We start from the raw sequence: 72,089 nt of genomic DNA, 5'->3' as shown, positions 1-72,089 counted from the left end.
GTTGGTTTCGAACTCCTGAACTCAAAGGATCAGCCCGCCTCGGCCTCCCAGAGAGCTAGGATTACAGGCGTGAGCCACCGGATAGTTATTATTATTACCTTGATTGTGCAGGTGTAGAAACTAAGATAAAGACCAGTTAAGCTACTGATCCAAGAATAGCAGCCAGTAAGTGACAGAGCTGGGGTTTGAGCCCAGAGAATCTGGGTCCAGAGGCTGCCCTTTTAAGTCTTTAAATTACTGTTATTCTGCCTTTCTTGTAATTGTGTAGTTTGCTATAGTGGATAAGTATACATCAGAACCATGTTGTCTTGCTCTCCATTGTCCAAGGAAGAAAAGATTAAAAAACAAAAAAAAGAACCATGTTGTCTTCCAGTCTCCTGAAAGACATTTTGGCTTCTATTTGTATTTTTTATTTTTTGTTCATCAAGGTGTCATTGGATAATGTTCTTTCTGGATCCCAAAATTCAGTGTCAGTGCTAAGATTTCTGTTACTATGGAAAATTTCTGTCTGAATGCAGTTTTCCCTATGCTGATTGATAAGTAAATAACTTGTAACTTCTTCAGGTAATGCATTTCTGGAAAGGAATTATTATCTCATCTCCTTGATCCTGTGCTTGGAGGTGAGGCCTGATGGGCTGGCGTGCCTAACTGGGAGAGGCCTGGGTGGGAAGCCTGAGGTTCTTACCCACAGTTATGAGGGGCAGCTGAGACTGCCTGACTGGCTGGGAGTAGCCCATGAACTCAAGACTTTTATCCTAACAGGTCATCTAAAGAAGGTAGCATTGAGGTAGGTACTGAAGGAAGGAGGAATGGTATCAGAAGACCAGTGAAGACAAGAGCAGGAAGAGGCAAACTAAAAGAAATCGCTGCAGGGCATTCCAGGCAAATTCCGAGCAACTTTGTGCAAGATCAGAGGCAGGGAGCTGTTGCCAGAAACAGAGACATGTGTTGCAATAAACTTCATAAACATCAGAGAAAACTTGAAACTCTATTCAAATCTTTACTAACTTATGTATCCTTTAAATACATGCATAATCAGTAGGAGAAATTCTGTGCACCCTTTCCACTTGGTGTTAATAAAGCATTTCCAGGAATCTGCATAGCACACATTCTTGGATCTATAATAGTTTTAGGACATTCCTTCCTACTGATGTTTAGCCATTTGCTTACGCTTGACTTGGCTCCAGAATCTTGTCATTGTAGGCAGTGCTTTGGTAAGGTGCTAGGGAAATGTGCTTGCTAAACAGCATTCCACCAGACACATGTACCCCTGCCTGCTCATTGTGGGCACAAGACTCTTGACCAAAATAGTCATCTGGGATCTGCCGTGTCCAGCCATCCACCTCTATAACAACCAAAAGGGTCCTGGAGCTCAGAGCTTCATAAAAACCTCAAAAGATAATAATTGAGAAACACCAAGCCTAGACTATGAAAGAATAAAAAGGTATTATTTACCAGTTATCCTACACATGACCATATATAAAATACTGTATAGGGTGCTTCTTTCTATATTTAAGTCCTTGAGCCATGGCTAAGCCTTTTGTCCCTCCTGTCCAGTAGAATTCTTCTCCTACTGTTTGCATCTTGATTCTGTAAGTTCCCCTCCCCTTGGCTCCACCCTGCTTAAAACCTCCATTCATCCCTACTGCTGTTAGGATGAAACCCAAGTTCCCAACTATGGTGGACAAAGTAATGACCCCGACCCAAAGAAATCCACATTCCAATCCCTGCAACCTGATTATGTTATTTTACATGGCCAAGGGGGTTTTGCTGATGTGAGTAAGTTAAGGATCTGTTCTCACCAAGATTTATTGTAAAAAAAAAAAAAAAAAAAAAAGGATCTGTCAGTGGGGAGATTATCCTGGATTACTTGGGTGGCCCTGGTGTCATCACAAAGGTCCTTAGAAGAGGGAGGTAGGAGGGCCAAGGTCAGAATGGTAGGTGTGATGACAGAAGAAGAGTTTAGAGCAATATGGGGCCATGAACCAAGGAATGCCAGTGATTACAAGCTGGAAAAGACAAGAGAATTGATTCTACCCTAGAGCCAGAGCATCAGAATGGTGTTGAGGAATATTTTTGGGTAATGCCAAGGCCACTATGCTGTACTCTTCAACGTTATAGGATTATACTCTTCTGAAAACCATCAAGCACGAGATAGTCAGGCATCAGCCACGATGTTTGAGTGCTCTCTGTGTGCAAAGGCGTCTGCTTTGGTATGTAATCGTAGTGGGTTGAATAGTGGCCTCCAGAAATATATGTCCAAGTCTGAACCTCCAGAACCTGTGAATGTGACCTTATTTGGAAAAATGTATCTTTCCAGATGTAATGCCATTAAGGATCTCAAGAGAAGGTCATCATGGATTTAGGGGTGTCCCCAAATCCACTGACAAATGTCCTTATAAGAGATAGGTGGAAGGGGATTTGAGGCACAGAGACACACAGGGGTGGCCATATGAAGACAGAGGTAGAGACTAGAGTTACACACACATAAGCCAGTGAACTCCTATGGCCACCAGAAGCCGGAAAAGGGAAGGAAGGATTATCTCTTAGAGCCTTCGCAGGGAAATGGGACCTTCTGGCCTCTAAATTTCTGTTGTTTTTGACCCCCTCAGTTTGTGGTAATCCCTTCTTGGCATCCACAGGAAACTAACACAACAATCTTCTGTACACTTCTCTCTCCTGCGGTGAGCCATGAAGTTCCTGTCTGCTCACCAGGCTGCAGACTAAAGATGCCCTACCATCCTGCTTCCTCCCATCCCACCTCGCTCCTGCCGCCATTCCTGTCTCTCCTCTCCTGTGCTTTGATAACCCATTAGTACACATTGCTCTGTGTGGCTTTGCTTTTAGCGCACATAGTACAAACAGCATTAAGATTAAAAAATGTTTAGTAACCAGAGGGCCCAGGTGCTGGCCAATCGGAATGGACGGCAGCCGCAGCGATGGAGCAAAGTCCAGGCGGCCCCCTGCCGTGCCAGGTGTTGTCCCTTGGGTGCTGGATCCTGGCAAGCAGGCATCCGTAAGACTCCGATACCTACTGTTAACTACTACTGTGTACCGGGATGTGTGCTAAGCGGACTGTCTCTTTGAGACTTCGCCCCGGCCCTATGAGGGCGAGGAAACCGAGGCTCAGAGGGGTTCGGTGATGTGCAGAGGATGCGCAGGTAGCGGGAAGAGAGGCTGGCAACCTGGCGGCCTGACTGTACCTCTGCGCTCTGTGTTGGGGCGTGTGAGGAAACGTCTGGAGAGAGTCAGTTCTCTGTGGAGTACTTAGAAAGAAATGTCATCCAGTCTGGGGCCCTCAGAAATTAAATTATTTGTGTCACAAAAATAGTGCCAGAGGGGGTACCAGTTGACTGTCATTCAGTCTCCACTGGAATCGCAGGGTAAGTGCCTGGGGCGAGGTCTCAGGTAGGAATGCCTCAGCCCTGAGGGGGAGCGGGCAGGAGCGGGCTTGCTGGTCCACCCCCAGCTTAAGGAGAGGGGAGCTCCCCTGTAAAGTACAGAGTCTGAGGGTCAGGGGCGGGCAGGGAGCCAGGACGTGCAGCCAGGTCCTGGAAGGTGAGAACTCGGTCGGATTTTTAAAGCTCTGAGGCCTCCTGGCATTGCCTGTTCTTCCCCTGCCTGCTTCCCTGATCTGCAATGAAGCCTTAGCCTGGAAAGGACAAAAAGCGCTTTTGCCAGGGCGGAGCAAAGAGTGGATGAAACCAGTAAACCTGCAGGTGGGAGAGGGGAGGAGGGGATGGGTATATACACACCTAATGGGTGCGGTGGCAGGGTCTGGAGGATGGACACGCTTGCAGCTCTGACTAGGGTGGAGCAAAGGCAATGTATGTAACCTGAACGTTTGTAACCCTGTTAATATTCTGAAATAAAAAAATATATATATATATAAATTTAAAAAACAGAATATACTGATGCCAGAAAAAAAAATAAACAAATGCAAATAAGCAAAGTTGCATCTCCAGCCTTGGAGTGGAGAAGTGAAGCCAGAGAGAAAACGCTGGTGCTGGCTTTAAAGACGGAAGGGCCCTGAGCAGCCTGAGGCTTACACAAGACAAGTGAACCAGGGCGCCTACCTCAACCTCAGCCTCAGCCAGAGGCGTGGCCCCGGGGTTTAACCACTGAATACAGGTGGAGGAGAAAGTGAGGGAGGCCTCGGGAAAGCAAGAGCAGTCGGTGTCGTGGAATTTACCAGAAGGTGAATTCCTTGTGTTTCCCCCCTATATGTCATTATCCATCTTTGCCGAAAGTCAGAGGCATTTTCTGGAACTGCATATGTAGGTGTACTTTAACAGGAACTTTTAAATAGCTCTAGTCTCAAATGATTCGTTATTCTATTGCATTAGTTAGTTGTTGGCAGAGCCGTCGCACCATATACAAAAGCCGAGCTATTTCTGTGACTGTACTTATGAGTCATCTTGCTGACTTTCTGTATATATTTTCTACCACTGTTCTGTAATCGTGTTCTTTCATTCAGTGTATACAGGTGATAATTGAGTTCTTTCCTTTTCCTACCTTTTTTCCTCCCGTGAGATCAAAATAGCAACAACAACAAAAAAAGGCAGATATGGTTTTCTTTAATATTTCTCAGAGATTTATAAAACTGACTTTGATACTAATGCTTCAATTTAGATCTGAAATGACAAATAATCTAGTGTCAATGCTCTCCAGAGGTTGGCAGTAAGCAAAAGTGTACATAAAGGAAGACTTGCATTTGAAGGGCCTATCAAATTGTGTGCCCAACTTGCCAAATTGTCAACTCTTCAAAAATTCTTTTTACGTTTAAATTGTGGCATTGCTGCCGAAAGTCTACAAAGTTTGTCTTGAACACCTCACTATGTGGCAGCACCGAGAGGGATGAAAGGCCTTCTTTAGAAAGGACAAAGGGAAACCATTATAGTGACCAAAGAAAAGATGGATTTGTATGGCTGAGATAACTATTAATACAAACGACATGTTTCATTCACTACACTATGTCTGGAAGATATGCCTTGGCCACTTTTGAATGTTGTTATATTATCATTTCTTGGAGGCTTCTCTGGCTATTCAAATGTGTTGAGAAGATCAGAAAATTATAAGAAAAGGGGAAGGAAGAGTCTTGTTCCTCTGATTAAAAACTATTTCTCTTCATTTCCCCTCTTTTTGTTATCTTTGCAACTCTCCCCAGTTGACTCAGTCACACTGCTTGGAGCTGTATCGCACCTACTCAGAGGAACACACACTTCTCCATTCTAATGACCACATTGGAAAGTTAGAGGCATAACTTTGACTCAACAGGGGCTTCTTTCAGCATACTTCATATGCATGAGCTGCCCGGCCCCAGATGAGAGTCTTTGCACCACTCAAGGCTTATCCCCAGCTGCTTTCAACCTGACTGCTGTGTAGATAGTTTTGAGGGAAGCTTGGATCTTAGGGTGTGAGAGCTTCCCATTGATCCAGGCAGATGCCCTAAAGTGACAAATGTCTACAAGTCAATGCTTAAAGAATGGCACTGCTCAACAGCTGGAAATCTGGAATATGCTCAGCTTTTAAAGTTTATCCTAGATGCTGCAGATGGTGGTTTTGTGCTTCAGCCATGATGATAGAGCACAGAGCGTGCTTTTTGTGGTGACTGTGCTCACTACATTGTAGGCTCAGATTAGCCATATTTTAAGGTAAAAGTACATGAATTTAAGAGAACTGGAAGTGACTCAGTGTGGCTGGATCATTGTGTTGGTACTATTTATTAGGAGTCTTTTGGTTGAAATCAACAGAAAACCCAACTTACACTGACTTAATCAGTAAAGGGAATTCATTGTCTCCCTTTAAAAAAGTCCAAGAGTGGTTCAGGCTCTAGATAAGTCTTGATGGCATCAAGTGTCTTGTTTGTTTTCCTCTCTGTTTTGGCTTCCATTGTATGAACTGCATCCCAGGGCAGATTTCCTTCATGGTCCTGAAATAGATGCCAATGGTCCTGGAGTCATATGGTTCCTTGTTTATGTCAGCAGGAGGGAGAAACTCTCTCCCCTCGGTTGTCAGATAAATTCCTGGGCTTCATTCTGATTGGACCAAGGGCTGTATCCAGGAGCATGGGGTACCCCGCTGGGCATAGACCAGCTCGTCATTGTTGGTGCTGAGGGGTAGTTAATACCACCTAAACTGTCTTGCTGAGAGTGGGGTAGAAATTGTTATGCAAAGGAAAATTGGGAGATTGTTTTACCAAAGGGAGAGTAAATGGATGCAAGGAGGCAAAGTTTACCAACACTCTCTACTAAGTGTATTGGTAGGAAAACTATAGCTCTCCAAGAAAGTGGTCTAAGGAGTGTGTGATAGTGGAGAACTCTAAGGAGTCTGAATTTGACATCCTTTGAAGGATTTTAACCAGCAATTATCACCCAGCATCCACAGAAAGCTCTGCAAGGCCATTAATCCAATAATCTTTTTACAAATAGAGCTTTTTTTGTGTTGTTATGAAAGTTAGAAATCTAAATAGTAAGTAGATAAGTGCCTATTATTTTAATCATTGTACTTTTTGTTGTGTTTGAAATTCACAATTAGAAAGTGAAAGTAATGTACAGGCTTGGTAGACATTACCAGTGCTTGCCAGTTTATCATTATTTCTCCTTTTTGGGTGCACATGCACAGGATGATTACACTTCCTAACTTGCCTTGAAGTTAGGTGAATCGTATAACTAGGCTGTGAGCGAAAATGATGTATGTTTCTTCTGGGCTGAGGCAGCAACAACTCCTACACAAACTTTCAGTTCTCCCTTCCCTTCAGAGTGATGGTGGAGGCCAGATATTAAGATGGTGGGGGCATAAGAACAAAGTAGCCTAGATCATTGAGTCACTGCATGGATGTCAGATGCCTTGGAGAGTCATCAGATGTTCTGGTCCTCGATCTCTGTGTGTCAAACCACCCTAAAGCTTACTGGCTTAAAGCAGCAATTTATTATTATCTCTTTTGGTTCTATGTTGGCTGATTGAGTTCAGCTGAGCAGTTCTTGTAAGCGTCTCTCATTGGTTGCACTCTGAAGGAGAAGGGAGAACTACTATCTATTTATATAACTACTTACTATCTATTTATATAAATAAATAAGATGAATTCACTCTATTTTTTCTTTCCATCCCAACCTTAACCCAAAGTAGAAGATGTCTGTGGATTATTTTGGTCTTCAAACCACAATAAACATGTTTCTCTCTCTCTCTCTCTCTCTCTCTCTCTATATATATATATATATATATATATATATATATATATATATATATATAAAATAGTCCGTTTCGGGGAAAGTTGAGTGTGCATCAGGATTCTTCTTACAGGAAAGCAGACACCAGGAGAAAATAAGGTGAGGATATGATGGACATGATATGGAAAAGAAACGACAGGAGAAAAGTTCAGTATATGGAGAAAGCGGGAAGAAGATGTAGCAAAGCCAGGAGAGACCATTCATAAATTCGCATCACCATCAGAAAGCTATTTAGTGTTTTCCATGTCAAAATTTCCTTTCCAACACTTAGGAATTTTGATCCCCGTTTTAAACACAGCCCTCTGCACCACGTCCTCTGGTCTCTGGCTCTGAGCCTACGTCTGTTGCCTCTCTTCCCTGTTTCCAGGCTGCCTTGGCTGCCTTGCCACTTAAGTTTCATTTCCAAATTTTGGTTTCCTTTCCTAAAAGATGACTGCCTTATGTGTGAGTCATAAGCCATAAATAGTGATCGTGTGTGCTGAGGCCCAACTGAGGGGCAGCAGGGCAACTGCTGTGCCAGGGCATGGACCCATCGCTGGGGCACTCTTGGTCCAGCCATCTTGCCCCGCTTCTGGAACCAGGTGACCTTTCCTCTCTGGCCATGCTTGCCTGTCCTGGAGTCTTCCGGGCCTGGTGGCTGAGATTGAGCTATGTAGTGAAGAAACATGTGGGTGGATTGGGGTAGAAGTCAGGGCTGGAGACAGGTGTCAGGAAACCAGGTGCGGAGTAGGATTGAGTGGTTGCAGCTGAACAATGGCTTGTTTACACAACATTTATCTTGCCTGTGCCCAGCTCTTGTGTGTTCTCAACTTAAAAAATATAAAGAGTCATTGTAGAGATACAAATATGGAGGAAAGACCTTTGTAAGAATCGGCCAGGGAGCTGTGAATCAGATATGTCAAGGTTTAATATGCTATTTCCCAACTTTTCACATAGGTGGTAAAAATTTATATTTTTATTAATAATTTCAGCAGCAACAGCATTTAGTACTATAACTATTACCACCATATCCATTGTTTATTGAGTACCTACTATTTGTCCGGTGCTGTCCTATGTATTTTATTTATATTATCATTAATCTTTATAATCCTAGGTGATAGCAGTTATTTTCCTTATTTTACAAATGTTATAAAAAAATTGAGGTGTAGAGCAATTAAGCCACTTAGACAGGGTTATACAGCTAAGAAGTTACAGAATCAGACTTTGAATCCAGGTCTACCTGGCTCCAAACTATGAAAGTTTTTATTTTTATTTGAAAATGAATTTTTAAAATGAAATCATGTTCAAATTTATTTTCCCTACATAGGAGTATGAATGACATGTTTATGCCCATGTTCTGGAAAAATATATTGCTTTTTAAATAGATTCTCTTGGCAATATTTGGATTTAAAGTTTCTGTTGAATTTTATTTAATCTGGCACCAGATTTTAAAACCTTAATACAGTGTTTTAACTTTTCAGGTTGTATACTTATTTTGAGGTAGTTTCAGAGTGAGTAAGCTTAATTCAATAATTACTTGTTGAGGTTAATGTTTTATTTGTCATAAGATTTAATGTTGAAGGCTAAGGCATTTGCTGGATAATTTCCCTTTATTGGCAGGGGAGGTAATGTGCAAATAATTTAGGAATTTTCTACAGAAGAAAGCAGCCATTGTGTCTTTCTGTGTATGAGTATTTGAACAGGATTTATACTTCATTGCAAAACTTACCCATGATTATGTCTTGTGTTTTTTTAAATAAAACAATACATACATATTCTAGAAAATTGTTAAATTACACAGAAGAAAAAAAGAAAAAGTATCATGCATAATCCTACCAAAAAGAAAACATTAATAGAGTGGTGTATTTGATAAATCTTTTTACTACTAAAGTTTACATATTTATATGTAATTTACCAATCTACCTTGAATTTTATTGTAGGGTGTCAAGCCTCATGTTTCTGACAAGACAGAGGTGAGCCTAAACCTAATTCCTTAATTTCCAATATGACAAATAAACAATGTCCCTGTTAGAAATATATAAGCTTAGTTTGCATCAAGGCAAATTCTCAATCAATTTATATCTATTGTTGGGAAAATTCACAAGACTCTTGACGTACACTAGGTTTATGTGTTAAAACTCCCAAGACCACGATCAAATTTCTGCCAAGAAAGTTTAATTTTTAAAAATATGAATGTGTCTCTGTTCAAAATTAAACATCATTTTTTGATTCTAAGATTAGATAGCTTGACAGATGGTTAAAAGAGCAGTAGTCTAAGAAATATGATTTACAATAAATCTTTCAAGAGATGAGTTTAATTGACTGCCAAAAAGCTTCTCAAATAACTCCCCAGGCTTATATTCCAACCTCTCCAAGAGACATTTGCAATATTTTTTTGAATAGATTTTATTTTTTAGAGCAATTTTAGGTTCACAGCAACACTGGGCAGAAAGTACAGCGTTCCCATACATCCCCTGACCCCCAACACACACAGCCTCCCCTGCTATAGACATCTGGCACCGACATGGTATGTTTGTTACAACTGATGAATCTACATGGAAGAGTCAATGTTACCCAAAGTCCATAGTTAACATTCATTAGGGTTCACTTTTGGTGCGGTACATTCTATGGGTCTGGACAAATGCGTGATGGTGTGTACTCACCATTACAGTATTGTATGGAGTAGTTTTACTACCCTAACAATATTCTGTGCTCTGCCTATTTATCCTTCTCTCCCCGCTAACACTTGGCAACCACTGATCTTTTCACTGTCTTGCAATCTTTTTAAGGGAACCTTCTATGTCATTTAACTGGGAAACTTTTCTAAGTGGTTTTCTAAGAGCTGACGTAACAGTCTTTGATAAGACGGCATAGAACTGTATTTCAATGCCCAGGGCCTTCTTGCTTCAGAGCAAAAAGTGTGAAATGCTGCAATATGGGGATGTGGTTGTAATTTGGATTATTCTCCTTATAGGATACATTTTTATAAGGAATATAATATCTGTTCCCACTTCATGCAGCCCAGGATTTGCAGCAAATGTGATTGTGCCAAATTGGTTTGTAGGTCACAGTGGCCAGCAAAGCCACAAATGTCCCATAGCTAGACGTTTAGAAAGATGCCCTGTGTATGATGGGTTATTTTCCCATGGCCAGGGAGCATATTATCTTCTGTAATAACAGTAAAGTTACTTTCTGTGAACTGGGGAATTAGGAAAAAGCATAAAATGTATTGCTTCTTAATCATGTAGCAGTCAGTCTAGGCTCATTTTGGGACAGAATATTTAAGACAACAATATTAGTTTGTCATGAATTATTCAGAGTGGTTTAACGCTTTATATATATATTTTAACTGTTTTTGGGAAATAATTTCAAACTTACAAACAGGTTGCAAGAATATAATTAGTACAAAGAACATCCAAACACTTTTTACCCAGATTCACCTACTAACATTTTACTCCATTTGCTTTAGCCTTTATGTATATAGTGTCTCTCCTCTATATAATATATAAAAAATATATGTATATATATTATAATAATGATATAATATATAATCATATAATAAATATAATTGTATAATAAATTAATTATAAATAAATATAATAAATAAATAAATATAATATTATATAAATATATAATCTTTAGCCAGGTATGATGGGGTAACAAGATGTCTAGGATAGACAAGGAATTGAGGGATGAGAAGGGCATACTCATTTTAAACAACAAGTGTGTGTGTATGTAGAAATTAGGTTTTGGTAAATTTTATGTTTCCCATTGATCTATTGTTTCAAGGATTTTTTTTTTAACCTTTGATTGCTGTTGAATTGGCGGCATCACCAACTAAGCTGCACATAGATGACTATTAGTACAGATATAAAATATTTATATCATAGCAGAAAGCTCTGTTGGATAGCACTGACCAAGCTGAAAAAAACAAGGGACTCAAAGTCACTGAAAGGCAGTAGGATCAACTCCTGACTCAAACTTGTAACTGTGCTACCCTGTTCAAGTCAAGTGATAAGATCTTTCTGAACCTCACATCTCATCTGCAAAATGAAGATAAAAATAGCAACTACCTCATGGACTGCTGAGCAGAGGAAATAAGATAACATGTGTAAAGTGGCAGAGTGCCTAAAACATACAGTAACTTGAAAATATTAGTTAAATTTGAGTTTAAATTAACCCAATTCTATAAGCCTGAAAGGCAAAGAAGATCTTGTTATTTTTCTTAAATCTAATGGGTAAGTTTTCAAAGATACCTATTTTATAAAAGTGAAGACTTTGGTTTACTTTTAGTTGAAAACAGCATTCACAGGGAGATGGCAAATACCTGGATTTTAATTACTTACTGATTTATTTGTCCTCTCTACGTTTAAACCCTGGCCTTGTCTAGTCTTGCCCAGCTCAGTAAAATGGCACTGCCATCCACAAACCTTATGAGTCCTCATCCTCTCATCCATCTCCTTCATGCAATCTCTTTGCCTGCACAATGTTGTAAAATCTACCTTCAAAACACTTCATGTCATCCTTTCTCCTCGCGTCCCCTCCACAGGGGGACCATCCAGGATTGTGTCACTCACCTGCAGAAACCCTTCCATGGCTTCCCACTGAAGCCGCCATATACGACTGTACTAGTTGTTAATGGAACAACTCTAGCGAACAGGTGCTGTGGTATAGATAAATAAGGGCACATTTAACCTTATATGCGATCCTATCATTACAGTTTCTAGGTATATGAAGTAGGTAGATAAAATTTTGTGGCGTCAGAGAAAAGTTTTTGGAAAGACCGGAGTTACTAAGGCATGCACTTAAAAGAAATGGCTGCGTGGAGCACGTGGGTACTTCGCTTTAAGAGGCAGGGGTTTTAGAGAAAGCAGGTGTGCCGGGCAGCATCGCCTAAAGCAGAGGAGCAAACAAACGTCTACGCGGACGCTTTCTGGCATTTAAATCCAAAGCCTTTCTTCCTCGTTCTTCGATTCCCTGGGGAGGCCTGTCAGGGGCAAGGGGAAGGGGGGAGGGCTTCCTTCCATTCTTCCAGTCTCCCTAAGAACTTAGTAGACAGCGGAGCAGTCCTTTCCCAAGGCTCGCGCGAGGCAGAAGAGTCAGGAAAGGCGCCCCACGCGCACCCGAACGCGTCCCGAGCGCGCGTCCCGGCCCCGCAGCGGAGGAACGAGCCCCACCCGCAGGCTGTCGGTTGGGTGTGGCCTCCGCTCAAGGCCCCGCCCCCCGAGTGCGTCGCGCGGGGCGGGAGGGGCGGGGCGAGGGAACTGGCGAGAAAGGGCGGGGAGCGAGCGGGGTGGGTGTGCTCGTGCCCGCGCGCTCGCGCCTGGCGTGTGCGCCGGGGCGCGCCCGTGCACGCGCAGGGGAGCGGCCGGCACAGGCGGCAGTTGTCGGGTTCGACTGGAGCGGCGGAGGAGTCACCTGCGAGCGGCTGCCCTGGCAGCCCGCCCGCCCGCCGCGTCCGGATCGCGCTGGCTGCGCGGGGCCGCGGACCGCACACACCCTGGGAGGCCCGGGCGGGGGAGCAGGCAGAGCCAGTGCCCGGCTTCCGCGACGAGGAGGAATCGGACCTTCGCCGCCGGCGTCCGCGCCCGTCTGGGTATGTGAAGCCCGAGTTGGTGGCCGGCCGGCTCCTGGCGTGCGGGGAGGGGAGAAGCGAAACTTTCCGGGCGCTTCCTCCCGCGGTCCCGGGGCCGTCGCGGCGCCGGGAGGTGTCGTCGTCGCGGGCGGCGGCGGCCGACGCCATGTTGGGGTCTGTGAGAAACGGGGCGCTCCCGGGTCGGTCCCCTCGCTCCGGGCCGGCCCGCGAGCAGGTCGCCGCCGCGGTCCCGCCTGGCCCGCCGGCCCCGGAGCGAGCCGCGCCCGGCCCAGGACGGCGCCACCGGGGGAGTGTAGGACCGCCCGGGAAGGGAACCCGGAGGTCGGGCGAGAAGTCGCGGGGCTAGAGGACTGGCCACGACGCCCAGTGGCGTCTCCGGGCCCCAACATGTTTCTGTCGGAAAAGTTTGCAGGGTGTGCGCATCAGGGACGTTGTAACTTGAACAGCATATTTTTATGTGACTGGGGCGGGGGGCGTGAAATGGCACCGCAGAATTTGCTATAATAGAAGCAATGGTTTGTATATTTGGAATATTTAAGTTTTATGGTCCTTTGCCTAATGTGTTTTTCTTTTAAAAAATGTTATTAAAGGCTGAGAGCTCGCTGCTCATGTTACTTGAATAGCCTGTGTGCTCTTAGCACATTACAGCAATAACTTGTGTGAATGTGCAATGAAAATGAGTGGTATGAAGGTTACTGATACCCAAGCCCTTCTCCATAATTCATAGACTCCCAAAGTACGTTGAGTTGATAAATGCCTTCTTTGTCGTGTTTTAGTACACTGCTGAAGAGGCTCATTAAGGAAAGATTGAAACATAAACGTAGACTGAGAGACTTAAAAGCATGTGTTGTTCTTTTAAGAATAAGGTGAAGTGATCTTGACATTTCCAAGTTTTTTTCCTCCCTTTGGCGGCTTAAAGTTGCATGCCTACCAGTGTTTTGAGCATTTACCTTTTTTTTTTGTACTCCGGTAACTCATGGGGTCCTCACATTAATTCATTATTAATGAGGGCTTCTAATTTTTAATCTGTTTGGGTCCTGGCAGCAAGGGAGGTGAATAATGTTAACTATGTACTTGGAAAGCACATGTAATCGCTTCAACAAAACAAAACAAAACAAACAAACAAACCCCACAAAAGTGGTGTACTGACTACCGCATAGAAAGAAAAGATTCAGCTTGAATTACTCCAGTAAATGAATATAAATTATTTTTTAAAAAGACATCTTAGCCTTAAAATTCTGCTAAATAAACTGAAAAGGCTCTTAACCACAAATACTATTACCCCTAAAACATCTTGGAGACTTTCTCTTTTTACTCTTTAGAGGTAAAAATATAGCTTCTGTTCAGATTTGATTACCAATTTCCTCAGTTCTTAAAAATTCTTTTAGTTTTGCTTCATTGTCAAGTAAATGTCATTATACATATTTATTTTTATTTAGAGTTATTATTTAGAGTTTTATTTAGTTATTTAGAAATGAGGTGACTTAACCCACTTCACAAATCATGCAGCCAAGCTAGTATTTAACTGAGGTCTTACGATTCTGAAGCCTTCTTATTTTCCAATAGCATAACTTTTTAGGATACATAACTCAGTCCTATGGAGCAATGTCTGTCCATATTGTTTGCTCTTATCGTTGTTCTTTCTGATTTGAATTTAGTTTTTCAGTATAAATACTTGTTTCCTAGAGAGCTGATTTACAAGTGTTCTTGTAATGAAATTTTTCTTATAATGAAATTTTTCCTCTTTAAAATACTAAGTCTACATTCTTTGAAGACTTTTCTGCCCTGTTCTCTTACCCCACTCCCTTTTTCTCCCCAGGAATCAATTAATTTCTCCCATGATATTCCCATAATTATTGTATAGATCTGTCAAGGCACCTCTTTGGCAGCAGGCAACACATTGGATCTCTAGCATGCCAAGAACATAGCAGATGCTCAGGAAAGGTTTGAATGGATGAATGCACATGTTTGTTTCTTGTAAATATGCATCATGAATTTTGTATTAAATTGTAATTTCCATGGGCATAGTACTGAAATCTCTGTAGTCTTTTTTCCCAGTACATGCCACAAACTCTATTAAATCCACAGATTGGTTGATTGTATTTTTTTTTTTAGAATTTATCTTAGTAACTCAATGAATTTTGGCCCGGGAGTACAGAACTTGAATATTTATGAAATTACCAAGTAGATGGTGGACTAATAATTAGTGATGAATGAGAGAGAAACTGTGGATCAACAAAAGGATTTTATCATACTTTTAAGTGTAATTGATTTATTTGCACTTGATGGAAATAAATTAATGCCTGAAAATTTTGAAGGTTGTGTTTATACATTTAAACTCTTTGGTAGAGCAAATCTCATTATTGCTCTATCCATTACTGGGTTGTCAGAATTGTATTGTCTTAGAATTTTGTTTTAGAATGCCCTGCTTAATAGAAAGTATATAAAATTGCTTTTCTATTGATAAGTTTATCTTTGATGAACCAGCTTTGTATGTGAGTTGTCTGCTTAATAGCAATGTGTGTGTTGGTTTATCTGAATAAAAAAATACCTCATAGGTATGCTTTTACAGTGCTAATCTAAGTTGCAAAATCTCTCTAGGTTAAAGTGTTCTGTACTGTAGAATTTGGGGTTAATTTCCTGCCCTCACTCAAGATAACTTTCTCCCTAGTCAATCTATAAACCACAAAGGACTGTGGTCAATTTCGGGAGGTCCTGGGAAGAGAAGGCATTCAAATAGTTACTGTGAGTGTACTGGAAAGAAAGCAAGTTGCATGTAGAGTGGACTGGAACAAATTAAACAAATCATGAGTTCTGGCTCTCTGCTCCTTGCTAGCCTGTGACTCTTTAACAAGCCCCTTCACTTCTCCAAGCTTCACAGGACTCATTTGTGAAGATGGACGCAGATATATTTGCCTCACAGTGTTGTTGGGAAAATTCACTAAGATGTTTGTGGAAATGCCTGGTACATGATAGTATTATTTTAATAAATGAACAGAGTGGCAGTGAATTATATAGAATCATAGAATTTATAAATGAGAAGCAGCCTTTAGAAATACCTAGTTCAGTTCTCAACCTTAGCTGCACATAAGAATCTCCTGAGGAGTTTCTTAAAAATATTGGTGCCTGGAATCCACCCCAGAACACATAAATCAGAATTATAGGGTTTGGGGGCAGGGCATAGGTAGTTTTGTCTTTTTTTTTTTTTTTTTTTAAGTACCCATGATTTAAATGTGTAGTCAGGTGTAGAGCCTTTGATTTAATTCAATCTCCCATCTCCTTTTTATTCTCTTCGTTTTGTGGTTGAATAAAATGCAGAGAGGTTAAGTGCTAGCCAAATTCCCATCAGTCAGGCTAGAAAGGATTTATTTACAGCTGAGGAAAGTGAAGTACATAGATAGAGGTTAAGTAACAGTTACATTCATTTCTGGCCAGAAAGGCCACATTTGGAACTACAGTTCACTAACTCCAGTGACCTTCACCTCTACTCTGTATTAACAGCCTATATATATGGCTGTCATTTAACCTTGCCATCATTTAGAACCACTCTACCTCAAGTCTTAAACCCTTAGGCCAGATGGTGATTGCAAGGGCCTGTTTTCTATTTCTCTTTTCTGTCATACATGGTGAAGCAGCTTTTTGTCTTTACTGTCCCCTCCAGTCCCTCTCAGGCCATTAGTCTTCTTCCTTTCCAACTTTGAACTCTGTAGTTCATATTCTAACCATGAACTCACTAGTGCTATATAATCCTTCTTCTTCACCTTTGCTCAGTATAACTGGTCAATTCTCAACTTGTGAATAATATGGTTTACTATCTGTACTTTTGTCCCTCTCCCACATCCCCCTAAAAAAGTCATTCTGTGGTGATTGTTATATATTTGTTTTCCACCTCATTATGTATTAGTGGCTTTCTAATCCTTTTCTCATCAAATGAATTGATTCATTTTTCTCTTTTTCCCCTTCCCTCTCCCTTCCTCACCCCGCACCCCCAGGGGTAGAGTGCAGTGGTGTCCTCATAGCTCACTGCTCAAGCTATACTTCCTCAGCCTCCTGAGTAGCTGGGACTACAGGTGTGCACCACCATGACCAGCTAATTTTTTCATTTTTAGTAGAGACAGGGTCTTGCTCTTGCTCAGACTGGTCACCATGCCTGGCTTGATTCATTTTGTTTATTGCTTTTTCACACTATTCAGGTTACTTATCTTAATCTTGAAACACTTGACTCTTAGCAGATAACCTTGCTTCCTTCTGAAATGATTAAGAGTTTTTGATAAGAAATTTCTATTTTCTTCTTTGCATCAACTTCTGCATCTTTTTTTTCCTATCTTTAATTCTATACTTGTTTCATTTAAATAATGGGGAAAAATCAAAAAGATTTTTGTGTTCTTTGTTCATATTTTTATTAATTGTGTATATAACTGGTTTGCTTTTTACATTTATATTTTTCTACACATTCTTTGCATTTTGTTCCTAAATTCACTATAAAGACCTAGGCAGTATCAAAGTATTATCACTCTAATATTTAGAGGCAATAACCAGTACTAACTTTTTGGTGTGTGTCTTTCCACTTTAAAAAAAAACAAATAGGTTTATACTATATGTGCTGTTTGGGAACTTTTATTTAATAAAATGCCTTATTTGACAATTTTCCACATTAAATATTAATTTATGTTCTCTAAAAAAGCTGCCTAAAAATCCATGGATGTACCATAATTTATTTAATCAGTCTCTTATTATTGAACATTTATGTTATTTCCACCTTTTCAGTATTATAAACAGAGCTAGTGTGAACTTCATGGGAACTTTGTACACTGTTCTAATTATTTTTTATATACCTGGAAATGGAATTGTTGTGTAAACTTTCTAAAGTGCTTATATTGCCAAAATAGCATTTAGAAATGTTGTTCCAGTGTATACTGTCAAGGATGTGAGTGCCCATTTTCTCCATATCTTAGAGGGGTGACTAATATATTTAATTTTTATTTCTTTGATTAGGACCAAGAGTCAATTTTTTTTTAATTTTAATTAAAATTTTTTTTTTTTAGTGACAAGGTCTTGCTCTGTCACCCAGGCTGGAGTACAGTGGTGTGATGACAGCTCACTGCATCTTCAAACTCCTGGGCTTAAGCTGGGGCTGCAGGTACATACCACCATGCCTAACCAATTTTTAAATTTTTTGTAGAAACAAGATCTTGCTATGTTGCCCAGGCTGTCTGGAACTCCTGGCCTCAAGCCATCCTGCCTCAGCCTTCCACAGTTCTGGGATTACAGGTGTGAGCCACAGAGCCTGGCCAACATTTTAATTTACTGGTCATTTTCATTTGTTTTTTAAAAATTGCCACCCTATCTTACCATTTTTCCTTTGGGATAATTTTTCTTCTTATGGATTTACAGTAGCCCTTTATATGTTAAGAATGTTGACCCTTTGCCACATTTTGCAAGTATTTTTCTTTAATACATTTCCCCTTAATGATGAAGTTTAAACATTTTAGGTATTAAAATGTTTTCTTTTATGATACTTGGCTTTTTTGGTGATATATTTAACTTTTCCTCTATGGCTAGAAATTTAAGTTTTGTTTTTCACTATTAGAGTTAATGCCAGAGGGAAAACTTTATATGCAGTACTACTCCTTCCCCTCCCCCAATTTATTTCTCTGGGGTAAATTTCTGTGGGTGAAAATTAAAGGTTTAAAGGTCAATGCTTTCTAAAATTTTTTATTATACATTACCATTAGTCCTTACTTTTTTTTTTTTTTTTCCATGTGGCCTACTGCTCATTGTGACCTTTTGACAGGCTGTGTAGTCTCTGAGAGTTGTGAAACATGTTGAAAAGGTGCTTTGTGCTCTTCTGTCTCCCATTCTTCCTTTGATTTTCCTCCTGTTTTCTAGACTAGGTGTTCCCCAAAGTTTAGTCCTCTGTCTTCTTTTCTCTTCCACACATCAAACCAGCATTTTAGGTGGATGACTGCCAAATCTCTCTCCGTCCTGGAGCTTCCTGCTCATCCTGGCATCTCTTGTCTGTCAGATGTGTGTCTTGTGAATACCCTGAAGGACTTTAAGATAAATATGCCCCACACTGATTTCTTACCCTCTTGAAACAGCTAATATCTGCTCACTGGTTTATGCTTAAGCCTTTGAAGTTATCTTACACTCACTTTTGATCCACATATTCAGTTATTTCCTAAATCTTATCTGCTGTACCCCAGTAATTTTATTTTTCTTTCATCCTCCCTTTTCATTTTTTCTGTCAATTATTGTGGTTTAGGCTTTTGTTAACATTTCATTTGGAGATTATTGTAATACTCTTCTGACCGGTTTCTTTGCCTTCAGCCTTGCTGCTTCATATTTTCTCCAGTTCATCCTGTGTACTGCTTCTGTGTACCTGTTAATATTTTTCTGTTTAAAAACCTTTGTCCTCCCATTGCTTGTATAATAAAGTTAAACTCTTCACTCTGATGATTACTTTCTTTTGCAGTTTGTCTCCTCACTATCTTACCAAACTTCTGTCACTATACATTTTCCTGGCATACTTTGTCCAGCCTATGTTTAATTATTTTCTCTTTGGGGAACAGATTTGTGTACCTTCATCTGGCCCCCACCCTCAAATAGTTTGAGCTACTATGTTTGCTTTAAGGCCCAGCTTGAATTTCTAGTTCTTTTTAGACTTATTTCTAGATGTTCCACATGGTTAAAATTATTATACATCCTAAATCAACTCTTTGGCCCTGGGACTTTCATCACTCTTTTCCTTCCTGTTTTTAAAGTTTTGGGTTGGTTTCTCCTGTGCTGTTTTACACTTTGAGTGCACAGATTTGAGTTAATTATATTCATCAGTTCATAGCATATTATGGGGGTACTAAACTCCTTTCTTGTTTTGTTTTGCTTTTTCTTACTTTGTCAGTTATTCCTGTCATCCTCTTTCCTATAGAAAGACACCTGAATTATATATGCTTGTCTATATAAACTTGAGAATGTAGCTGTCTGTCTGCTCCATAGACATTTTAAGTTTTGCATGTCTTCTATCTTTTAATATTGCTTTGCACAGAAGAAGTGGTCAATAAATGTTTGGCTACTTAAAACTCATTGAAAGTTATTAATGGTTTTATTTGCTTTTCTATTACTTAGACTGAAAACCTAGGAATTAATTTTTGCTTTACTCTTCCATATCCAATTAGACTTTCCAATCTTGAATCTGACCTATCCTTTCTGTTCCTGTTGCAAGCTTCATATTCTTTATCAACTTTCCTCTCTGCCTTTGCAACAACTTTTCAACTGGATCCTGCTTTCAGTCTCTCCTTTCTCAGTTTCTTTCATTGTTTCCACAGTTATTTTAGAAAGATCCAGATCAAATCAGGCCACTCCTTCCAAAAGTTTCAGAAAGTCTCAGGAATCAACAAGATCTCTTGTCTTATTTTTTTTTTCTGCTCTGTAAATAACTCCCTACAGTCTCTGCTGCAGCTGTATCATGTGATTTTTTTAAAATACATTTTTACTTGTAGAACCTTATCATTTTTTGCCCTTTGAAATTCCACTTATTGACAGCTTGTTTCAAGTGTTCACATGCTATATTCTCTGTACCATGCCCTCTTTCCTTTTTTGTTTCCTTACTACTTTGTTACTATAGTACTTATCTCCTTGTGCTTTGTATTAAACCTTGTGGTATGTATCTTATTTCCCAGTGTTTGGTTTATTTTTTTTCCCACCAAGCATAAAGCTTTGGATGTAGTGAGCAGATTGTCACTGTTTTGAATGATACTGATTCAGGGATGTGATGGGATAACCAGTTAAGCTTTACTAGTTTTAGTTTTCAAATATACAATGCCTTCTTTATAGCTTTAAGCGTTATACAGCTGCCCTGTACAAATACTTTTTTCTTTTTTCCGGCATATTATGGGGGTACAGATTTTAAGGTTTCTACAAATACTTTTTGAAATGATGCAGTATTTTTATCTGAATTTTGTGATGATGAAAATATGCACACATCATCATTTTTTATTTGCTAACTAAACAGCTGTGCTTTTTGGAGAGAGAAGAAATCATTTATGTATTTTATCATGGGATTGAGATTTTTTAAAAAAACAGGATCTATCATGTTCAGTAGTTAGAATTCATAATTAGATACTATAGTTAAATGGACTGCAACATTTGCTCATAAATTTAAAATCTGTGGGTCTAGTGAAACATTTGATGTATAGGGTGTGGTTCCTGTTTTCTGTGAAAATTAATTTAGATGTTAAAAATGAAGTCTTTGATTTTCATCAAACTCTGGAATTAGAAGCTGCTGCCTCTTTTGTTTTGTTTTTTTCAGTAGAGATCAGTGGAAAGAATGCTGCCACTTATAACTACTGATCATTGTCAGCTCAGTGCACATTGGTGGCATATATATGCAAGCATTATTGGGAATACAAAGTTGTAGAAAATAATACTCTTGCTTTTAAGTTTTAAGTTATTATTTTTGTGAAGGAGTGGGAGATTTTGAGGAGGGGTGCTCAGTTGCCTTGTTTTGTTTTTGCTGAGATAGAGTCTCACTCGCCACCCTAGGTAGAGTGTAGTCTTAGGTAGAGTGCAGTGGTGCCATTGCCGCTGCAACCTCCTACTCTTGGGCTCTAAGCTATCCTTCTGCCTAAGCCTCCTGCGTAGCTGGGACTATATGTGCCGTCCTGCAACACCTGGCTAGATTTTTTGGTTCTTTTTGGTAGAGACAGGATCTCACTCTTGCTCAGGCTAGTCTTCTAGTCTCCTGAGCTCAAGCAATCCTTGAGCCTTCGCCTCCCAGAGTGCTAGGATTACAGGTGTGAGGCACCACTCCAGGCCTATTCTTGCTTTTAGAAATCTCCAAATCTGTCGGGATTAAGCAGGTACATAAAATTTTTATAAAACAGAATATAAGTGCTATAAAGTGCTACAAATAAAATGATAATGAGGATTTAAAGATGAAACAAACTGTGGCTGACTGTGAAGCTATTGAAATGAGTGCATCTTGAAGGACTGGTGAGATTTCAGAAGAGAAGAGCAGAAGAGCCAAGGAGAGAAGACATGTTGAGCCTTAGAGGTAGGAAGAAAGCCCAGAGCATATTCTGGTACTAGCTAGTAGTCTGGTTTGACTGTAACAAAGAGATCATAGAGAAAGAGGTAAAACTGGAAAGATAGACTGCAACAGGCTAAGACTTGACTGTGAAGTGCTTTGAATACCAGGTTAAGGATTTTAGATTTAATTCTGTTGGCCAGGAAATCTAGTTTTTGAATAGAGAGTTACGGATTATAGCTGTAGTTAAGGAATATTAATCTTGCCTTATATAGGATGATTTAAATGCTGACTTATTTAGAACTTGAGGTCCATATTCTTACCCTCTTTGCTAACTCTCTAAGGACCTTTTTAAACCTCCAATGTGGTGGTTCTGGTTTTGCAAATTTATTTTCTAAATTCCTTAACTGTAAATTAGTTGTTCTTATATATTATGATGAGGTTTTTTTTTTTTTATCAAATCTAACTCATTTGAAACTGACTTTACTGATACCCTAAATTAGTTATAGCTTTATTTTTTTACTTCCTTTTAGTATTCGTAGAATCATTTTGAGTATATTTTGTTCTTCTTATTATATGTTTAAATTTTTACCTCTTATTTTGTCAGTGGCTTTTTCCAAATACATAATGAAGATCCATGAGTGAGATATTTCAAGAGATAAAAAGAACAGGCATTTAAACAAACAAAATCTGTGAGACCATAGGAAAATTGCTTAACTAGTGAGTTCATGACCCAATTTACTTTTAAAAATAAAGATGTAATTATTACTAATTCTTAACAAAATTGAGATTATTAAGTAAAAGAGTAAAATGTGGATGTGCCTAGCAACATGTGTAGGTGCTGAGTAAATGTTAGGTTTTTCTTTTTCATTTCTTGGTTGAGACTGTAGAATAAGTCTACTTCTTAGGAATAGGCATATTTGGTACCTAGAAGAGATTTTTTTTTTTTTTTTTTTGAGACAGAGTCTCTCTTTGTTGCACAGGCTAGAGTGAGTGCCATGGCGTCAGCCTAGCTCACAGCAACCTCAAACTCCTGGGCTCAAGCAATCCTTCTGCCTCAGCCTCCCGAGTAGCTGGGACTACAGGCATGTGCCACCACGCCCGGCTAATTTTTTTTTATATATATATATATATTAGTTGGCCAATTAATTTCTTTCTATTTAGAGTAGAGACGGGGTCTTGCTCTTGCTCAGGCTGGTTTCGAACTCCTGACCTCGAGCAATCCGCCCGCCTCGGCCTCCCAGAGTGCTAGGATTACAGGCTTGAGCCACCGCGCCCGGCCCCTAGAAGAGATTTTTAAAAATAACTATGGCTTCTCTCTAAATGTGGTTCAGAATTTTGAAGTTTCAGTTCTTAATACAGTTTTAATAAGTTTAAAAGTAAAATACAAAAGTTTGTTCCTTTGTTTTAACCTAAGAAATGAACTTATTGCCTTTATCACTAATAATTACTATAATCCATATTGTATAATTGGTTTGCCACATTGGCAGAAATCTTAGTGGAAAGGGACTGAAAAAACATTGACTGTTTTTGTTGATGGAATAAGTAGAATTTACTAAAATTCCAAATTTAATTTGCCAAATTTTCAAGTATTTCTTTTTTGTTTTATCATCTAATATTTTATTGAGACTCTTACCTAGAATTCCCTGATTATTATTCTGGTTACTAAACAGTAGAACTTGGAAGTAAGAACTGTCTTGTCCCTTGCAAATGGTAGGCACTTAAAATATTTGTTCATTTGACTTAGATGCATTGAGAGAGAGCAGTTTGCTCTGATATTATACATTTGTCCAGGGGGATGTACCTCTGGTAGTTTGTTGCTCTTTGTTTTTACCTTGTCTTTCTCCACTCTCTTTTTGGGCTCTGCCTTTCCTTTTACATTTTCTGTAAAGTCCCAATTCATTAGTAACACATTTAAAAATCTTGAGTGATATTAAGACAATCATAGTTTGTTCAAAAGTTAATTTGTAGGCAAATAAGGTGTATAGTAAAACAGAAAATGTGGCCCATTTACTATCAAAGACCCACTATTTTAGGTACTGAAGGGCTTTATAAATTATTCAAATTTTCTTCTTCTTCCTCTTCCTCCTCTTCTTTCTTCTTTCTCCTTCTTCCTCTTTTTAAAGCAGTTAAGTAATTTGTGTGAAATCACTTACTTAGCATTTGAACCAAAATTAGAATCCTGGTCTTTTGGTTCATAGTTTGTTGGTTTTCCATTGTAATGCGTGGTTGAATGCTGAAGCTCACTGATATCAGTATCATGGGTATGTGTAAGAAATAGGTGAGTTTTCATTTTAAGATAAGAAGTATTGATTTTCAGTAGGAAGAACTGGGACATAGTCTATGACAGTTGGGCTCTCTTCTCTATTGTAAATAGGATTCTATGTCTTTTTTAAAGTTTTTGTCTCTCCTAGTATTACATTTTTGACAGGTGGTAGACACCACACTGAAGAACATATTACTTTACAAACAAGATGTTACCAAAAGACTAGGTTGGAGCTTAGACAATTTAAATGCAGTTCTTGCCTGCAATTGTGAAGGAGATAACTTGAAACCTTTGTTTATTTTTTAAAATCGGTGTATAAAACCTGTCTTTAATAAAAGATGTGCTTCTACTATAGTTCTTACATTTTAACTATGTATTAGGGCTGCCAGACACTATTTTCTAGAAAAGAAGATAAAGTCAAAGAAAATCAATTGGAAAACTGTTGGAATTAATAGAATTCTGTGATGTAGCTGAATGTGAAAAGGAACAGAAATATCAAGTTTTCCTATCAACAGTATTAATTAATTGGAAAGCATAATGTGGAAAAGAGATTAGATCCAAAGTGACAACAAAAAGTATACAATACCTGGGAGCCTACTTAAGAAACGGAACTGCCTGTGAGAAGAAATGTACAAAATTACTAAGTCATGAAAGATTTGAAACTTTGGGAAGGGATACTATCAACCTGGCTAGGAATGCTCCAAGCTATAAAGATGTTAATTTATTCTAAAATAATTTATGGATATGTGAGTTCCATCAACATGTTTATAGATTTTTTGTTTATTCTTTTGTTTATTATAATTATAAAATGGTACTAAACCTTAGCTGCGCACTAGGATTACCTGTGGGTGCTTTAAAAATATTCCAGTGCACAAGCCATACCCTACATATGCTAGAACAATAAAATCAGAATATCTGGGGGATCTGGGTATTGGTATTTCTTAACATTTGATATTTATCATCAGAGTTCATTTGTCTCAGTTTTGGTTTTTGAGTTTCTTTTTTTTTTTTTTTGAGACAGAGTCTCTCTTTCTTGCCTAGGCTAGAGTGAGTGCCATGGCGTCAGCCTAGCTCACAGCAACCTCAAACTCCTGGGCTCAAGCGATCCTCCTGCCTCAGCCTCCCGAGTAGCTGGGACTACAGGCACAAGCCACCATGCCCGGCTGATTTTTATATATATATATTAGTTGGCCAATTAATTTCTTTCTATTTTTATGGTAGAGACGGGGTCTCGCTCAGGCTGGTTGGTTTTTGAGTTTCTTTTGTGAGTAGTTCTAATTATTGTAGTGATTTATTTTGTAATTTGTATAATTTCTTAGAGATCTTACAAAGAACAAAAAGAAAATTTACATATTAGAAAAACTAGAATAGCCCAGATGTTGTGGCTGACGCTTGTAATCCTAGCACTCTGGGAGGCCAAGGCGGGCTGATTGCTCAAGGTCAGGAGTTGGAAACCAGCCTGAGCAAGAGCGAGACCCTGTCTGTACTATAAATAGAAAGAAATTAATTGGCTAACTAATATACATAGAAAAAATTAGCCGGGCATGGTGGCGCATGCCTGTAGTCCCAGCTACTCGGGAGGCTGAGGCAGCAGGATTGCTTGAGCCCAGGAGTTTGAAGTTGCAGTGAACTATAATGATGCCACTGCACTCTAGCCAGAGCAAGACTTTTGTCTCAAAAAAAAAGAAAAAGAAAAAGAAAGTAATTGTTGAATGATTAAACAATGAAATGAATAAAATGAGATGCTGTTTTTTAATTTGTCATATTTGCTGAAATTTTTAAAGAAAAATATCATATGTAGGACAAGATAGGATGGGTACTGTCATTGTGCTGCTTGGTTAATTGGTGTTACCTTCCAGAATGGAAATTTTGTAAAAAGTAGCAAGAATTTTTAACATTCATACCTTTTGACCCAGTAATTTTACTTCTTGAGATTTCTCCTAAAGAAATCATTTCTGTGAGAGGATGAAAAAGCTTTTTTCCTGGCTCTTTGTATATTCACTAGTATTTCTTCCTAAGAAAGTCAACAGTAATCAAATTGGACAACTTTTGTAGCTTTCTTCTGCTTCCTCTTTTGGTACCCCTCAGTGAGTAAAATATGCAAAGGACACAATCCTTGGCTAGGCCCTGTAATCTTGTATTCTAGTCCTCTTGCAAAAGTCTTTGAGACTTCTTACTGCTTGAGGCACCTCAGTGTGCTGGCAGTAAATTTGGATTTGGGGTTTAGGAGACGCCTTGCTTAGGCCTCAAAGCAAAGAGTAGTATCCTAATCCAGTTTACCAAAGAACATTACTTTGGGGTATCTAGCTGTAACCCAGGTAAAAGTGGTATTAATACTTTGATTTCCTTTTTGATAACCTCTCCTCTCTTTTCTCCTCTGTCTCTCCCCTCTCCCTTTTCCCCTCCCCTCTCCTCTCCTCTCTCTCTCCCCTCTCCCTTTTCCCCCTCCCCTCTCCTCTCCTCTCCTCTCTTTTCCTCCCTGTATCTGCTATTTACCTCCCACCATCTCTCTCTTTCTTCTCATGTGTATGTGTTTGTGTATAGAGCAGAATTTGTGTATTCCTGAGTTTTTTAGTTCAGTGCTTCCCATCTTTTTCATGTCAGACACATACAGAAAATATTTCAGGACAAACAAGGGTAATGGAAGGAGCTCCTTAAGGTCAAAGGACTTAGGTTCTGTGTGCCCGTTGTTTTTCAGATTTAGGTCACATCCTATTAGTGAAATCAATCAAGTGAGCTGCCACTATCGTTAGAATAAATGAATATAATAGAATGCATCATTTGGTGAAAGAATTATGTGAGTGTATGTTTGTAACCTTACAGTATGAAATGTATTTATGTGGATCATTATCGAACTTTGAAAGCTATTTCCTTTGCTCTAGCCAAATACTAATTAATAATGCCCCAAGCCTCTATTAAGTTAGAGGCTTCCTTCTTAAACAGGAGGAAAGATTTATGAACAAAGATTTAGACTTAATATATTGCAAAATTTGAAGAATTGAAACATTTTCAGACCAGCTGGGTAAATCATGGCATATTCTTTTAGGTGATTTACTCGAGGTAGTATTCCCTTATCTATCTTCAGTGTTTTTAGGGTTTGCAGTGAAGGTCCAGAGGTTAATAATAGCTTTCATAGAGTTCTTGTAGAGTCAGTGGAGTTTTAAAGAACAATTAGTATATCATAGTATACTGGTAACATCAGAGAGAAATCAAATTTGAGCCCTGTTCTGCTGTGACAGCCTTGGCCAATTTATTTAACCCTTTTTTGTCTGTTTACTCATCCATAAAATGGAGCTAATAGTGCGTATTTCATAAGGTCGCTAGGAGTAGGAAATATGGTAATAAATGCAAAGTGCTCAGCACATCTCTTGGACTCCCTGTAAGTAGAGTTAATTCCAGGCTAAGTATTGCTTCTAACATTGTTGAATCTCTCACTTTCTGCTTTAGTTTCTTCTTCAGCTCACATTTTAGCTAATATTATTAGATGCATCTTTGGACATATAAAAACTTCTCTAGTTACTTTATAGGAGTTTAAGATAGTTAGAATCAGAAAATAATAAATGCAAAAAGCACTGTACAAATTTATGGTGGTATTATTAATAATTCCAGTGGTAGCAACAATAGGAAACCTGTTTGCACTGTGTATGAGCTGATTAATGAATCAGTTGTTCATTCAGATGGGGATAGATACTTTTAGTTCCTTAAAAGTATTAACCTATTTTCCTGCCTTAGGTTCTTTGCAGTTATTTTTTTTTTTTTTTTTTTTTTTGAGACAGAGTCTCGCTTTGTTGCCCGGGCTAGAGTGAGTGCCGTGGCGTCAGCCTAGCTCACAGCAACCTCAAACTCCTGGGCTCGAGTGATCCTTCTGCCTCAGCCTCCCAGGTAGCTGGGACTACAGGCATGCGCCACCATGCCCGGCTAATTTTATATATATATATCAGTTGGCCAATTAATTTCTTTCTATTTATAGTAGAGACGGGGTCTCGCTCAGGCTGGTTTTGAACTCCTGACCTCGAGCAATCCGCCCGCCTCGGCCTCCCAAGAGCTAGGATTACAGGCGTGAGCCACAGCGCCCGGCCTGCAGTTATTTTTTTTTGCCTGGAATATTCTCCCCTGTCCCCACCCCTTATGTCGGCCTATCTAGTAATTTTTTTTTTTTTTGAGACAGAGTCTCACTTTGTTGCCCAGGCTAGAGTGAGTGAATGGCGTCAGCCTAGCTCACAGCAACCTCAAACTCCTGGGCTGGAGCATTCCTTCTGCCTCAGTCTCCCAAGTAGCTGGGACTACAGGTATGTGACACCATGCCTGGCTAATTTTTTCTATGTATATTAGTTGGCCAATTAATTTCTTTCTATTTATAATAGAGACGGGGTCTTGCTCTTGCTCAGGCTGGTTTCGAACTCCTGACCTTGAGTGATCCACCCACCTGGGCCTCCCAGAGTGCTAGGATTACAGGTGTGAGCCACCATGCCCGGCCTATCTAGTAAATTTTTAACAGCTGAAATGACACTACTTCAGCAAGGCCTTCCCTGACCATCTAGTTAGCTGATCTTTTTAAAATCACTTTTAAAAAGTCATAGCATTAATTACTACTTGCTTCTTGATTTTGTTTTCTGTTTCTCCTTCCCTACTAGAACGTAAACCTTGAAGAGCAGGGACCTTGCCTGTATTGTTTCTTATTTTTCCTACACCTAGATCCTAACTGCCTGACAAATACTGTTGAATGTTTCAATATAATTTAAAGTATGAAAAAATTATCTGTAATTATACTTTCCTAAGATAAATTACTATTGTGGATAGTATGGCATATAGTTTTCTAATTTTATTTTCTATGTGTGCTTACATATTTACAAATGTCTATGATAATGCTTTTATAGTATTAGGTTGGTACACAAGTAATTGCCATTTCAGACTGTGAATTTTAAATCATTATAACTAGGCTCAAACACATCTTTTTTTTTTTTTTTTTGAGACAGTCTCCCTCTGTTGTCCAGGCTAGAGTGCCGTGGCATCACCCTAGCTCACAGCAACCTGAAACTCCTGGGCTCAGGTGATCCTCCTGCCTCAGTCTCCCGAGTAGCTGGGACTACAAGCATGCACCACCGTGCCCAGCTAATTTTTTCTTTTTTTTTTTTTTAGTTGTTTGGCTAATTTCTTTCTATTTATAGTAGAGACAGGGTTCCGCTCTTGATTTTGATAGGTTGGTCTCGAACCCCTGAGCTCAAACGATCCGCCTGCCTCGGCCTCCCAGAGTGCTAGGATTACAGATGTGAGCCACCGAGGCGCCGGGCCCTCAAACACATCTTCATTAATCAAAATAAGAACCATTACAATCAACACATTTTTGCCAATGAGAAATAAATTTGTTTATTCCTGTAGCATAAAAATCCATGCTTTGGGATTCAACAAACTCTTGGAAAGCATTTTCTGCATCCTGCTGGTTGTGGAAGCATTTTCCCTGCAAAAAGTTGTTGAGATGCTTAAAGAAGTGGTAGTCGGGTGCTAGAGGTCAGGTGAATATGGCGGATGAGGCAAAGCTTTGTAGCCCAATTTATTCAACTTTGAAAGCGTTGGTTGTGCGATGTTCGGTTAGGCATTGTCAGGTAGAATTGGGCTCTTTCTGGTGACCAATGCCAGCTGCAGGTGTTGCAGTTTTTGGTGCATCTCCTCAATTTGCTGAGCATACTTCTCATATGTTATGGTTTCACCAGGATTTAGAAAGCTATAGTGGATCAGACTGGCAGCAGACCACTAAACAGTGACCATGATGTTTTTTCGGTGCAAGTTTGGCTTTGGGAAGTGCTTTGGAGCTGCTTCTCAGTCCAGCCACTGAGCTGGTTGTAGCTGGTTGTTGTATACAATCCACTTTTCGTTGCTTGTCACGATCCAGTGGAGAAATGGTTTGTTGTTGTTACATACAAGAAGAGAAGACGACACTTCAAAACGATGACTTTTTTTTAATTTTTGGTCAACTCATGAGGCACCCACTTATTGAGCTTTTTCACCTTTCCAATTTGCTTTAAATGCCAAACGATTGTAGAATGGTCGAGGATAACAACATTGAGAAGTTGACTTCTTTGGCAACTTCTCCTGTAGTTGTGAGAGGATCATCTCTGAATTGGTCGTTGTCAACTTCTAATGGCTGGCCATTGCGCTCCTCGTCTTCAAGGCTGTCGTCTCCTCTGCAAAACTTCTTGAACAGCCACTTATACACTACAGGAAGTATATGTACCCACCAATCTAGGTATCTCAGTACAGAAATTTCACTCACATGCATTTGGGGCTTTCCTAATTTTTTTTCCTGTGCTGTGTTGATTATCCTGTATATTCGTTAGCAGTTCCTGGGCCAAATGCGTTGTTGATGTCCACTGCTTTACGACCCATTTTCAACTCTAATAAGAAAATCACTCAAATTTGCTTTTTGTCTAACATCATTTCTATAGTCTAAAATAAATATAAAATAAACAGCAAGTAATAAGTCATTAGCAAAAAAACATAAAGTGAGAAATGTGCATTAAAATGATGTATAACATAACCACATTTATTTAAGAATGTATTCCAATATCAAGTAGCAAATTTCAACAATGCTAAAACCATAATTACTTTTGCACTAACCTAATGTATTTCATTGAGTCTAAAAATAAATGTTTTTTAGTATATAAAGTCTCTGAAATTGGCATGTCTTGTAATCAAGGGTATGTTGTGGTTTAATTGGCAGTATTTTTTTCTTCATGAATTGCACATAAAATAAGGATGTCTTGAAATCTATAGCATCTTAGATTTGATGAAATATGGTATGTATTTGAAACTAAAATGGGATCATGATGTTCACCTCTTTTCCCCACCTGAGCATTTTCCCATATTGCTTTTTCTAGATCTATCTTATTCTCAAGAATTATGATTAAGAATGTGTCACAACTTGGTCAACCAGTTCCTCTTGATGGACATTTGGGGCTTTCTCAATTTTTCTCCTGTGCTGTGTTGATTATCCTTGTATGTATCTTTATACATGTGAGTGAAATTTCTGTGCTTAGATACCTAGATTGGTGGGTACACATACCTTCCTGTAGTGTACAAGGGCACCTATTTCCCTATATCTTTGTGAGTACTGCATCTTAGTGAATTTTTAAATTTTTCTTTTTTTCTTTTTTTTTTTTTTTTTGAGACAGAGTCTTGCTTTGTCGCCCAGGCTAGAGTGAGTGCCGTGGCGTCAGCCTAGCTCACAGCAACCTCAAACTCCTGGGCTCAAGCAATCCTGCTGCCTCAGCCTCCCAAGTAGCTGGGACTACAGGCATGCGCCACCATGCCTGGCTAATTTTTTTCTATATATATTAGTTGGCCAATTAATTTCTTTCTATTTATAATAGAGACGGGGTCTTGCTCTTGCTCAGACTGGTTTCGAACTCCTGACCTTGAGCGATCCGCCTGCCTCAGCCTCCCAGAGTGCTAGGATTACAGGCGTGAGCCACCGCGCCCAACCATTTTTCTTAATCTAAGTGAAAAATAGCTTAGTGTTTTAATGTTGTTTAATTATTAAAAATGTTGGACCTCTATTCATGTTTATGAGCTGTTTTTATTTCCTCTTCTGTGATGTATTTGTGCATAGGATAATAGTAGACTTTTAATTGGCTGGCAGATTAGTCGTAATTACAAAGAGAAACCTTCACAGTTTGGAACCATGCATTATCATATTAGTTCTTCAATGCAATGTTCTGGCCTGCCAGAGCCTACCCTTGTGGGAGTACAAGAGGGCTTTATATTGTAAGGCCACAAGACTGGGAGAGAGACAGAATTCAGGAATAGCCAGAATTGTATGACATCTCTTTTATAATGGAGACCAAGAAAGCTTATAGTATTATTAGTTTGTGAGCTGCGTGCTGGAACTCAAATTATGCTGTTAGTCTTTAAATTTTAAATATTCTTCTCAAACCTTGTTCTTCTGTAACATGACTTGATTGTAGTGTAGTAGTTTTATTAGTTCAGTAGGTTTGAAATAAGACATAACTCTGGGACTTGAATGAAGTCAATATTAGATCCATAGATTAAATCTATGATTGTTTAGATTTGATTAATATGGGTTTTTTGCACATAGTTTACAATGTTCTTGTTAACATATTTTAATACCTTTGCTATGTCAGACTGTCACTTTCAAAGATATCAGGTATTCTCTGCTTTTCAGGCTATGCAGCTATCTGTGGAAGAGACATATTTCAGTACTTTGGTAAAAGTGAAGCTAGAATATACATGTAATATGGAGAGCACAGAGGAGGATTTTATCTAGTGTAGGAATTTAAAGGAAGGCTTCCTGAAGGAGATAAGATAACCTAAACTGAGTTTTGAAGGATAAGTAAGAGTTAGTTGGAATAGTAAGTCGTAAACAACAATGAAATGGACTACAAGTAGAGTATTCTTAGAATACATTTGAGGTGAAGAGTGACTTATGGTGAGGCTGGGAAGATAAGAAAGAACCAGGTAATGAAGGGCCTTGAATACCATGCTAAAGACACCCTGTATTTTATAGGGTGGGATCATTTTGAGCAATGTCAGGGTCAAATTAACATTTTAGAGATCAGTGCCTAAAGATTGATTTAGGGGGCGAGGCTGAAGGCAAGGAAACATGTCGGGTAACAGTTCCAGTAATTCAAGTGAGAGAATTAAGGCATTGGCTCAGTGGTAATAGCTTACTGGGAAAATGGTAGTCATTTATTTTTTTTTTTAGTTTATATAATATTTGGTCCTTGGTTGTTTAGAATCCCATTGAGATTAAATTTCATGGAACTGGGTTTATTATTTTGCAGAGATGATGGATATTAATTGCAGAATTGTTTTTCATTATTTATGTCTGTAGGAAGTTGATACTTTTATAAATACCAGTATAACTATTGTGATGCTATATGGGAGACAGTAATTCTTTTTGATTATAAAAACTAAGAGATGTTAGTTAGTCCTTTTGGTGTGCTTAGTGATTATCTTAGAGGGAAAAAATTTTGGAACATTTTGCCTTTGTGTAAAAGCAATGATTTTAAATTAAATTTAGGTAATATAATTTATTAACTTTTGGGAATTTATAATTTATGTGTGCTAATTCTTTCTTTCTTTCTTTTTTAAGGCTATTAGGAAAAGATGGTGGATCGCTTGGCAAACAGTGAAGCAAATACTAGACGTATAAGTATAGTGGAAAACTGCTTTGGAGCAGCTGGTCAACCCTTAACTATACCGGGACGGGTTCTTATTGGAGAAGGAGTATTGACTAAGTTGTGCAGAAAAAAGCCCAAAGCAAGGCAGTTTTTCTTATTTAATGATATTCTTGTATATGGTAATATTGTCATCCAGAAGAAAAAATATAACAAACAACATATTATTCCCCTGGAAAATGTCACTATTGATTCCATTAAAGATGAGGGAGACTTAAGGAATGGATGGCTTATCAAGACACCAACTAAATCATTTGCAGTTTATGCTGCCACTGCTACTGAGAAATCAGAATGGATGAATCACATAAATAAATGTGTTACTGATTTACTCTCCAAAAGTGGGAAGACACCCAGTAATGAACACGCTGCTGTCTGGGTTCCTGACTCTGAGGCAACTGTATGTATGCGTTGTCAGAAAGCAAAATTCACACCTGTTAATCGACGTCACCATTGCCGCAAGTGTGGTTTTGTTGTCTGTGGGCCCTGCTCTGAAAAGAGATTTCTTCTTCCCAGCCAGTCTTCTAAGCCTGTGCGGATTTGTGACTTCTGCTATGACCTGCTTTCTACTGGGGACATGGCCACGTGCCAGCCTACTAGATCAGACTCTTACAGTCAGTCATTAAAGTCTCCTTTAAATGATGTATCTGATGATGATGATGATGATGATAGCAGTGACTAAGGACACATTTTGAAATATTTAATTAATTGGGTGTGACTATCTAAGAAATCAGCTTTAGGGGAAATGTAAAATTATGAGCTCTCTCTTAATTTTGCTCTAGCCATGAATTTGCCTGAGAAACTTGTAACCTACATGTGCCTCAATATATTCTATAGAAAGTAGTTTCCCCTGCCTTTTCCTTCCTCACACTCTTCTACAGGGATAGACTTTTACAACTATATCATATAAATTTTTTGTTTCTTGTTTATTTCTAGATTGTTTTCTTGGAAGGTTTGGAAAAGATGTTTATTTAACAAATCATGTACTACATTGTTGTTTTCATTTCTTTTATATGGAAAAACTAAAAGCACAGAATGATGAGAAATGGCGTGCAAGGTGGTTAATTAATACTGTTATTAGCGTTTTTCTAACCAGCTTTTCTAATGGTCAAGACACCAGTAACAAAAATACATGATTTGGAAATTCTTTGTTTGGCTTTTTCATATACCTAGTGGTGCCTTATCATAATAGCACTGTTACATGAAATAAGCCCCTACCTTCTCACTTTTTGGTTTGTTTAAAAAATACACTGGTGCTCTTTGAAGTGAAGAGTGTTTATGAATGGATATAATTAGGAAATACTTCTCATCTGATAGCTACAAATAACTAAATTTAGAGGTATTTTCATTCTGTATGAATACATATTTTTCCATAAAATAGTTGTGATTATATTTTTATGTTTTATAGGTTTCAAATTATAATTGTCAAATATATATTTTAAATTAATAATAGGTTTTCATTCTTAGGAATTTGGTTTGAAATTTATCAGTAATATAGAATTGCCATATTGCATTAGCTTCTACTTTTGGTAAGACTTATTTTTAGATATAAATTCATCTGCTTTAACATTTCTAGAATGGAAATCTTCCTATAAAACCCTTGAAAATAAACAATCTCTTTAAAAAAAAATCACACGATAGAGCACAGATTTACTTAGGTTTGAAGATTTGGAAGAAATAATACGTAAGTCAAAGTTTGACTAGACTTCGTATCTGATTATCTATTTCAGTGTGAAACTATCTTGAATTTAAAAATATAGTGTTATATTTTATAAAGTTTTGTAAAGTCCCAAATAATATTTCTATTTTTGTAAAACAGTTGTATGTGTAATCTGTTTCTGAAATAATTTTGCGATCTATGGAAATATGGTAGCAGTTGATATTTCTAAATTGTGAAATTTAAGTCAGTGTAGATTTATTTTGAGAAGTAGTAATTTTTCATTCTTTGCTTTTGAGGCAGCCATTAGGTTGAAAGTATATTTATCATATAAAACTTGATGCATTTTGCACTACTCTCTCCATTTCTATGCTGCAAATAACTACAGTCTTTGAAATATGGAAAATCAGCAATCTAAAGTTTGTTTTAAATTCTAAATTAAAAAATATTTAAATTTGAATATACTGCAAATGTCATGAGAGGTTTGATTCAATACCTTGTGACGGAGGATTCTTTGTTATCTTACTGTTTGGTTAAGGCACTAATTTTATTTTACTGTTAAATTTTGGAAAGCATCTGAGTTATACAGATCTCCCTGTAGGAAATGTGAAAGAAAAGCACAACAGAACTAGGGGGTTTTTTGTTTTGTTTTTTCAATATCAGATGGGCTTTTGTTTCTAAGCAATATATACATATAATCAATCAACATATCTGAAAAGGACCATGAAACCTGAGAAATGCTAATGGAGACTTGCTGGTCCATAGGAAACTAGGAAATTCAGGAACTAAGGGGAAATTTTCTGAGATAAAATTTGCATTGTCAAGCTCAATGTCAACTTCTATTGACTGTTTTTACAATAAAAAATATTTTAGAACTTGCCTTCTGTTCTCTGTATATTGTGATTTAAAGATTTTCCTGCCTTTGCTGAGATAATAAAGATATTATGCATATTTTGCCTCATTCCGCAGCTGTGAGTGCCTACTATGTGCCAGGCATTGTTCTAGACACTAGGGTAGAGCTGTGAACATAAATTCCTTCCTTTTCACAGTGTTTATATGCAAGTAGAACCCAAGAAGTGTTTTCTTCCAGAATTTTTTTCTGTAATTTTTAAAGTTCATATGAATCTTGGTTATATAAACCGGAAATGATTTTGGTGCTGGTTTTTCATATCATTCCTCTTGAATGAAATTTACTTGGACTACCCAGTACATTAACCAAATTGGTAACTATTGGTGTAAAGCAAGAAAAATTCTGTAGATGTAAAGGAAAAATATTAAATTGAATATGCCTTAATATGGAAATTCATGCTTTGGGGTCAAGTGCATAAAATGGCCATAGTTAATATAAAGTTATCTTTTCTATCCTTAACAGCTTGATTCCACAATTGTTATAAATAGATTGTAGTAAATTGTATACCTTATTTTTTATTTATTTATTTTTGAAACAGTCTTGCTCTGTTGCCTGGGCTAGAGTGCAGTTGTGTCAGCCTAGCTCACAGCATCCTCAAACTCCTGAGCTCAAGTGATCCTCCTGCCTCATCATCCAGGGTAGTTGAGACTACAGGCATGCACCACCCTGCCCGGCTAATTTTTTATATATATTTTTAGTTGTCCAGCTAATTTCTTTCTATTTTTAGTAGAGACGGGGTCTTGCTCTTGCTCAAGCTGGCCTCAAACTCCTGACCTCAAGCAATCCTCCTGCCTCAGCCTCCCAGAGTGCTAGGATTACAAGTGTGAGCCACTGCCCATGTCCTGAAAGCAGAGTTTTAAACCATATAAGTTAACAATATTTCTCTTTTTTATGTGTCCACTCTGAATGTAGTAATTGGTAAACTCAGGAATTAGCAACAGCAGAATTGCTTGGCTTAATTACTGTCTTAGTTTGTTTTCTGCTGCTGTAAAAAATACCAGAGACTGGGTAATTTATAAAGAAAGAAATTTATTTCTCAGAATTCTGGAGGCTGAGATGTCCAAGAGCATGACACCAGCATGCTCTTGAGGGCCTTCTTGATATAACATGGCAGAAGAGCAAGTGAGCCTATGAGACAAAACATCAGGGGTTGAATTCGCTTTATAACAACCCACTCTTGCAATAACTAACCTGCTTCAGCGATAATGATAGTAATCCATTCATGAGGGCTCTGCTCTTATGGCCCATCACCTCTTACTAGGGCTCACCTTCCAACACTGTCCAACACATGAACTTTTGGGGGACACATTCAAACCATAGCAATAACCATCATTTTACTTTACCAAGAACAGAAAGGTAGAGGAGGTCGATTGATAATTTTGCTAATACTATTTTGTCCTCACCATCCAAACAAATGTTATATTTAATGATTCACATTAGTTAAAATGATTGCTGCAAAGCTTTGATAGTGTTAATCTAACAGTTTCTCAATAACATAGGCGGGAGTAGTACTACTTTAGTTAGACTTTGTGTCTGCGTGCTCCTGTCAGTTTGTTTAGAGAAAATATATGCTGTACTATTCTTTAATAGCTTTTTTGATATATAAGTCACATGCCATATAATTTGCCCATTTAAAGTGTTCAATTCAGTGGTGTTTGTATATTCACTAAAACCATTACCAATATGTTTTCAGAATGTTTTTATTACCCCCCAAAAACCCCGGTTACTTCCCATTCACTGCTCGATCCCCTGTCCCTAGGCAACTCCTTTGTGTCTCCTCTATAGATTTGCCTTTTATGAACATTTCACAAATGAAGTCAGTCATATGTTACTTGGTCTTTGATGATTGCTTTCACTTAGTATGTTTTCAAGGTTCATCCATCTGGTAGCACATGTGAGTACATATTCTTTTTATTGCCAAATAACATTCTATTGCATGGTTGTCCCACATTTTTATTTATTCATCAGTTGACATCTGGGTTGTTTCCACTTTGTGACTTACAAATAATGCTGCTATGGACATATGGGCACAAATTTTTGGGTACACATAGGTTTAAATTTCTCTTGGGTGTATACCTAGGAGTGGAATTGCTGAGTTAAAAGTTAACTTCAGCAATTTTTTTTTTTTTTTACGGTTCTTAGACGCAACTTTAATCAAGTTCTGCATTATACAGTGATGGGAGGTGGAAGATGATGATTGTTTTCAAGCAAATTCACCAGGCACATGTTTCTCCCTGCCCCATAGTAAGCAGCCTGGGCTTCCCAGAACAAAGAAATGCTTTCCTTCCCCAGGGAATCCCATTCCTGAGCTGACAAGACAATTTCAGGACCAAAGAGCACAAAGGATAGGGCAAACTCGTGAAGGAAGCCCTGTAGATTTCTGAATTCTTCCCAGTGCAAAATTAAACTGGACATGTATATATCCCTCTAAAAAGCAACACCCAATCCCGGCCATTCCCACTTGAGGCCAAAACACCTCTCCGTGGAGACTGGCAGCCAATGTTCATTTCATAACACTCCTCCTGGAAGTATACCCATAAGCTGGGATGCCTGAGCAGTTGTGGCCACCATGCAACAGATGCAGCCTTCTGGCCAGAACCCTCAAGAGCCTTCCTCTTCATTGGCCCCTCAGCTGCGGCTGTGTCTGCCTGGCCATCAAGGAGTAGCCAGTATGTGTGTGGCTGTGTGGTGGGGGATGGGCCAGAATAAGCGACAAAGCAAATCAGATGTGGGTTCTGCAGCTGAGTGGACATGGGGCCAGGACCAGTCATGGCCCACAGTAGGACCAGAGGGCTCTGTGTCCTCCATTAATTCTTCTCCGGTCGGTTTCTGTTCAGGACAGCTTTAGGGGCAAATTCCAGCTTGTCCTTAAGGCTCACCACCTGGGTGTGGTCCTTGCCAGCTTCCGATCCTCCCGGCGTTCTGAGATGCTCTTTTCCTCCTCCACAGGCTGGGGATCCTTTCCCCTGATGAACCATTCCAGGTGGTAGCCCACAGCCCCAACCACAAAGGCCACAGGGAATGTGACATAGGGAGCATAGGTACGCACCACGGTCCAAAACACTGGCCACATGACATCAGGCAGCGTGGCACAACTTACTAGACATCACCCTATGCAGAGCAATGCAAGAGCATACCTTGATTTATGCAAGAGGTGGGTCCCTGAAATCATCTGCGGCTAAGCCCGCGCTCCTCGGCCCGGCGCCCCGCTCTCCGCCCGCTTGCCGGGAGCACGGACGACCCCGCTCCCAGCGGCCCGCGGGGCCTCAACTTCAGCAATTTAACTTCTATGTTCTAACTTCTGTGTTCTAACTCTGAGTCTGATGAGGACTCTCAGCTATTGATACACAGGATTTATCCTTAATATTGCTTCCATAATTAAGAGTTGAGAACTACTTCCTAATGAATTAGAATTCATTAGCAAATTTCTAGTCAAGTCAAGCAGCAATGTGTTTGCATCGGTCTTTTCTTTTAGTAGTATAAAACTATACTTTTGGATGTACTGCATGTAGGCTTAGAAAACAGAAGCTTTCTTCCAAATGCTGAAGGCATGGCTTATGGTTACTGGGAGCTGCCTTAATATAATTTGGCTTTGCTGTCCAAATGCTGTCAGAAATAATGATTCAACCTGAATTGACATTTCTCAAAAGGAGACGTAAAAATGGCCAGCAGGTACAAGGGATCTTTAAAAAGTTCATGGAAAATGCTTATGCTGAAAAAAGTATGTGTGGATTTCAATTTTTTTTTGCATCATAATAAACTCATACTAACTTGTTATAACGTGTGAACAGGCTCTAGTATGAGGCACTAAGAAGGATAAGACATGAATTCTCCTACAACTAAAACAAGAACAGATGTCAAATTTATGGTGAAGCTTGGGTAGAAGAATGGTTAATCATTGATGCTTCATGAAAAGTTTATGGGGACAATGCTCCAAAGATATCAGCAGTTTACAAATTGGCCACTTGTTTTAAGAAGGGATGAGATGATGTGGGAGATGAAGCCCAGAGCAACAGACCATATCAGTTTGAGAGGGAAAAATTAGTCTTGTTTATTCCCTAATTGAAGAGGAGTGATGATTATCAGCAGAAACAATAGCCAACACCATAGACATCTCAACTAGTTCAGCTTACGTAATTATGACTGAAAAATTAAAGTTGAGTGAACTTTCCACTTAATGAATGCCAAAATTGTGCCCAGATCAGTTGCAGACAACGGCAAAGGTTTCAGATTTTAAATAAGTGGGATGAAGATTTGAAGATTTGTTTCTTTGAAGAACTAATAGGGAATGAAACATGGCATTACAAGTACAATCCTAAAGATAAAGCACAATCAAGGCAATGGCTACCAAGACGTGGAAGTGGTCTGGTCAAAGCAGAAGTAGACCAGTCAAGAGCAAAGGTCATGGCAGCAGTTTTTTTGGGATGCTCAAGGCATTTGGCTTGTTGACTTTCTAGAGGGCAAAGAACAATAACATTTGCTTATTATGAGAGTGTGTTGAGAAAGTTAGCCAAAGCTTTATCAGAAATATACAGATTCACCAGAGTGTCCTTATCCACCATGACAATGCTGCTGCTCATTTTTCTCATCAAACAAGGGCAATTTTGTGAGAGTTTCAATGGGAAATCATTAGGCATCCACCTTACTGTCCTGATGTGGCTCCTTTTGACTTCTTTTTGTTTCCTAATCTTAAAAAAAATCTGTATCGCATTAAGACCATAGGTAATAAGGGGAAAAAATTGTAAAGCACACCCATTTTTCTTCAGTTAAAAATGACGATGTACTGACATGGTTAAATTCTTAGGACCCTCACTTCTTTGGGGATGGATTAAATGGCTGGTATCATCACTTACAAAAGTGTCTTCAAGTTGATGGAGCTTATGCTGAGAAATAAAGTTGATTTTTTAATTTTTGTCTTTTAATTCCATTTTTCCATGAACTCTTTGAAGTTCTCTCACTTGAAAAAATGCTCAACATCACTAATCATCAGGGAAATATACATTATTAATAAAACCACAATGAACGACTATTATCAAAAAGATGAAACATAAATGTTGGTGAGGATGCAGACAAAGGGGCACCCTTGCACACTATCGATAGGAATGTAAATTAGTACAGCCATTAATGGAAAATAGTATAGGGGTTCCTCAAAAAATTAAAAATAGAACTACCAAATCATCTAGCAATTCTACTACTGAGTATTAATATATAGCTAAAGGAAATGAAATTGGTACATCAAAGAGGTATCTGCAGTCCCATGTTTATTGTAGCATTATCCACAATAGCCAAGATAAGGAATCAACCTAAGTGTGTATCAACAAATAAATGGGTAAATAAAATGTGGTATAGTATACATAGTGCAATACTCTTCCTTGAAAAATGAGGAAATCTTGTCATTTGTGATAACATGGAGGAGGACATTATGTTAGTGAAATAAACCAGGCGCAGAGAGACAACTACATCATGATCTTACTTAATTGTGGAATCTGAAAATGTTGAGCTCACAGTAGCAGGAGTAGAATGATGGTTACCAGGGGATTGGGTGGGGACGGGGGAGGGCATTGGGGAGATCCTGGTCAAAGAGTACAAAATTTCAGGTTGATAGGAGGAATAAGTTAGAGAAATCTACTGTACAACATGGTGACTATAGTTAATAACAATGTATTAATGAAAATCACTGGGAGTAGATTTTGTGTTCTCACCACAGAAGTTGATAAATACGTAAGGTGGTAATACATGTTAATTAGTTTAGCCATTCGATAATGTATATATATTTCAGAACATAAATACATGATAAACTATAAATATATAAAATTTTTGTCAATTTAAAAAATTAATTGGAAAAAAACGACTCAAGATAAACTATTCTAACCGAAACAACAAAGGTAATAGGGTAAAATCATACATTTAGATTTTTTAAAGATAGATCATGCTTTCTCATAGGAATATTCTAATAACTTGGAGAAACCAAAATTCCAGGGCTACTTAAGGAAACATTTTTACTCAATAAATACTTATTGAACACTTTTATGTGTCTACTAGTGTTGGAAAGAATGGTTTAGAACAGCAATTCATTCTTTCCCTTATTTTCATGACCTTGAACTTTTTAAAGATAACACACCAGTGATTTTGTAGAATGTTCTTTGATTGGGGTTTATGTGTTGTTTCCTCATAATTCAGATTATGCCTGTGTAGCAGGGATATGACAGATGTTATGATGTGTTCTCATCACATCTTATCAGGTGGTACTCAATTTGTTTCATTACTTATGTTCATTTCCATTGCTTGATTATGGTGGTGTATCCCAGACTTCGTTGTAAAGTTACTTATTTTTTCTTTATAGTGTTTTGTGAGGTGGTACTTTTGAGACTATGTAAATATTGTATTCCTCGTGAAATTTTCAATTTGTTAATTTACCTTTTAGTATTAATATGGACCCATGTTTTCCTAATTCAGTGTTTGCAAACTTGAGTGTGTGTTAGAATCCCTTGGAGGGCTTGTTGAAACTGTCTCTAATTTGGCCAGTGGCAAGCTGGCTTCTGTGGCCTATTGAAAAGTCTCCATTAGTGGAGCCCTTCTTTACTTTTTTGCTACATGCAGCAAGATGTTCCAGGCTCATTTTGTACTTCCTCTACCCCAGCCCTGGAGTGGTCTCCAGGGAGCCCTGGTTTCCTTTAGTGGAGAGTGGCACTTAGAAGGCAAGATCTCAGCACCAGGTGTGCTCACTGCCTTGGGGAAAGTACCACTCCCAGGCCCTTTCAGGGGACAAATCTAGAGAACATACATATGTACAATACTTACATACACACATTTACATCTAAATGTCTACATCTGTGTCTCTATATTGAAATCCATGACTTCATACTGACACCTCCATTTCTAACCAGTGCATAGGGTTCCTCCCTTCTCTAACAGTGAGGGACTGGGTCTCACTAGGTTTGATATTTTTAAATTATTTGATCAATTTCCCTGCATGTAACCTATCTGTCTTCCCTGCCGCCCCTCTCCCACATAGATACCCTCCTTACCCCACTCAGGCTCTCACGCTTCACCCCAGGCTGCTCCTATCAAGGATGTTCCCTTTATCCCACTTGGGCTCCAACACTGCCACTGGCCTTCCCCGTGTGGACATCCTTCTCACCTGTTTGGTCTCTAATACTGCGTTCTGGGCTGTCCTCACACGCGGACACCCTCTGCATCTCACCCGGACTCCAGCGCTCCACACTGTTCCCCCTCTGTGTTGGGTGTCTCCTCTCCCTGCCTGGCTCTGACACTCCACTCTGGGCTACCCGCACACGAGCACACTTTACCTGCTTGGTCTCTGACCCCCTCACCGTGTCACCCCCATAACCTGAGTGCCCTCCTCACCCTGCCGGAGCTTTGATGCCAGACCCCGAGACTTGCCGTGTGTGGGTGCCCTCACAGTGATCCTTTGCTTGGGATCTAGAATTATGCACCAAGTTGCACACATGGGAGGGTGCCCTCCCTCTTACCTCTGCTCAGGCTTGGGCATGTGCCAAGCTGCTTCCCCATGTGGGCATTCGCCCTCTTTGGGCCCTGACTCCCTGCACCACACTACCCCAGCTTCATGATCCCGCCATAGCCCTGCCCATCCTCTGTTGCTGTGCCCCTCAGCTAGCTCTGGCTCTGCCCCTTCACATCAGGCTGCTTCTCTGCACGGTCGCCCACCGTGCTGTGGCCTGCTTAATGGCTTTAGGACTGCATTGTTCAGAAGGAGAAGCGAAGGGTTATGCCTGTGATATTATATACACCGTAGTAAGTCTTGGAAAAAGAGAAGGAAAGAAAAAGAAGGAAAGCAAGCAAGCAAGCAGGAGAATCTCTTTTTAAAACAAATTCATTTGGCAGCATAAAGAAATAAGACAGATAAAATAGAACTCTCAAGCTGCTCTGGCTAAAGAAAGGGCTAGAGAGCTAAGAACCAGGCCAGGCTCTCAGCTTGTCCTAACTCCACCTTGCCAAGGCCCCAGGGGATTTAAAAACCACTGCATTAAACAAAGTCAGGTGATATTTCTCCTAGTACCCAAGTGCTAGATTGCCCAGGATAACCCAGGTAGTTTCCAGTTGTTCATATTTAATGATGATTGAAAAGCAAAGGTGTGGCCAACTAAAAATATATAGAAAAAATTAGCCGGGCATGGTGGCGCATGCCTGTAGTCCCAGCTACTCGGGAGGCTGAGGCAGGAGGATTGCTTGAGCCCAGGAGTTTGAGGTTGCTGTGAGCTAGGCTGACGCCACAGCACTCACTCTGGCCTGGGCAACAGAGTGAGACTCTGTCTCGAAAAGAAAAGAAAAGAAAAGAAAAGAAAAGAAAAGAAAAGAAAAGAAAAGAAAAGAAAAGAAAAGAAAAGAAAAGAAAAGAAAAGAAAAGAAAAGGTGTGAACTTATTTTCAGAGCTTTACTATAGCTTCTAAGTAAGTCACAAGTTCATATGTTTTAACAGTTGTGTGACCCTGACATAAAGTAGGGAGGAGTTCTGGAGGAAGGAGACTTAGGACCTGAATTTTTGTCGAGCAATTCATAAATGGAATTTATTGGATCTTAAGAAAGTTTTGGTGAACGGAATCAAAGGTAATGACTCTGAAGTAAACTGTTCTCTAGAAATAATTTGGAGATTAAATTTTGTGATATGAAATATAAGTGACCACTAGCCACGATTGTGTACAATTCTATATTTGTGTTTGAGCCAGTATGGCAAATCATGGTGTATTTCAGAAAGATAAAGTCTGTAAATAAAAACTGTAAATAGAGTTATGTGTCATTGGGAAATAGGAAAAACAGAGCAAAGTGTTAAAAGAAGATAAATGAGTTTAAAAGAGGTTATATGTTTTGAATATTTGGTTTTTGATAGCTAGTGTACCTTTAACTTGGTATAATAAAGCATATTGTTGATTTTGGAGTGTAACGACTCCAAACTTTGAACGTTTCTATTTTTTAAAAGCATTTTTGAAAAAAAAAAATTGGGGGGAGGGACATTTTAACATCTAATCTTCTGAGCATAGAAGCTGAAACCTATGCTAATAAAGGTCAAGTTTTCTCTTGCTTCTTTGTGCGAATAAAAATGTGAAAAGCATGCTGCATGTGTGAACATAAACAAATGACTTAGAAAGTCTCTACTGATTTTCTGAAGTTTATATTCCAAAATAGGGAAGCATCAGGGGTAACATCATCAAGTTTACAGTGAAAATTTGACATTTTACATCTAGTGGTTTAGAAATAGCTTCTGTGATTTAGAATATTCTAGCAGTAGGTTTTAAGGTCTTAAAAGTGAAAAGAATCAATGACACAATGTTAAAAGCAGCTTTCACTTGCCTAATTGCTAAGATGCCAAATTATCTTAATTTCGACCAAAGCAAGTTGTGGATTCTAGGCTGAATGGTATAGATTAATCCTTCATTTCATTGGGAGCTTCCCTTGTGTGTAATGTGTGCAACTATTATCTATGCTCATGATGTGTATGTGTGCGTTATAACTAAATCAAAGTTATTTCTATTCGTGAAGTTTTAATTTCATGCAGAGGAACTGAGGTTTTATTGCGTGAGATCAGTTTATGATCATGAAGGTGCTAGGAATATATTTGGGTTACTATTTATTTGTTTGTTTGTTTATTTGGTGCTGTGAATCTGATATAAACCAAGTTCTACAGTAAAAAGAGTTAAAAGTGTTCTTTTGAAACACTTCCTTGTGATCTTTTAACAAGAGTTTAATGTTTAAGTGAGTTTAATGTGTGAATGTGGATTTTTTCCTATTGTGGACAAGGGAAAGTTAATATTTTATCAGCAAAAAGCTCCATAAAAGTTAATTGTTGATTATTGTCATGGATATCTTGTCCTTGTTTTCTGGCTATAGGCACTTATTTTAGTTATAAGAATCATTGTGGAGATGTAATTTTAAAATTTAATAAACTGTTTATAACCTAAGATAGAAAACTTTCTTGAGATGTTTAGAGGTATGTGTTAGAGGTATGTGTTTGCAAAAGTGAGTGAGGGCAAACTTTTTTTTATGTTTGAATTGCATCATTGAACTGGTACTTTGGTTTCTGGGATGTTCTATCTGAATTTGAATCCGCACAGAACTTCCCTTCACTGTACCTGTGGGTCTCAGGCACATTGGAAGAGTTGCTGCTCCCTGAATATGCTCTAATCCTTCCCACCTCCATTCCCTGCTCACACCGATCCTTCTCATGGTAGTGCCATCTACCACCCCAATCTTCCTATATTGCCCCATTTTCCTTCTCCTCAGACACCACCTCCTTGGAGCCTTTCTCCCTCCTTCAGAGCTGAAATAATCCCTATGACACTGTGTTCTGCCTTACTGCATAACTATGTTATAGTTACAGCTATTTCTTCCTGCTGCCAGCCCTTTAACAAAAGTACGGTGTAAGGCCGGGCGCTGTGGCTCACGCCTGTAATCCTAGCTCTTGGGAGGCCGAGGCGGGCGGATTGCTCAAGGTCAGGAGTTCAAAACCAGCCTGAGCAAGAGCGAGACCCCGTCTCTACTATAAATAGAAAGAAATTAATTGGCCAACTGATATATATAGAAAAAATTAGCCGGGCATGGTGGTGCATGCCTGTAGTCCCAGCTACCCGGGAGGCTGAGGCAGAAGGATCGTTTGAGCCCAGGAGTTTGAGGTTGCTGTGAGCTAGTCTGACGCCACGGCACTCACTCTAGCCTGGGCAACAAAGTGAGACTCTGTCTCAAAAAAAAAAAAAAAAAAAAAAAAAAAAAAAAAAAAAAAAGTACGGTGTATTAAAATATTACAGCTTGCCCATAAAAATGACTTGATAAAATTTGAATCAATGAATAATCATTTGTTTTCTTAGGACCAAAAAATACATATTTTTATCTTTTTAGAGTTAAATCATTTGTGTGATTTAGGATATCATAAATATTTAGGAGATTCTTAATTAAATGACTGTAAAATCAATACTGCAGTAAGAATCTTGAAAGAAAAACAGGGGACCCTTCCAATTTGTGAGTTGGTGGTAGGCCATGTCAGATCTGCATAAAACACTTTATAAACAAATAAAGGCGTAAATAAAATCTCCTACTTATTATTTTTTACTGAGTCTTACGGACTGCCTTGTCCAGGGCCAAGAGTCCATTCAATTCTCTTCCTTCACTGCTTCTGTGAAGCCATGTTGTGTATGGAAAAATGATTCCATTTGATTCCCTTTGCATGACAAGCTGTTCTGGTGTTTTAGGGGCACGATTTCCCTGCAGTGTTAAAATTGGCCTTCTTTTTGGTATAGGTCTTCATTTGGAGGCCAAATAGACCTCACTGCCTATATTGGAAAGTAGAACTGCCTTTAAGTGATAGTTGATAATTTCTTTTTATCCTTAGGCATGCTATTCCATTAATAACAATGGCAATAATAATAATAGCTAACACTTAGTGTAACTGTATGTCAGGCTGTGTTCTGTGTGCATTTATTAAGGCAAATGGATTCCTATGTCAACCCTCGGAGGTAGGTATACTATTATTATCCTTAACCTATAGGGATGGGGAGGTAGGTCACACATCTGACGAGTAGCAGGCCCAGGGTATGAACCAGGGAATCTGGCTCCAGAGTTCACGAGCCTGTGTCTAAACTGAAGAGGCCGTTCAAAGTCAAGAACGTCTCTATGTGTGTTTGAGGGAGCTACCAAAGGTTTTTGAGCACACAAGAAACCCTGGCAGGTTTCTACTCTTACAGTGAGCCCCGGCTCAAAGGTCCTCATGCATCTTCCCCATTTAGTCGTCGATTTCCTGGGGCTTCCCTAGCACTTGATTTATGTGTGGTTTGCATCCAGCATGTTTATCAAAATGTGCCTGTTTAACATGTCTGTCTACCCTAGTCAATGGCAGCTTCCCAGGAGAGAGGGTTCCATCTTGTGGGGGACAGGAATTAAACTGCCCTCCCGTAGTCTCCATTATTCTCACCAAATCGCCATCTGAGTAGAAACACTGTGCTTGCCACGGGAACCAGCTGTAAGGCAAGTCTCCTTCCCAGCCTAGACTGGGACCCATCAACTCCTTTCTTAAGAAAATGACGTCGCTGTCACTCTATTCCACAACTTTCTGTGGATGGCCTTGCCAGTGCCTGGCTCATTCATTCACCTGCGTGAAGGAGGAGCAAGTGCTGTCTTTGAGCAAGTACCTTCCTGCCAGGCACTGTTTTAGGCTCCAGGATTATAGCAATGATCAAAACCGTCTGAAGTTCCTGCTGTCATGAAACATATGTTCTAGTTAGAGCGTATCATCTAACACGACGTCAGGAAGTCTAAGTGCTGTGACAAAAAATGAAGGAGGGAGCCAGGGGCTGCAAGTGGAGAAGGGAGCTCAGTTTTGAGTCTGTACTATGTACACAGTGGGTGCCACATAAATGCTAGAATGAATGAAAGTTAAAGCTGGAGATAGAAATCAAGTCCACTGTCCTAAACTAGAACCAACTAGAATGTTATAATTCCATTCTGAAGGATGAACCTTTGTTTAAGTAACCCGTGCTTAAAAATAAAGTCAGCCTCTAGTCGCAGGTGAAGCTCCGTCCTGCTAAGAAATATTAGACTTGGATCCAAGAACTTGCTCACTTACTGAATTCAAACGGAGTGGTGGTTTTCAGGGTCAAGTTTACATCTTTTAATTAATGCATTTGTTAATATTTCCCTTTGGTGACTTCTGAAGAAAGATTTAGCTTGGTCTGGGATGACAAAGAGAAAAAGAGTTCTCTGAGTGAAGAGATCAGGCATGCCAGCAATGGTGATGATTGAGATGCTAGCCAAAAATGTAGCTTAGCCAGGGCTTATTCTCATTTAAAGTCATTTTGTGTCCTAGTCTGTCACCAGAAGAGTTGCTTTGAAGCCTGTTACTTGGCTGCTTTGTTTGGCTTTGGAGGACAACCACTAATTAGGATGTTGTGTATCTAAAGAATGTAGCTCTTTATAAGCCTTTGCCAGTTCTTAGAACAATGAACTTTGAAAGGAAAGATTGGGGTTTGCTTCCTGGAGCCTGAAGTTTGGAGAATACCCAGCTCTGATGTGACCACTTCTGAGAGCCTTCGCTGCTTCATGCCCTCCTCCCAGCAGCTGGGGTGCTGGTCTATCCCTACCTGCTTCCTGGGCTAGCTCAGGACCCGGCAAGGACTGGGGGCCGCCTTGTCCATCCTTTTATCCTCAGCACCTCACACGGTGCCTGACATATGGTAGGTGCTCAATAATTGCTTGTTGAATCGAGTTTGATCAAAGCTTCCACTTGAGCATGCTCCCTTAGGAGAAAGATTAACGTCTTCTGAGTCTGCAGCTGTACATTATCTTCTCAAAGCAGGCGCTGGAAGCTGCCATGAAGTACCGCTGCTCGTTGATATTCAATTCGCCGAGCGTGAGTGCCAAGGACCGCCGGGCCACCTGTTCCTGCTTAACAGGCCGGCTCTGCGGGTGTGACAGGAGGGGTGGCCTGCCTGTCCTTGTGTTCCAAGTGCCAGAAGGATAAGGGATTTCCCTTTGAAAAGACATCTGCACCACTTCACTGTTCCTCGCCCTGCCTTTGCCGAGCTGCCCGAATGACTCGTTTTGTTTGCAAGGGGCCATTTCTTGATCTTCACGTATCTGCCAAAGAAGCCTCCGCAGGGCTTTCCTTGCGGGCTTTGGAAATGACAGGCTGACCGTGGCCTGGCAAAGGTGGAGAACGTCTCTTCCGTTCCTCATCCCCTCTCTCCTACTCTCTGACTTGGGTTATTCACAGTTTTTCCCAAGCAAAGACTGAGAATAAATAGTAAGCGTTAAGCTGACTGCTAATTGATTTCCACTGGCTCTCAGGAGGAAAGGCTTTTCTGCTAATTTTCTTTGGGAGTAATTTGAATCTGTTTATTTCAAGGTTTCCTATGAAGTGAGGAACCGAAAGCAGACTCTTTACTGAGGATGATGGCCGGTTTGGGGATCAGCAGGGGCCAAGACTGTGATCAATTAGTAACTTCCTTCTGACAAATGATGATTCTCAACTGTAAATGAGCCTCCTGCAATGTAGTTTCAGATTCTACATTGCTTAGAAACCGAACATTAACATATCAAGATGCTGCAGTGACCACACCACCTGACAATCCTTAAATGAGGCATTGTTATTCTAGATTTATGAGTTTATTTATGCCTTGGCTTCTTTAATTAAAGATTTCGGGGTTAAATAATTCAGAAACATGAGGACAGATAAGAGAAATAAAAGGTAACGGAAATAAAAGTCTAAGTAGAGAAACAAGGTAGGACTGAGGGCTCTGAAGAGCTCCAGTGGATGGTCGTGTGACATTCTCAGAGTCGTGGACCCTCTGGTTGTTTAAGCATTCTGAATTTATTTTGGGTTTCTCCACAACCCAAACTGACTCAACGATTTATAATAATACTAACTCATCCCTATTTTTATTCCTTTTGTTCTTTTGTGATAATAACAACAGGAGTCTATATAGACAGGGAAGTTCAGTCCAATTTATAGGTAAAGGGCAGATGGTTTTGCTGACTTGCTTATCATTAATTTGTCCTAAGATATTCTCATGACTGTTATCTCCAAGTTGGAGCAGAATTACATTATTTTACAAGATTTTTCACCAATGGCTGCTAATCAGTCATTCTCCTGCTGGTTGAACATTTGTTCTTTCATTGTTATTTTAAAAATCTAGTCATTCTATTTTAGCAGGAGCCACTGGTTTCACATTTGGGAGTGCAGAACAGTAATAGAGACTGGTTTTTTATAATACTTTCATATTTGTGTGATGACAGTTCCTTAGCCTGTATTATGCCACATGGGATAGACACCATTTGTGTATGTGTGCGTGTGCACTCATGTGCAAGTGTGATCTTGTGCATGAGTGTGAACTGGTCAGTCTTGGGTAGAATATCTAAGGTCAGATTTTGAGATTTACAGTTCTTTTTCATTCCAGCTTTCACCTGCTGTGAGGCATTACGCAAACAGTCATAAAAATCTGTAGCTGGAGGGGCCTCAGGTCATCTGATCCACACTGTCGTGAGGAGGCAGTGAGACAGAGGCAGGACCAGAACCCAAATTTTCTGATTTCTGAGTTACTTGCAGGCATCTGCCAAGCAGGATGATCGGGGCACTGGCGTAATTTGACAAAGAATGCAGAAATGAAGATTTGTCCTTTAAGATGAGTGTTTTAAGGAAGAGAACAGAGAGCAGGAGGACTCACTGTTGACATTGGGGGTGGCTTCTGCCAATGGCTCATCTCACAGGTCTGGATGTTTCTGGTGTTTGGGTGCAGTCGGGTGGGGAGTGGAAGGACAGTCCCCTTCAGTGCCATCTGTACATAGAGCTACATTCTGCAATAGCACACAGGGCAAAAAATGCAGCAAAGTTAAGAATCCTCTTGAAAATCTTTTAGGAAAAGACCAGCATAATGTCTCAGGGAGACAAACTTGACTAGCGTTTCTTTCAGCATCAGACAGATGACTGTTTCTTCAGGTAAGCACCAGGGGAGGTCCCTGGCGTACATTTAGGGGCCATGGTGTGCCCCAAACACATCACTTTGGGCACTGAGCAATGAGACGCTCACCCCACCAGAGGCCGGTGGTCCACAGTTAAGGGAGGGGACAGTCGGGTCAAGCTTCATCCCAGCTCCTTCTGGGCTTACACAGGGCAGGCAGCAGTGCCTATACTAAACAAGAACTAAAAACTCCTTGGAGGTTTTATATTTGAATCAAATAATTGAATTTAAGTAATTTAAAAGCATATTTGCATGGCCAATGCTACCATGGAGTATCATTTTGTTGAAACCAATTAATTCCATTAGGCAAGTCATAAAAATGTGAGTGTCCTACCTCATCAACAGAATTCTTTCTTCGTCTTATGTACTTCCTTCCTGCCTTTTACTTTCTTTCTCCAAACTTAGCTTCAATTTTTTTTTTTTTGCAGAATTCTCTTAAACCTCCTACTCCCACTGTGTATTGCTTAGAAAATGATGCTCACTTTCTATGTCCCTCTATTTATTTTTTATGTATTCCCTTTTCTAAGCTTGTCAACTATACCTTGTTTATCCTTTAAAGGTAAGGGTTTGGGTAAGGATTATTTTTAATTAAAATATTTTTACATGTTTATTTTGGAGGGTTTTTTTTTAAGGCAAAAAATATTGAGTGACTTCTCCTCTCCGTCAATTTTTCCTGTATTCAATTATGCTAATTTCTGAGCTTGGTCATTTATTGGCTATGTGCTTTGGCACAATTTTTTAAATTATTTAAGCCTGTTTTCTCTTTTGTGAAATAGGGATGATAATAATAGCACCTTCCTTATAAGTGTTTTTAAGAAGTCAATAAAATAATTAAAGTGCTTGGTTCAGGGTATAGCAAATGTTTAATTAATAGGAACTACTAAAAATGTTCAGTTTTTTAAAATATAATATTTGAATTTTAAATTACATACAAATTACTGTTAAGGATAAAGAATATTTTTATCCTTAGTTTTCATCTCATTTCGTTTCATCCCCACAGAACAATTGGGGCTGGGCTATGAAAACATTTTGAATAGGGGGATTTCCTCATAGTTTTGATTTCTTTTAGTCTTTAATAGATTTTCTTTTTAGAGCAGTTGAAGGTTCCCAGCAAGATCGAACGGAAAGTACAGAGGGTTCCCCTACAGCCCTGACCTGCACACACACAGCCTCCCCGCCATCGATGCCCGGCACCAGAGTGGTACTCGTGTTACAATCCATGAACCTACACTGGCTTTTTATTTTTTTAATCATAATACTCTCATGTTAGCGTAAGGGTCAATGGGGCATAGCTGTGCCTTAACCTTTCATTGTCTCCTCAAGATGCTGGAACTCTTTGGAATTAGATGGGCTGGTTAGAACCAGGGTGTCTTGTCTGACCATCCCTTTCTTGTCTCTTCAACTACATGAAGTTCTTTAAGGGCCTTGAAACACAGAGATGCATCCAGAACCCAACAATGGGGTGGGAGACAGAGCCAGCTTCTGCGATGCCAGGGTTTAGGCTGAAGGGACGTGGGCAGAATCCACCAACAAATAATCATGCCAGAGCCCATTCAGCCCGGGGGCCGGGTGGGAGTGGTGAATGAGTAACTGGCGTCCCTCTTCGTTCTGCATGAGAGCACAGGATGAACATGCTGGGGAGGGGTTTTGGGGGGGCAGCAACCCAACCCCTAGTTATTGTTTCCCCACCCCTGCTGCCCCAGCCCCCCCACCCTGGCCACCACCAGGCACGAGCTTGGAGAACCAGGCAGGAAACCTTGGCTAAGCAGTAACTTGCAAGCTCAGCTTGGTCCAAATTAAAGAGAGGGACAAGGTGGATACAGTAGCTGGACCTGTGTCTGGATAGTTAGCATATTCCATGCTGATTTCTACTTTGCAAGGTTACCCAAACAACCAGATGTTTTAAAAATTAATAGAAGTGGAATTTGATCCCAAGATGTAAAAATGACTCAAGAACAAGGACTCCAAGAGCCTCCTGGTAATCTTTGTCTATTGATTTACTAAAAGAGAGTGAAAATCATCATAAAAACAAGGAATAAAGAAGAAATCTTATTTTTTTCTAGGCTTTTCCATTTTCATGTCTATTGTCAAGTATTATATTTGTCAAGAAATGGATTATAACCTCATTTTAAAAATGAACAGAAATTAATAAAAAATTCCCTTGCGAAGTAAGTAACTTGAATGGTTTATACTGTTGATTACAAAGACAGACTGAACTGTGTGATATTCTTGAAAGTCTGGTGTTGGTCTGTGTGTGACTGGGCAGAATAAAACAGGCCTGGCAAAAGATACCTTACTCTCTCTCTTTCACTTAGGCACACTGGACCTCTAATTTACAGGACTGGGGGGAGGGGGAACAACCAAAAAACCACCCCACACCATGTTTGGCTTAAGCTGTGGTGCCTAATCAACTGCCTCATTTAACCATGAATATGAAAGGTTTAACTGAAAAGCTAATTTAAATGTGGGCTACTGAACATTCTAGGGACTACAAGAACCAATAATTTGTGCAGTCCTTGCATTCAGCGAAACTGTTTTAATCAACCTTATTTTGCATTACACAAACTAGACCAGCTTGGCTGGAAGGGTGTCAGCCTGATCACAAACCGTGTCCCCCTCTCCTGAAAAGCTTCCTATTCTCTAACTTCCAGCATCTTCCATTTCCCTCATCAGCTTTCTCCTATGTTATTTTCTCTACTTCTAATTGTTGCAATGAATGGCTGTAAAAACATTAATACATTCACACCAAAAACTGCGCCCCTCAATCCAATCCTACCCCTTTCCTGGTTTGTTTTTTCTTCCTTAGCACTTATCACCGTCTAATATACTATTTATTTTATTTACACATTCTCTCTCTCCCCATTGCTAGAAAGTAAGCTTTATGAGGCCAGGGCTTTTTGTTTGTTTTATCTCCAACACCTAAATCACTGCCTGGCACATAGTAGGTGCTCAGCAAACACATGTGGAATGAATGAATACTGGCAGGCCTCCAGCTCAAGCACACTTCATATCTCTTAGCACAGTGTTATTCAGGGTTGCTGACTATGGGTCTAGTTCATTTTGTGGCAGGATTAACGATGAGGGGGTATGCTTGTCATCATAGGGGTGTACCATGCAGTTGCAAAGGGCCTCAGAAGGCTCCTGTGCTTGGCTTAATGCTCTGCTGTCACTGTCTCAAAATTCTGAATAATTTTTCTTTGAACTTCTGTTCTGTAAGTGAAGTCTAATGGGACAGTTGAGCATGCACATGGGAGAGGGCGACATGCAAAGTGTGTGTCCGACCCTATTTCTTGCCACCTCATTTGCATATAACATTCATCATGCCCCAAGAATACAGAAATCCAGTGGTCCCTTGATCTGTGAGAGTTCAGTGAGACTTGAAACAGGCACAAGGTGTTAAATTTGGCCTAAGGCTGCCTCCGTACATAGCAAACTGCAACATGACTTAATATGTAAACAAATTGCAACCTGCCTTAAGGAGCACATTTTAGTAACAAATCGCTGAGAGTCATAGGCAATCATGGCTGCTGAGCTTCAGCCAATCACAGGCTGATCAGATCATGTCCATATAAGGCAAATGCTGAGCTGTAGCCAATCAAGCTGTCACTTCCTGTTTCTGTTTATAAGTACTGCCTGCCCACATTGCTGAGTGTTCTCTGAACCTCTCCTAGTGGAGAGTGTAACCACATCAGACTGATCTGGTTCAACTTTCATGTAACAGAGTGGTGAGTTGTTTTTTAGTTGCCACAGACCCCCAAGTTGAAGGTCATGTAACGGGGTATGCCCAGATGAACCAATTGTACAGCCATGGGTGGAACCTAAATGCTTGGACCGAGGAGTGGAGAACTGAATTAAGAAGTGGACACCATGTGGCAGGATCCTGGATCCAATCACCTCAAGTCCTGGCATCACCCCTGGCATCACCCCTGGCAGTCTCCAGTGGGAGCATGTCTCCTGGCATCACCCCATCACAAGAAACAATGCCTCTTTACCCTCTGACTATAAAATCTGCCCCAATCCCCAGCTCGGCGGGTGGGGGACAGAGTTGAGCCAGGCTCCTGTCTCCTTGTTTTGGCCGCCTGACAATAAACCTTTCTAGCTGCAAAAGCCTGGTGCTTCCGTGTCTGGCTCTCTGTTGTGCCATGGCGAATGAACCCAGTTCAGTTACAAGAGTGCTGCCCAATTCATGAATCACTCTTTGCTCAAATAAACCCTGCTAAATTAATTTGTCTAAAGTTTTTCTTTTAAAAAAAGTAAATGTGATATGTCTACGCCTGAGTAAGCAAGGCCTCTAAAAGCTTCCGAGGCCATGCTTTTTGTTTGAATCAGAACTTGCTTTGAATACAGGAAGAAGGCAAGAAACACAAATGACCCAGGAACCCTACCGTATGTTCTCTTTCTGTTGCTACTTCCATATGTTAGCCAGTTGCTAACACTGAAAATGGTGACATAGAAGGAAAACGAAAGATAGGGCTGCCTTTTCCTTTTAGTCCTTCCTTACTTGTCAGTAAGCCGAAGGTAGAATGCTGGCACTCTGCTTTATGTTAAGAAGTGAAATAAAGTTAGTTTCATGTAGCATTGCCACTGTTCTGCTAAGAATGAACTACATATGTATGTGCCAACTCTGAAATAGGAAGTGTGTAAAGCGCTCTTGTATTTGCATTTAAACAGGGCATTGCACAATATAAAAATGAACAGAAAAATTCATGCTAATGATTTTAAAATTTACTTTTTCTTTATTGAGAACAACATTAAACAGCAAATAAAAACACTGAAAAAACAAGAGAGAGACTGTGGAAGAAAGGGAAAAGTTTTATCTTTTAGTACCATTAGTGGTATTTTCCCCTGCTTTTTGAACAGGGACCCCACCATTGGGCTCCACAAATTACAGAGCTGGCTTTGGTTCTCATGGCTATGGCTGAATAATTCAATCCAGCCTGTCAAGTTCGGGGGCCATGTTTCTAAAATAATTTCTTGAGTATAAGAAGCCTCGACTTACTAACAGATTGTGTTCCAACTTATTTTCTAAGTCAGCAGCTTAGAAGTTGGCACATGTTTTCTCCTAAGAACGCTGTTTTGAATAGTGGTCAGGTTTCCAAGCTGGCCCACAAAAACTTACTGAAGCTATAATATAGCTGGTTGTCTACAGTATATTTGCTGTTATAATAATGTAGCTAGGCCGGGTGCAGTGGCTCGCGCCTGTAATCCTAGTACTCTGGGAAGCCGAGGCGGGAGGATCAATTGAGGTCAGGTGTTTGAGACCAGCCTAAGCAAAAGGGAGACCCCATCTCTACTAAAAATAGAACAAATTAGCTGGCCAACTGAAAAACAGAAAAAATTAGCTGGGCATGGTTGCCCATATCTCTAATCCCAGCTACTCAGGAGGCTGAGGCAGGAGGATCACTTGTGCCCCGGAGTTTGAGGTTTCTGTGAGCTAGGCTGATGCCACAGCACCCTAGCCTGAGTAATAGAGTGAGACTCTGTCTCAAAAAAAAAAAAAAAAAAAAAATGTAGCTAAAGACCATTTGTGTTGTTTGCCAAATATTGCACTGTGGGGTGGCATTTAACAGTTGGGTGAGGCCATAGGGATTCTGGTTGGTTCTGGCCAAAGAGCTGTGAACAATGGCATGTGCTCCTGGGGCCAGAGCATTTAATGGGTATTGCGAGACCCTCCAGGGTGCTCTTTCCCCCTCCCACAGTCACTGGCAGTGTTCCAGGGATGATGCAGAGCTCCAGTGGACTGTGATGGGCCGTGTAGCATGAGCAAGCAACCAGCCTTCATGTTTTAAGCCAGTAAGATTTGGAATGGTCACCCACCAGAGGAAAACTTAACCACCTGTGATCAATAAAGGCATTAATTAGTGTTATTTGACTGCAAGCAATAGAAATCAATTCTAGCTAATTAAAGCAAAAAGGGATTGTTGGATATTGGGCAGCTCACAGACTTGAAGGACGGGCCTAACATCCATGTCTTAGGCATCAGGGCAACTCCAGGACTCTTGGCTGTTACTTACTCATGGGCTCATGATACCAGCAGAATCACTCCAACTATTTATTCTGTGATCCTGTGTTACTCCACCCAGAGTCAGATTCCTAGGAGAAAGAATTGGATAGGCCTAGTCAGCCCCTCCCTTTGCCAGGAGGTGGGCACTTTGATGGGCAGTCCCAGTAGAACTGCCCTTAAAGAAACATGGAGATGTTTGTTTCCAAAAAGCAACAGCCATCCACATGACTCAGCACATCCACTGTCTGGGGCATCCTAGCGGGGTGGGTAGAGAGGAAGCGACCTGAAACCAGCTACCCCCCTGGAGCATTATTTCACAGGTTGGGGTCCGTAGCGTGGGGACGCTGACACCTATTTTATGTCTGTACGTGCTAATGGCCGCTGTGGGCACTCCAGTGTGCTGAGGCTCCTTCCTGGCCTCCGGGCCAGTAGTTCTCAACCCTGGCTGCACACCCAGGTGCAGCAGGAGAGGGAGCTTTTATAAAAATAACCAATGCCTAGACCTTTCCCCTGATGCTCTGATTTAATTGTCCGGTGGGCCTGGGCATCAGAATTTCTTTTTTTTTTTTTTTTTTTTGAGACAGAGTCTCGCTTTGTTGTCCAGGCTAGAGTGAGTGCCGTGGCGTCAGCCTAGCTCACAGCAACCTCAAACTCCTGGGCTCGAGTGATCCTTCTGCCTCAGCCTCCCGGGTAGCTGGGACTACAGGCATGTGCCACCATGCCCGGCTAATTTTTTATATATATATCAGTTGGCCAATTAATTTCTTTCTATTTTTAGTAGAGACGGGGTCTCGCTCTTGCTCAGGCTGGTTTTGAACTCCTGACCTTGAGCAATCCGCCCGCCTCGGCCTCCCAAGAGCTAGGATTACAGGCGTGAGCCACAGCGCCCGGCCCAGAATTTCTTGATAGCGCCCCATATTGAGCTAACATGTAGCCAGGGGTGAGTGGATCTTGCTATAGGCCCTAGCCTGGCCCAGCCCCACCAGAGAACCTAGGCATTAATTGGCGGGAGGGCTGTGTGTGGGGTGGTCCTCTCCCGCAGGTTTACTGGCTGAAAGAAATTAAGTCCTTTTAATTTTTGCCCTAGAAGCTTGAGATATGTTTTCTGCAAGGGTTTAATCCATTTTATTTACCCAAATGCAATTTTAGGCTTGCTGCTGGACCTACTGTTTGCTGGGGCACCTTGCTGCTGACTTGTTCAATCCTCAAAGGAGGAGGAGAAAAACTGGAAAAGTTTGGGCTAGAACCCATAAACTTCATCCTGTGGTGGCTGCCTTGGTGATGCCTCTAAGGTTTCACTTACCCCCTGGTCCTTTCTTAGAGACAAAAAGGGACAGATCAAAATACTGTAGACGTAGATCCCCATGCCACAAACAAGTGTGCAAGCCTCGTCTCTGGCTCCCAGTCGCAATGCCTTGCTGGGGTTAGACGTGCTCGGTCAGTGGCTGGAGCGAACTTCCCTTCCCAAAGCAGTCATAGCATTAGGCTGGAGGTCTGAGACATCATGTGAGTAGGGACTTGTTTTATTTTTGAATTGCAATTATCACGAGATCTGTCACTGCTGAGTTGCCTCATCTCTCTCATCCTGATTTAGTGTGTTTCATGTTAGTGCCATTGTCTTTCCCGTTATCTGCCAGTGTGCAGGGGAAGAAACGCTCACACAGCTTTGGGGAGTCCTTCCAGCAGGGGAGGTCCAGGATTCCTTGTAAGTTGTAGGTGGAGACAGTCACTTGCCAGAGGGGTTCTGCTGTGGTGAGGAGGAAGTGGCAACCCCCAGGCGGCTGGGCCCCCTCCTTGTGACTGCCACCTGCCACCTGCCACCAGCCAGTTGGAGGGGATGGGAAGTAAACTATCATCCTTTGGGGGAGAAGCCAGGGCACATCTACCCTGCTGCATCCTTATTTTGGGGTCATACTCCAAAGGCTCACTGGCCACAGCAGTAGCCCATGTTGCTCTAATGGACACGCTCAGGCATATCCCAGCATCCCTGCAATTTCACATTTTGCTTGTTTAGCCTCTTGGAGATGTTCTTTTTTTGTTTGTTTGTTTGTTTGGGGGGAATGTGGGAGAGAAGGAAACAGAAGTTTATTAATTTGCTGGCAATGAGCAGATTGGCAGACTCCCATCTCAAAGTACCAACATCCTGCTTCTGAGCCAAAGTACAGGGCTTTTAAAGTTTCTAATTAATCCCAATTTTAGCTAAGACAGTCTCATGACCTCTACCCAGATTCATCCCATCTTTGGCTAAGGCAGTCTTGTACAGAGATGTTCTTAAATACATTCATGAACCCCCAGCAAATTGCTGAGTCTCACTGTCTCAGTTTTCTCTTATTACATGAGGGGGATGCCATCAGTTTTAAAATTCTGAGTTTTACATTTCCTTAGAATCAGCCAATTTCAATGGTGGAAGAATATTCAATATTATCTACTTTTCCCAAGGGAAAATTTTCGCAGGAAAGAGTTTGTAAGGAGCTCAGGAAATTTCACCTCAAAGTATGACTCCTTGGTATAAAGAGTATTTTGAATTAAAGGGCTTTGGAGAGGGCCTTTCCCTCTATCTGCATAACCAGACGGACCCATAAAAAATTATTAATTATTACTTAATATTTTCAAAAAGGTCACACAATGATGTGGCATTGAAATGAAAGTTCAGAAGACAGCTTGCACGTGCCAGGCAATGGCAGTAATGGCAGTAGAGATGGCCAGATCTCTCAGAATAGATCCCATGAGTTTCCAAATTTGGAAACATTAGTAAAATGGACAGTTTGTCAAAAGTTTCTGGTTGACTTTTAGGAGAAGTCATCTAATTTTCATAATGTGGAATCTCATTAAGGAAAGAATAAACTTCAAGGGGAACTAGAGGATGCAGGAGAACTTAGGATTCTTCCACAGGCTCTGAACTGACACTGTCAATATTTTGAAAGTATTGTAGAGGCCAAGGCCACAAGTCCTAGTTAAGGAGAGCAGTGTACCACCATGCATGCTTCACATAGCATGGCCAAATATTAAGTCATTAAATATGAAATGTCTGATTTCAAATCAAAGTGTAGTTTATTATATCTCAAACAAGAAGCAGTACAATTAATCAAAGTATGTGCCTTAATTGTCTACACATTTTTGCTGTGTTAATGGTAGCTTGTTAATACCAGCAATGAAGAAGCCTGGAAAGGGAGTGGCAATGAAATCATAAAAGGCATTTTCCACAGCTTGTTGAGAATTGAATACTTTTCCTTGCAAGAAGTGGTCCAAAGCCTGGAAGAAGTGGTAGTTGGTGCAAAATCTGGTGAATATGGTGGATGACAGAGAGTTTCCAAGTCCAGCCTCTGTTAGTTTAAGCAGTGTTGTTTGTGCAACATTTGGTCAAGCCTTGTCTTGTAAGAGGATTGACCTTTCTCTATTGACCAGTCTTGACTGCTTAATCACAAGTATCCTCATTATTTCATCAAGTTGGTTGCAGTAGACACCGGCTACTGCAACCCTGATTGATCAGGTTTCATGAAGCTGTAGTGGATAATAGCAGCACTGGACAACCAGCAGATACCATTAGCTTTTTTTGATGAATATTTGGTTTTGGACTGTGTTTCGCCACTTCATCTTTATCCAACCATTATGCCAAATGCTTGCAATTGTCAAAAAGAATCCATTTTTCATCACACGTCATAATACGGTGTATCAATGTTTTACTTTTAAGTCATGACAGCAAAGAAAGGCAAGCTTCGAGACTATTTCTCTTCTGATGCTCATTTAATTCGTGCAGTACCCATCTATCCAGTGTCTTTTCCTTGTCAATTTGTTTCAACTGGTCCAATATATTTGGAATAGTAATGTCAAGCCTTGCTGCTAATTCTCTCATAGGTTGAGATGGATTTTCTTCTACATCTTTCAGCTCATCATTATCCACCTTGGACTTAGGTCGCCCACGTGGCTCATTTTCAAGATTAAAATCACTGGAACAGAACTTCTCAAACAATCAATGTACTGTGTGTTCATTAGCCACATCCTTCCCTAACACTTTGTTGATATTTCGAGCTACCTGTGTTGCATCGGTTCCATAACGGAACTCATATTCGAAAATAACATTCGAATTTTTTTTTTTTTTTTTTGAGACAGAGTCTCGCTTTGTTGTCCAGGCTAGAGTGAGTGCCGTGGCGTCAGCCTAGCTCACAGCAACCTCAGACTCCTGGGCTCAAGCGATCCTCCTGCCTCAGCCTCCCAAGTAGCTGGGACTACAGGCATGCGCCACCATGCCTGGCTAATTTTTTATATATATATCAGTTGGCCAATTAATTTCTTTCTATTTATAGTAGAGACGGGGTCTCGCTCTTACTCAGGCTGGTTTTGAACTCCTGACCTTGAGCAATCCGCCCGCCTCGGCCTCCCAAGAGCTAGGATTACAGGCGTGAGCCACCACGCCCGGCCCAACATTCGAATTTTTGACTTATCCATGGTATCACAAAACTTGCTGTAAAAAATTTTTTGAAAGATAATCACAAGCCAAACTGTGCGTTTGAAAGACTGAGGCACGTACCTTCCCAATAAAAATAAAATAAGAAGTGTCAAAGTGAAATGTCAGAGATGTCAACTGTCAAACTCAGTACTTAAGGTAATTGGACATTTCCTACTTAATAACCTAAATCGTATTCCCAAGGATCTTCAGATGTTGAATACAAAGCAGGCTTAGACTTGGATGTCGATTATGCTACGAAAGAAGAAAGTGGTGTGTTGGTGTCTCTATAAATGCATGCTACTAACAGCGGAGCACAGAGAATTTTTAGGGCAGTAAAACTACTCTGTATGACACTATAGTGGCAAATACACGTCACTGTAGATTTGTTTAAACCCATGGAGTACAGAACAGCAAGAGCGAACCCTGTGTGAACTGTGGACTCTGGGAGATTGTGACCTGCCCGTGGAGGTTCATAGATCGTAACAGCTGCACCACTCTGGTGGAGGATGTCGATAATGGGGAGATTATGCACGTTTCGGGGGGTATATGGCAAGTCTCTGTTCCTTCCTCTCGATTGTGCTATGACCCTAACACTGTTTTAAAAGTAAAGTCTTTTTTTTTTTTAAATATGTAATTTAAATGGAGCCAGGACTCGGGCGAGGGGAGTGAGGTGTCTAGGATGCAAGAGGAAGGAGAGGCTCATTCCCAGGGCTGTGTCAGTGCAGGACTAATAGGCCGGGAACTCCGTGGGGCAGTGTACAATCCACAGTGGCTTAGAGTCGAGGAATGCAGTGGGCGCAGTTCCCCCAGCGGGTGGAGTTCTGGTCTCCCTGTCAGGTCGTCCTGCCCTGGTGACCTCAGTGTGTCTTCTCAGCCCGAGCGCCAGCTCTTCTGGGAAGGTGCCCCTGGAGACGGGTGGGCCCTCTCTCTGAGCTCTCATCACACCCTGCACAAGTCTTTCTACGGGTCCTAATCTCAGTGTAGTTTTGTTTTTCAAAATCTGTCTCTCCCCCCGGGCTGTGAGTTCCCTGGGAAGGAAAAATTGTTGTGTTACGCAACAATTTTACAGTTGACCCAACAGCAAAGAGTTGACAAGCTCTGACATCCTTTAGGAATGGAAATAAAAATGGATTCCCTTGCTGATGAGTGATTAACTTTTCTTCTTTAACCGTCAGTGCGGCCCCGCGGCGGGCTGATGAAACGCCTTCAGGAGTCTGAAGAGGAAGCCTTGCCTTCACTTTCAGTCAAGGGCTAACCTGAACATCTGGATAAAGGGAACATACAAAAAAAAAAAAAAAAAGTTTTGCTTTTTATGACTCATGACTCCAGGATTAAAAAAAAATGTCAAGAGAGTTAGTCAAAGTGGGTACAGTGCTTAGGAAACTTTGGGGAAAAAGATGCCAATATCCATGTACTGGTGCATGTCCTGAGGCCCCAGGTACATCATGTGTGGCAACAGGTTTAAAATTCCTCTCGTCTCACACAATCAAAAATGCTAACTTTCTATAGAAATGAGACCTCCTAGTTTCGCTGAGGTCCCCAGATGAACAGCCTGCTTTCACATGAGCAGAGGCCTGGCTTACACCTGACTCTACAAAATGCAAAGTTCAGAGCTAACAGCATGCTTCGACCTGCCCCCACTCAGTAGCCACAGAATTTCCTGTTCATTGTATCCTGAGAACTGTTTGGATCTGGTTGTACTGGCTTCTTATGATTTGAGAAGTCCTGAGTTTGTAGCATGAAAAAAGTAATTATATTTTTTGTAACACGTATTTTTTATTTTGGGGCAGCAGGGTTGGGGCATGGACAGTAAGGCGGAACTGCGGGCAGTTGAAGAGATTTACAAGATAAAGCTCATGTCTCATTTCCCTTCCCAGTGATAACTGCTAATATATTTCTATTAAGGCTCTTCTAACAGCATATATTACAAATATTTTTTTGTTGTTGTTGTTGAGACAGAGTCTCGCTTTGTTGCCTAGGCTAGAATGAGTGCCGTGGCATCAGCCTAGCTCACAGCAACCTCAAACTCCTGGGCTCAAGCAATCCTTCTACCTCAGCCTCCCAAGTGGCTGGGACTACAGGCATGCGCCACCATGCCCGGCTAATTTTTTCTATATATATTATTTGGCCAATTAATTTCTTTCTATTTATAGTAGAGACGGGGTCTCGCTCTTGCTCAGGCTGGTTTCGAACTCCTGACCTCAAGCAATCCGCCCGCCTCGGCCTCCCAGAGAGCTAGGATTACAGGAGTGAGCCACCGCGCCCGGCCAATTACAAATATTTTGCCACAAAAATAAGTTATTACAGAAAACGAAGGAAAAACACCTTGTAATCCTACCACTCAGATAACCAGTGTTACTATTATAATGCTCTTTGATGTTTTGTCCTGCATACAAAGGCAAATACTAAATATGCTTGGCAGTGTACGCATTTTCCTGAATAAAAAAAAAAACTGCACAAACTTTAATTGCACAAGACAGAAACAATAGCACACACATAAATCCTACATCTCAGTCTTATTTATAGACACTGATGAAAAACATTGAATAAAATATTGACAACAGAATCCAGCAATATGCTTTAATGAATGTACCATGACCAGGTGAAATTCATTCCAGGAATGCAGAGATTTAAAAAAATATTAGGAAAAAAAAATATTAGGAAATCTTTTAAGATAACCTTATATGAAAGCTACATGTGATCATTTTGATTCTGAAAAGTCATATGAAAATCCATAATGTGATTAAAAAGAAAATCTCAAACTAGCAATCAGCATTATGTTTAATTAGACATAGTCACATTAAAGTTGAACAATACAAGTGTCACCATTATTTCTTTGTTCTAAAAGTGCTAACCAATACAACGAGCAAGATAATTAAACAAGATGTCTGAATATTGAAGAGGACACCCTCCTAATCTTGTGTAAGCATGAACTTGTCACCCGGACCACCTCCCTGTTCATTCTGAGGGTCTTGTTAATTTCCATGACCTCATTCAACCAACAAATCCCTGTTGGGCTGGCATAGAAGATGCACAGAGGCAGAGGACATAGATGGACCAAAGTTTCTGGCTGGGATTTAGGTCATGAAGCACTCTGAAAAGGGTCAAGTGCTGTTCAGATGTGGCCTGTTGGTGTCAGGGTGGCCACTCAGTTTCAGGGCCTCCCTTAGACAGGAAACTCCGGAAGGACAGCATTTGATCTTTTTTTCAGGAGCTTAATATGGTATCTGTCACCTCCCCTTAGAACTCTAGGAGGGCCTGGTGGTGCAAAGGAAGAGCTGAGTGACACACAGGTCAGGGGAGGAGCTGGGATCAGCACCTCCAGGCTTGCAAAGCTGCATGCCTGACCCACACCTTCTCGAGCTCTGCTCACCCCTGTCCACGAGTCAGCACTGCATTCTGGCTCCCCAGAAGGCATGAGCCCTCCTGGACTGCCCTCATGGAGATGCCTTTCTGGGCCCTTCAGAATTGTAAAGGAAGAGGGCAGATGGCAGCCCCAGCCCACATCTTCAGATGTTTCCTGGGTGCTGTGTCTGCCATGTCCCCTGAGCGTGGACAGGGACCTCAGAACCTGCACTGCCCACCTGGTACCTCCTAGGTCCTGCCGGCCTGCCGAAGCAAAAGAAGGCCTCACCCAGTGGCCGCGGCCCCTGTGGGGTGGGTAAGGTGATGACTCACCTGCCAGCGTCGGAGATGGCAGGATGTGGGCAGACGGGTGTAGTGGACTCTCCTGCCTTTTTGAGGTGCTTGAGGTGGAGGATAAAGCACCTGGCAAAACCCTTGGTCATCTTCAGGAGGGAAGAAGTTTCCAAGGCACTTGAAGCTTTTTACAGACATGTATTGGGGTCAGGTGACCTGCAGGTGGATGGCTGAGCGGCTCTCCCGGGTGAGAACAGAGGCCCTGGGGCATAGACCCGGAGAGAGCTCCGGTGCTGATACTGTAACCTCAGGTTAGAACTTCTTTGTGCCCCAGGTCTCTCTCTGCAAATTCAGTATCATAAAATGCTAACCTCATGGGGTTGCTGTGAGATATAAGGAAAAGATGCAACTGAAGTGCTTAGTCTGGAATCCAGTATTTATAAGAGAAGGCAAAGTCTGATCCGAAGGCAGGTTGAAATCTCTCTCTTGAGGAAGCTGAAAAGATTTCCATGACACTGGCCTTTGTGCAGATGTCCTGGGGTGGGTGGTGGGCTCCAGCTCTTGCTCCTCTCTCCCTGGCCTCTAGGAAGCGTGTGTGTGTGTGTGTGTGTGTGTGTGTGTGTGTGTGTGTGTGTGTGTGGAGTGTAGAGGGGTGAGATTATTTCACAGGCTCACAGCAAAACCACTTGATCTTTATAAGCTGCAAACCTGTCCCTGCAGAATTCCAGCTAGCAGACACGCCCCAAAAACAATGCCAGAGGAATTCTGTCACACCTGGGAAAGGCTAGTGATTGATTTAGCGATGCCTCTGTTCTTAGTCCCAGATGGGCTTGCATCCGTGTGACATAGGGTCAGAATAGTAACTATGCTTTGCTTCTATGTCCGCTGAGCTATACAAACCAAGGAAATGTACCCCAAAATGCTGACATGTGGGCATCTTAGAAGTGGAAAGAAGGGAAATGACATTTTTGGGGTGCAACTAGGTGCTCTGTAAACATCACTTCATTTAAATGTCTTAAGAACCTGATATCATAGATAGGTTTTATTAGTTTATAGAAATGGTGCTCAGAGGCTAAGCAACGCCCCCATCACACAAGTGGTAATGGAGGGAGCCATGACTCATGCCCAAGACTCACTGTGAGGCCACAGAGTGGCCACAGAGGGCTGCAAGCCACAGCTCTGCCCTCCACACCACGGCAGAGGCTGTGCATGGATTGTGACATTCTTTCTCACGGTGTCAGGAGGCAGCCTCAGTGCTCTTCAAATACAGCTGGCTGCTACCAACCTGCAGGATGGGTTCTATGGTCTGAATGTTTGTGTCCCCCCAAATTCATACATCAACACCTAACCCTGAGCTGATGATATTGGGGAGGGGGCCTTTAGGAGGTGCTTAGATAATGGGAGCAGAGCCCTCATAAATGGGGTTAGTGCCCTTATAAAGGAGGCTCTACCTCTTTCACCATATGAAGACACAGCAAGAAGGTGCCGTCTATGAACCAGAAAGCAGGCATTCGCCACATCGCAAATCTTCCAAGTACCTTGACATTGGACTTTCCAGCCTGCAGCACTATGAGGAGTACATTTCTGCTGTATGTAAGCTGCCCAGTTGTGCTACTTGGTTATAGCAGCCTGAATGGACTAAGAGTGGCCTGCAAACCAGGCCAAGGGCTAGCCCGGCACCATTCAAGCTGCCTTCCAACTGGCTTTGCCGGTCTCTTTGTGTCAGCTCAGGTGTGTCTTAGGGTCCAGCTCCCCCTGCAGAGTGCTGATGCCCGGCAGGGCCAGGTGTATGGCATGCAGGGTGGAGCTGGGGCTTCCTGTGAAGGTTTATTGTTGATGTGGGGGATTCTTAAATTAATAATCCATATATTTGAGTTAATCGTTGCCCTCTCCTCTGTTAAGACATGAATACTTCTGGGATAGGTAACTCCTGTATCTTACTGCAAATTTATTTTCTGGATCTTTTGTTTTTGGCCCAGAAAAATAGGCATTTCCAGTTGTCTGGGGATATTGGCTAGAACCCAGAGCTTAGAACAATAGGCAATCTCCCTTGCCACACCCCCTCTTCCCGAAACACACATACACATTTTAGAGAGAGGTGCTGCTAGACCATCCATGCAGAACTTGCTAAGACGTGTCCAAACTGGTGCTGCAACTCCAGGCCTTGGCACATCACCCATCTCCAGCCTAGATCTAATAAAAGGCGAAACATTGCTCAGCGTGTTGAGAATTTCTTTTTTTCTTCTTTTTTTTTTTTTTTTTTTAAGACAAAAGTTTCACTCTGCTGTCTGGGCTAGAGCAAGTGCTGTGGTGGCTGTGGTGTCAGCCTAGCTCACAGCAACCTCAAACTCATGGGCTCAAGCCATCCTCCTGCCTCAGCCTCCCCCACCTGACTCAGCCTCCCAAGTAGATGGGACTACAGGGGCTCGGCACTACACCTGGCTAATTTTTTTTGTTTCTATTTTTAGTTGCCTGGCTAATTTTTTCTATTTTTAGTAGAGACAGGGTCTCACTCTTTCTCAGGCTGGTCTCAAACTCCTGACTTCAAGTGATCCTCCCACCTCAGCCTCCCAGAGTGCTAGCATTACAGGCATGAGCCACCATGCCCAGCCTTGAGAATTTCTTTAATGAGAAAGAACTTGCAGGCCACCCCATGTGGCTACTAGATCAGAGGATTAAACTATTTCTTGGGAGTGGCACGCACTTCCACAATTTTGGGGGGCCAGGACTGGGATGTTTCCTTGGGGTCCAAGGTGACATGATCTCTTGGGAGGTATCCTGGCTCCAAGGTCTTGAAAGCACTCCACCCCAGATTTCTTCCTGCCTAGAGGAGGCCCCAGCAGAAAGAGGCTCTGCGGGGTGTGCCTTCAAGCAGGAGCCGAGGAACTGTTGCAGGAAGTTAGCTGGAGAGGGTATCGCCCCTGCTGCCTGGATCAGAGAATGGGGCATGCTGGGGCATCCAAGCAAGTGGGTCTCCAGAAACTCACAAAATGCCCCCTTGAGGGATGGGGAAAGAGCTTGCTTTAGACAATTGCTGAATAACCACTCCCCAGAGCTGTCCACTTTTTAATCCCCAGAGCCTGTGATATGCTATCTTACCTGGCCAAAGCGACTTTGCAGATGTGATTAAGTTAAAGATCTTGGGACGGGGAAATGATCCCGGTGGACCCAATGTAATCACAAGTGTCGCTGTGAGAGAAAAGATGTGGCGAGAGCAGCAGCAGCTGAGGTCATAGAGGAAAGAAGACGCTATACCTCTTACTGGCTTTGAAGACCGAGGGAGGGATGACAGGCCAAGGAGTGCAGGCAGCTTCCAGAGGCAGACAAAGACGGCAAAGAAAGGGACTGTCCCCTAGAACCTCCACAAAGTCCTGCTGACCCGTTTTAAACTTCCGACCTCCACAGCTGCAAGAAAACAAGTGTGCGCTATTTTTACGCGTCTAAATCTGAGGCAACTTGTTGCAGCAGCCACAGGAAGCTAATACAGCTTCTGTGCCCTAGGGACATTCGGCAGCCAGAGTGGCTGCCAGATAAAATACAGGGTGCCCAGATACGGCATGGCATACGCTTATACTAAAAAATACTGGGCATCCCTTTTTTTCTTCTTTTTTTTAAGTTTTACAAAATCTAGTAACTCTAAGCCAGAGAAGAGTAGAAAACCCACTGACTTATTAAAAGGCCACTTTAACCCTTTGCTTTCCATCTCTCCTCTGTGCCCCAAACCTGGAGAGCTTGAAGCAGGTGGTAAAGGTGGGAGGAGGACCAGAAACGTGGAGAGCGAAAGAAGAGACCGTGACCCTCCCCACAGCAGGTTTTTGCATTCTGGGTCCAGCCCGTGGGTAGAAAGCAGGGGTGGGGGGGGTGGGGGGGGTGGAGGATGAAGGGAGGGAACAAATCCAGAATGGGCCAAGAGATTCACATTTGCATTTAGACCGCCCTGGAATTTTTAATATATGAAAATAAGGATCATTAGTTAATATCTGAAGGTGACCAAAATGTTTTGGGATCTTTCCAAGGTATCATCCTAGGTTGGGAAGAGAGGACCGAGAGGAAAGGACTGAAAGGCAGGGTGAGAGGGGAAGTAGAGGCAGCGCCCAGACACACAGCCAGGGGCCTAGCGCAGTCAAGACTGAGTTACCAACTCTTTACCAATCCCTGCTCTGTTCTGTGGAAGTAGTTTCATCAGTTCTGGGAAGAGTGACACCCACATCTTACCATGCCGCCATTTGACCAGATTGCTTTCTTTCTGTGTCAGGAAGGATGGGAGGGCACCTCGGGAATAAGGACCACGTGTGAACTTGGGGCCTGAGCAGCTTGGTGAACCAGTCCTTTCCATCAAGAAGGAAAATAAGGGGAGGTTTTGAAGATACGTGCCTGGAGCTTTCTAGATAAGTCCCTGGAAAACTTTCCAAAGCAAGACTGTCACCACAATTCCCAGTGACAACCATCACCTTGGCCGAAGGGAACTGCTGAGTACACCTCCCTCCACCTGGTTTTCTTGATGTAAGCAGATGTGAATGGCTTCTGTCTGACTCACCCCAAGCCTGACCTATTTGTGAAATGCTTTCTCTACAAGAAAAGCTGGAGATAAGTGCAGAGAATTATACATTTGTAATCCTAGTAGAGACAGAATTACCTAACCCTCTCATTTCGGCTACTCCCTGCCCGGCCAGTGGTAAGTGTGCGCTGACCACAGGTTGGTGGGAGTCTAATGGCCTGACTTACCTAGTGGTGACTGCAGGAAGGTGGGGGGGGGAGTGAGGGACGGGCCAACAAAGGGCCAGGTGGCCGACTGGGGGACCGTGAGGGGATCCCAGAGATCCATTTCTAGTTCTGCTTCTGCTTTGTGTTACATCCAGGAAACTTGTGAGGATGAGCGGGTCACCTGCGAGATGTAGCACCGCAGGGACCTGGCTTGGAATAGTGGCAAGAACTGGTACTTCTCATCCAGGTCTGGGCTGGGATTTTTTCTGCCATCTTACTTGCCATGTGATGGTGGCTTTTCACCCTGTCTTCCGGACCTGTTTCCTTGCCTATACATGTGCATGTGACCTGCCCTCACGGCCCTCAGACTTCCTATAAGAAAGGATATTCTATACCACAAAGTACTCTACAAAATTTACTGAAAGTACTTGGAGGGCTATAAGTTTGGCTTCTGAAAATCTGCCTTTTTCATAGGTAGAAGGAAGAGAGGAGGCTGAGTTAATTCCACATGGTGGCTGATGGTGACATGGTTTGGGACCCTCCCAACTGCCCAGACCCTGCTCCCACCTGACTCCCAGGCAGGGTTTGGGCGTGGGAGCCCAGTGGGCCCTGCGTCTGTCTGGGTCCTAACTAGAACTGCCAGCTCTAATCCCGTGGAGCTGCTGGTCTAGTGCCTCTGAAAACGTTCCCATTTCTACCTCTGCTCCCAAAGACGAGTAGGAAGCAGGGCTCTGGGACGGGGGGGTGGGGGGTGGGAAGGAATGGTGGTGAAGTGGGCAGTACCTCACCGGCCCTGCCATGGCCACTTGCCGGCGGCCTGGGTCAGCCGTCGCTGAGCACGGAGCCTTGAGGGAGCATCAGAGGTGACCTCAAGTCCAGCTCAGATGACACACCTGCTCCTGCCGCTGACTGCAGCTGCCTCCACAGGCAGGTATGGGCCTCTTCTGTTGCTGGGGCAGGGGGTGTGTTCAGTCTCCTAAAGCTCCCTTCAGCTCCATCTGTGAGAAGAGAAGATGTAATCTGTGGCCGAGTCACGTGCTTGGATTCTGGCTTGTTTCCTTGGAGATTGGACCGTGGGCAGGGCTGGAGCTGGCTTTCTGTGCATCTGTTCTCCACTCCTGTTGCTAACAGAGTGCCTGGATTCTGGGGACTTCCCAGGTCTAGCCGGGCCAGTTTAGACAGTGCCAGGGATCTGTAACCACGCCCGAGGTCCGGTGAGGGAATACGTGGGCGCCAGAGGGCACAGCGAGGCGAGGAGGGAAAGGGGAGGCCCTGCCTCAGCCAGAAGTCTTCCATGTACGTGCTTCCTGACACGCTGCGCTACCAGTCCCAGGTGTGGCCAGCCCTGGCCTTCAGGTCAGCTGCTTGGGAGAGCTGCAAAGCGAGGACATCCCCTGTATTGAGTGAGAAGCAGGGCCAGAGCAAAGCACATTTGCTGACAAAGGCATCTCTCTGACGACTTCCGTGAATAGTCTTTTAGGATGTTGCAAGTCACTTTTGCTGACATCTGACATGCAAAACTCTGAAGCCGTTTTCATCTTTGTCATTGCTGTGATCAATAGCTGAGAACATCCCCCCACCCCTGGCACCTGGACAGGATCAATAGTATGGTGGCTAATCTAATATGCAAGTTTAGGGCCTAGACTACCTGGATTCAAAGCCTGACTTTATACCTTACTCACTAGGTGACAAGTGACTTAACCTATTTATTTGTGTCTCGAGCTTCTCATATGGAAAATGGGGCTAGTAATAGTATTAACATCATAGGATTGTTGTAGTGAGGAGAAAATGTGAGTAATACATGTAAAGTGCTTAGAACAGGGGCTGGCACAAGTAAATGCTCAATAAGTGTTAGCTACTCTTGTTTCATGTCATTATTTCAAGAGTCTAACATTCTTCCTTTCCTTTTGGTATTATAGATCTGATGAAAAATAGGTTGCCACTTATTTTATAGAAGTTG

At 41.2% G+C, this 72,089-nt stretch overlaps 1 protein-coding gene and 2 pseudogenes across 3 annotated transcripts; 1 reads left to right on the top strand and 2 right to left on the bottom strand.

The window, feature by feature from the left end:
- Window positions 1-12,503: 12,503 nt before the first annotated feature.
- PLEKHF2 (pleckstrin homology and FYVE domain containing 2) lies at window positions 12,504-35,822 on the top strand. 3 transcript variants are annotated; one of them, XM_076005147.1, is made up of 3 exons: window positions 12,504-12,804; window positions 17,850-17,944; window positions 33,205-35,822. In XM_076005147.1, the coding sequence occupies exon 3, from the start codon at window positions 33,219-33,221 to the stop codon at window positions 33,966-33,968; it is 750 nt and encodes a 249-aa protein (XP_075861262.1). In that variant the 5' UTR covers window positions 12,504-12,804; window positions 17,850-17,944; window positions 33,205-33,218; the 3' UTR covers window positions 33,969-35,822. The 3 variants fall into 3 exon arrangements, with proteins under 3 accessions (XP_075861262.1, XP_012628278.1, XP_075861263.1); XM_012772824.3 differs by lacking the exon at window positions 17,850-17,944 and having other exon boundaries at window positions 12,506-12,804; XM_076005148.1 differs by lacking the exons at window positions 12,504-12,804; window positions 17,850-17,944 and adding an exon at window positions 28,881-31,088.
- Window positions 35,823-38,056: 2,234 nt separating this feature from the next.
- On the bottom strand, window positions 38,057-38,657 carry LOC105875657 (uncharacterized; annotated as a pseudogene).
- Window positions 38,655-39,109, bottom strand: LOC142871939 (small integral membrane protein 12-like; annotated as a pseudogene).
- Between the last annotated feature and the right edge of the window lie 32,980 nt (window positions 39,110-72,089).

Source organism: Microcebus murinus, chromosome 7 (assembly GCF_040939455.1).
Source record: "Microcebus murinus isolate Inina chromosome 7, M.murinus_Inina_mat1.0, whole genome shotgun sequence".
Taxonomy (NCBI): Eukaryota; Metazoa; Chordata; class Mammalia; order Primates; family Cheirogaleidae; genus Microcebus; species Microcebus murinus.
This window is presented reverse-complemented; position numbering and strand designations above follow the sequence as displayed.

Excerpts from the sequence above, each read along its gene's own strand:
- PLEKHF2 (XM_076005147.1), top strand. The coding sequence starts at position 33,219 with ATGGTGGATCGCTTGGCAAACAGTGAAGCAAATACTAGACGTATAAGT.